Source organism: Triticum urartu, chromosome 1A, assembly GCF_056163025.1.
Source record: "Triticum urartu cultivar PI428250 chromosome 1A, HENAU_Tu73, whole genome shotgun sequence".
NCBI classification, from domain to species: domain Eukaryota; kingdom Viridiplantae; phylum Streptophyta; class Magnoliopsida; order Poales; family Poaceae; genus Triticum; species Triticum urartu.
In genome coordinates, this window is record NC_141873.1 from 70742447 (window position 1) to 70814535 (window position 72089).

General features: G+C 46.8%; 2 protein-coding genes and 1 pseudogene across 2 annotated transcripts in view; 2 read left to right on the forward strand and 1 right to left on the reverse strand.

The window, feature by feature from the left end:
• The window catches only part of LOC125547328 (uncharacterized), a 3920-nt gene extending 2773 nt beyond the window's left edge, over positions 1-1147 (forward strand). The window contains exon 5 of the mRNA XM_087547471.1: positions 619-1147. Coding sequence (XP_087403597.1) covers positions 619-984 — 366 coding nt within the window. The 3' untranslated portion in view covers positions 985-1147. The remainder of the gene's footprint in view (positions 1-618) is intronic.
• Positions 1148-5039: 3892 nt separating this feature from the next.
• On the forward strand, positions 5040-29562 carry LOC125506149 (uncharacterized). The gene is made up of 6 exons (XM_048671046.2): positions 5040-5144; positions 5354-5404; positions 5522-5543; positions 5648-5765; positions 28211-28418; positions 29332-29562. Exons 2-6 carry the CDS (start codon positions 5371-5373, stop codon positions 29409-29411), a joined length of 462 nt encoding a protein of 153 aa, XP_048527003.2. The 5' UTR covers positions 5040-5144; positions 5354-5370; the 3' UTR covers positions 29412-29562.
• Positions 22749-23927, reverse strand: LOC147990081 (uncharacterized; annotated as a pseudogene).
• Positions 29563-72089: the final 42527 nt, after the last annotated feature.

Consider the following 72089-nt stretch of genomic DNA (forward strand, 5'->3'; position numbering starts at 1 on the left):
TGGTGATGAGGTTTGGGATTGTGCATTCTAGCCGCTCTGGTGTAATCCGATGGCCAGATTCTAGTTGCTCAGGTCCTCAGGGGGGCAGGGGGGAATAGAAGAGAGAGACTGGATTGGCTTTAGGGTGTGGTTGGTGTGCACTTTGTAGTACGCCGGGGGGGGGGGGGGGTGATTTATTTGTTTGTATACTATTTTGTTCCTGGTGTTCTTGTTTGTTCTTCAATGTTGTCATGTGGGAGCTGGGGAAGGATGACCGAGAATTGGATGTGAATTAAGTCCTTTCCACATCAGCATAAATATGGCAAGGTAACAGGTGGGCTTTATGTTGTATAGAAGTATGTTCAATGATCAGATATGAAAGACAGGTTGCGGTTACTGTAATGCGCTGGAGGTTGTTTGAGGTGGCCCTTTTGTTCTTGAGTGCCCATTGTTCTTGACGTTATCTTATGCTCGTCTGGTTTAGTTTGTCTAATGCCTGGTCACGGTTGATAGTTCTCGGCGAATACAGTTTCTGTTGGTTGGAGTTTTGTATAAGAATTACATGATCATTTGCCTACTATAGTACTATGTTGGTATTTATGTTATGCATCCAACTATGCTTATAATTGCATTCTGCAGGGCTGTGTCACTGGGACTAGGTACAAGATCAGAAGTTATGAGCAACTAAGCTGGTTCAAATCTACTACACCAGGCGCAGTTCATAAGCTTAGGGAAAGGGGACCATTGCTGGCAGTAATTCAGATCAGCTCAAATTTTGTGTCAGATTTCCTGTCGGGAAGAGTTTATCGGTTTGATAAAGCTAAGTGTTCTAAGGGTCGACAAATTCCTACCCATGCTGTTATCTCTACAGGGTATGCCATTGATAATCTTTTACCAATTTGGGAAATGCAAAATTCACATGGAGAAGTTGGCGTCGAAAAAGGTTTTGGGTATTTCGATTTTGACAGTTTAGTAGGTCTATATTCATTAAATATAGACGTTTGACCTCATTCGCATGTCATTAGTACATTATGAGAAACATGTCCAAATTAAAGTATTTGTTTTAATTGTATTGCTATTTTTATGGACAGTTAAATTAATTTTAGGTCCGCAGGATTTGATACTTGCTGTTTCTTATTTGGACATTATGATTGTTTGTGACTGGTCTTTTTGTATCCAGAAATTTGTGCATCTAGCTTTTTCTGCTAAGTTATCTCACTTGATGAAAAACAAAACATTTTTAATTTATTTTTATTTTGTCCATGCATGTTTTATCAGGAAATTTTCTTCATGCATATATGTGTACACAGTACACCACAAGTTCTGTTCATCTTTCCATAAAAGTGACTACAAGTGGATACTTTGCATTTCCATAAAAGTGACTGACTTGCATATGCATGATCGACATGAAATCCAAACTCACTCTAGCATGGAAGAATAAGCATATCTTAGAGCTTGAGTAATGTTCATAGTTATGAAGGTTTGCTTTCTCAAGAAAAAAAAACTATGAAGGTTTGCTTTATGTGTGAACCCCATAAATTCATTTTGTCTCCTCGGCTGACATTTTTTATTCACGGAAAAGAAAAACGAGTTGTTTCATTCCAGCACTATTCGTGTCACGGCTCTGTTTTTCACTAGTCCGAGAGCACTCAAAAGACGGAGGGAATGCCATTGCGTGGATTTGATTAAATGCTTCTTATGCTCATGCATGAACTGTAAAAAAAACGAATTCATTAAAAAACTGAATTTCTTTTACAACCAACATTGTTTAGTTTTCTGCTAACTTTCCTCACATCCATGGAAGTTTGGGAAAAAATAACGAAATTAGCACCAAAATGTTCTAAAAATAGTCTTGTTTAAGCATTAGGAATGTTCCTTTTTTTAACAAAAAGGATCAGATCTGTTATAAAGATTCACTGAAAGTACAAAACACCTCAAATATAATAGAAATTATATCAAGATCCATGGAACCACCGAACGACCATTGTCGCCGCCAGAACGAGCCGTTGACGTGTTGCTATCGCCGCTCCCATACTGGAGCCTGCCTGACCTTGTCGATCACAGCCGAAAAGTCTTTGTGCACGTGTCCCTAAGGACCAGCACCCTGGAGTCGCAGTGGTCGCCTTTGAATCCTTGAATCAATCGGAAGAACCTGACAACAAATAACCTCGCCGCCCCAAGGAGCTGGCGGGAACCTACGAGCTTCGTCTAATCCGTCCCAATGGACCGGAAGACTGACTTGAAGGAGTGTCACTATTCGTTCAAACGCCGCCCTTGCAATGACTAAAACCCTACCTATATACTAGCGGGAGTCGAGACGCCACGGATTCTCTTTTCAGTCAAATTAGTTTCAATGCTATTAATAAGGTGTCGGTAAAAATGTTCTTCCTCATAATTAAGATTTTTACGTAATACCTGCAAAAAAAAATGTTTACGTAATCTTTGAACGTTGCAACTAGAGTCTATTGCTGAATTAAAAAAAAAGTAAATCCCAGTCCTGATAGATTTGGAGACTTGAAACTGATGAGCACCTATTCTTCATCTGTCCTTTGTCTCGAGCTATTTGGTTTCACTTTTATCAATTCTTTAGAACTGAGACCCGCTCCCAATCTCCCATGATAATTTCACTTGTGCTAATTTTATTCATGCTATCTTTTCAGAAGTCACCGATTCTTCATTCATTGATTACCCCCTCTCCCGTCTCTGCCTCTCTGTAGCTGAGAGCATCTTCAACAGGTGCCGGTCACGCCGCGCGCAAAAAACACATATGTCGCGCGCGCATCGGCTGGTTTGGCGCGGCACGCAGCGCTGGCTCCAGCGGCCGCGCTAAAATGCAGCGTGCGCGCGTCCCTCCAGCAGCGCGCCGAAATGCAGCGCGCGCGACTCGCCAGTGCATTGCATATGGCATATTTCAATACAAAATGATGCACATTTTCAACACAATAAAAATTTCACACAAACAAGTTGATGAAGTTCATGCCCACAAGTTTAAAATCATGCTCACAAGTTCATCCAACCAAGTTCAAAATGCAAATCAAGTTCAATACACAAAGGAAAGACACATCATTCCTCGTCCTTGTCCTCGTCTTCGTCCTCGTCCTCATCTTCGGAAGACGATTCTTCCGCCTCCGAAGATGAATCTTTCTCCCTCTCCTCATCGCGCACCGCATCACGTGAAGCTCCGACGGTGTTGGCAACATCTTCAACGGCATCTTCATGGGAATGTGTGCGAGGAGGCTCATCGAAAGACATTCCGCCCATGGCGGCCGGAGGTGCACCCATGCCTCCCATGAGAGAAGCAAAACTCATGCCTCCCATCGTGGCCATAGCGTCGGGGGTGCTCCAAAACCACCCAAGCCACCCATGCCACCCATGGCGCCGAAGCCACCGCCACCCAAGCCACCCATGCCACCCATGCGGCGGCGGCGGGGGCGGGGGGGGGGGGGGGGGGGGGGTTCGCGGCTATAGGACGGGGTGAGCGGGGTGCCGGCGCGTGCGTCCATGGATGCGGGTCGCCGGCGCCGGCGCGCGCGGGGCTTTGGAAGGGGAGAAGAAGAGCGCAGCGCGAGCGTCGTGTGTGCCGCGCGCGGAAGCGGGCGCCGCAAATACACCGCGCGACGTACCGCTTCCTAGCGCGCGCCCAACTGCTTATACCACGCGCACGGTTATTGCGCGTCCGCTGACGCCATCCGCCGGGTTGCGCGCGTGCTAAAACGAGGAATTTTGCGGCGCGGCGCCTGTTTAGCGCGCCTGTTGGAGATGCTCTGAGGCAGAAGCTCATGCACTATTCCTAGCCACTCACATGCTCAATCAACTCCTCATCAACTGCATCCTCTTCTTTCTCAGATATAGCTGTTACTCAGTCAATCAATGCTGAAGATTCCAATGCCATCGGTCGAATGGCAGCTAAGGCCATCAGTCAATCAATTATCTCCTTGGCCAGACAAGTGATCTTGCTTTTAGTGCCAAGTTCCTGCACATACTGAGGTGTCAAAAACGAGAGGCTAACACATTGGCCAAAAAATTGTAAATAGAATAGGAACCATTGTTTGCATGAACTCCGTAGTTTGTATCACCTTGATGGGACAACTAAGCGCCTGTTCAGCAGTCCTCTATGGAGCGGAGAGTACGAAGCGGCCTTTAATCAACTCCACAAATTATAATTGGATTGCCGTTCCGCTCCGGTGCGGAGCCGCGGAGCGGAGAGAATCCGAACGCAGACTAAATGAAATTCTTTCTATATAAAAAAATTCATTCCTTTAAAGAAAGGAAAGGGGATCCGCAAAAAAAGAAGGAAAGGGGAATGCCGCATTGCATCCCAAAACATAGTAACTTCACTTGTTATATAACCCAATGACACATGTAAAATGTCATGACTACAACCTAAGCCCATCCGCTTTAGATTACCATTTGACCTTCCACAAGAAGAAAAGAATGCCCAGTTGACAGTAACAACAAAAGTAAAAAATAATACCTACCACATAATCAAGTAAACATTTTCTCTAACGTGCAAATATCTTTTTTTTCGAAAAGGAGGATGTACCCCCGACCTCTACATCTAGACGATGCATGCAGCCATATTTAGAACTTACATAACTTCCCTGGTTTGTCTCTAGACAAAGAACACATCTTGAATCCGGGCAAAAAAGATATTTCCTAACTGATGTTCTTCCTAACCATGAATGCTAATGAGATAAGGAGAATGCCGCACACACCTCACCCAAAGCAAATTTAGCACCATCCGTTGCATAACATCCGATACTTGTACCACATACACTGCGTGTCTACTGTCTCCATTCCTAAATATAAGACATTGGGGCAGTTCAATTTAAACTTCCCCAACGTCTTGTATTTAGGAATGGAGGTAGTACTTTATAAAGTACCTTTTGGTACAGATCTCGTATCAAACATATCAACACTTATGTACGTATTGAACTTGTCTCCTCTGGAACTAAGACGCCACTGTTTCGAAGTTATTTCAGTACTTGTACCCAATCAAAATGCCAACTACCATCCCCATATATACATGACCCAATCTCGACTATCCATATATTTGTAAGAAACCAACGCCTAGCGCTCCTGCAATACATGCTTTGGTGTAGCATAGTCCTGCAAAGTGTGACAAGTGCGAGGATTCTTACCTAAAACCAAAGCACGACTCAGGGGTGAGGACATATTGACTTCTTTATTTATATATTAGCACATTTTACATGCTCAAGGGGATAATCTGTTTCCATGTTGTTCAATCAGCTGGTAGTATAACAAAGATTTTGTTCATTTGATGTAGAAAGAGTGTTCGCTGCATTTCCATACGCATAGTTAACATAATCTATTTCTTCATCTAAATGACTAACGTGTTTGCTAACGGTCATAGGGTTGAACATTGCAGCAATGGCATCAGGAGCCCAAGGAGGAGGATCATCAGGTAGGGAATTAATTTCACACGGGTATTATTTCTATGTATCTCTTTTATTGTACACTCATTATATATTCACATTTTCTGTTTTTTTTTTCTTGTTTCCTTTGCAATGTGCACTCAAAGATCCTGCCAGGAATTACCACAGGTCCGTCGCCGTATCATATAATTTAAGTTAATTAAGAAGTAGGGGGGGCGGAGGGGTCTGAAAGAGAAACACAACTAAATCCTCAATCATTACTGTGAAAACAGTGACTTTGCAGATCAATTTGCAAACGCTGATCGGAAAGCGCGGGGACGCTTAAGCAGCGAAACACAAACTCAGAGGTGTGCGAGACTTGCAGCCGAATACTACAGTGATCAGAATGATGTAAGTATAGTTCTAGTCGATATAGCACCATACATATAGCTTATGACTTGTTAATGAGTGTTAGTGTACATGCAGATGTTATAATCTGCCGTTGCTATATCTATCAAAATTTATTTGGTTTTTTCGTGAAATATATCTTTTGGGTTAGAAAAGAAGCTCACGCAACGTAGGCACACCCATTTATCCACATGCTTATATATATTTAGTGGACAGACCTGAAATGAAATCAACCGCAAATATCATAGGACCTCATAGTACTGTAGAGTATACACGGGTTTGTGTAAATGTTGATGGTTGCTATGTGCGAACTAGCGGAACGTCTTGCCTTCTCAGGCCGACGGCTTCGTGTTATATAGATGAGGCGCACCTCCCATAACAGCGCATACATGCGGTTGAGATTACATTCTTGAAGAGGAAGAAAGGAGGTAGAGATAAGAGTTACAAGAGATAAACATTATACTCTAACTACCTAACCAGATGCGCCTCATGAAGATATCCGCCAGCCATGTAGATATTGATGTGTTTAACACCCTCCCTTAATCACAACTCCATTAAGTTGAGATTATACTTGAAGTTTTCAAAGCTCTTGACCGGCAATGCTTTTGTGAATCCATCTGCAATTTGATCACTGGAATGCACAAAACGAATGTCAAATTGTTTGTGAGCCACCTGTCGTGGTTCTAACTCTGACAGTGATGTAGGGGGGTGAGTATGGAGAGGCTAGATCCTAGCTATTGGGAAGTTGTTACACGCGAGGTTTACGAGTTCAGGCCCTTCTCGGAGGAAGTAATAGCCCTACGTCTCGGAGCCCGGAGGCGGTCGACTGGATTATGCGTGTATAAATTACAGGGGTGCCAACCCTTCCTACTGAGGAGGGGGGTGGCTTATATAGAGTTCGCCGACCCCCTCCTGCCCTCAGTAATGCAGGGTTTTAAAGTACATTTAAGATGAGACGTTACTGGTAACGCCTCTAATAAAGTGCTGTAATGACCATGAAGACTACTTAACAGCTGACCGTTTGCCTACGGAGTGACTGTAGATCTCCTGGCAGTCGAGTGAATAGCTTCATGGTCGAGTGGTAGCTTCTTGGTCGAGTGTCTTGAACCCGTCGAGTGAAGTACCTTCAAGTCGATTGATGGGTGGTTTCTTCTAGGGATGTCCTTGGGTAGGACTCTTTGGGACGGGTCCGTGCTCCTACCCCGGGTACATAGCTTCATCATTATCCCCCGAATGGATCGAGGTTAGAGTGGGGAAAGAGTTGGAGATCTTTCCGACTGGTTCTTCGGGCTATGCGAGCGCCTCGTTTCGGGACAATTGTCACGGATGACGTTGCCAACCTTTTTCAGTCGCCTTGATCCATTCCAGGCCTTCCGTCGAGTGAATTTCTTTGCTCGTGCCATACCGAGTGCCGACGCGATCGGGGTCTTCTGTTTTTTTAGCAAGTCGTTCTGCGGCCCGCGGATGTCGCGGGATTTGGATTTTGGGAAGCGCGCGGGACGGGAGCAGCCGCAGTAATCGGAAGCGATAAAGCGGAAGTTCCTCGATCTCCGCGTCGCCTTTTTCGCCACGTACTGCGCGCGCGTCTATTGCGGGATTTGACTGGATGGCCTGGGCCTACCGGTCAGCCACTCGGGAGCGGCCCCTTATAAGTTGCCGGCTCGGGGTTTCCAAGCCGTGCGCTCTCTTCTCCTTCCTTCTTCCTCTCTCCCTTTGCCAGTCTCTCTGCTACCTCCGCTCTCACCCTAGCGCCGCGAGCCCGTGCGAGATCTCTCCGGCGACGATGGTGAAGGGCAAGACCACCGCTTTGGAGCGCGCGAAGAAGGCGGCGGCGGCGGGGAAAGGGAAGAGATCTGCTCGGGGCGGATCCTCCTCCAGGACCGCTCTGCCCAAAGGTTGGATCCAGGGCGACTGGATGCCCTCAGTGCTCCGGCAAGACGATCTTGACGACATGGTCGAGGGGGGGGGGCATTCCCCACGAAGCTGCGCGTCTTCCGGAGGGAGAGATCGAACCTCAACCCCGTGACGGTGAGTGCGTGCTCCTAGCCACCCACATTGACCGAGGGTTTTCTCTGCCGCCCCATCCTTTCTTCCGGAGTTTCTTGAATTTCTTCGGAGCGCAGCTCCATCACTTTACCCCCAACTCCATAGTCTATCTTGCCGCGTTCATTTCCATGTGCGAGGCCTTCCTAGGTTGCCGTCCGCACTGGGGGCTTTTCAAGCATATTTTCACTTGCCGCTCTCAGTCGGTTAAAAAGGCCAAGTCGAGTGATGAAAAGACGCAAGTGATCCAGCTGTGCGGGGGCCTGGCGATCCAGACGAGGGGGAAGAGTTGTTTTCCCTCTATCACCTTCCCGGAGTCGGTCCGCGGCTGGCAGTCGACCTGGTTCTACTGCCAGGACCAGGCGACCCCCGGACAGTCGACTGGTCTTCCTCCTTTTTCCCTCGACCGAGCCGAGAAGCCTGTCTCTCTGAAAGTCACGCCGGAGGAAAGGGCCCAGGTCAAGGTGTTGGCGGGTCGAGTGGTTGAGCTTGTCCGTGAGGGGGTGACTGGGATGGACCTGTTAGAGGTCTTCCTCCAGAGGCGCATTCAACCGCTCCAGGCGCGAGACCACCCGATGTGGCTGTATTCTGGCCTTGACGACACCACTCGGATCCACCCGGAGGAGGTCACCGATGAGATGCTGGCGGGGTGGCTGTCAAGTATCACGGGGAACAAAGACAACCCCCGAGGAGCCAGAAGGGTGATTCCACTCGACAACTCATATGAAGTGGATCAGGTATGTCTTTGTGTCGGATATCTGGCCTTCTGTGTTAGTCTTCTTTGTATAAGTCGACTGACTTTCGTCCTGTCCGTTGTCCTCCAGGCTACCACTGAGATGTACTCGACGCCCAGCGGGGCACAAGGGTCGACCGAGGAAGGTGAGGGGAGCGGAGGCGAGAGCGGGGACGACCAGGTCGAGTGGGAGTCCGACGGCGAGGGAGAGGAGGGCGACGACATCTTCTCCAGTGAGGAGGAGGAGGCTGAGCCCTCCCGCCCGGAGGGACGGTCCAAGCTCGCCCACGATCCAGCGCAGGAACGCGGCAAGGCGGCCGCTCCCGTTGGGCAGTCGTCAAAACGCCCTCGGACTTCTTCTCCTCCGCCGACCGAGAAGGCTCCCAAGCACCCACGAACGGCGCCATCTAAGCCGCCCAAGGCCTTGCCCAAAATGAAGATAGCTGTTCCCACCATTTCGGGGTAACAACAATACTTGCTTTCCTTTGTCGACTGTGGACGGATCCTTGGTCGATTCACTGGGCCAACTGACCAACTTTCGAGATTTGCAGTGGTGCAACTTCTAAGGTCTCCGCCAGGAACGACGACCAAGAGATGGAGGACGCTGTCACCTCCAACCCTGGTACGATCACTGCCGACCTGCTTACGAGTCGACTGAAGAAGGTGTTAGTCGATTGAATGTTTTCCTTGCAGCTCCTCCTCATGTTATCGATCTCCCGGACGACGACGACAACACACCACTGAGGGTGAAGAGGAAGAAGAAGGTGTTGGCTGGCAAGGCTCCGCAATCCACTCCCGCGCCTGAGGCTGCGGTTCGGGATGATGGCGAACCCACTCGGGCTTCCGTGACTTTCGCTGTTCCTTTGACGAGTGTGCAGCCTTCAGCGTCGGCTGCAGATCCGTCTTCGCTTTTTGCTGCGTACCCCGTCCCTGAGGACCAAGCGGCTGCTGCGAAGGAGGCTGTACGCCAGGCTGGAGTCATGATGGAGCAGGTAAAAGTGGCTCGGGAGGCTTGCCAGGCGGCTTACGACGCAAGCTCGGCTCTTCAGAGCAATGTCCAGGTCAGTCGACTTCAACACTTGGTCTGTTTTGGTATGTTCTTTGAAGAATCTCTTTTCCGAAGGTCTTTAAGTTTGTACACCCAGTGGGTGTTTTGCCAATTCTTGGATGAGTGGGGGCACGCTAAGTGCACCCACTGGGTGTAGTCCCCGAGACTACGGTCGACTGCTGGCAGTCGACTGTAGTCTTTTTAAATTGAGTCGTAGTTGAGTTTCTTCGCTCTGTCTCGTCGACTGCGGGCAGTCGACGTCTTTTCTCTTCTTCTTTTGTTTTTTACTGTGGGGGCACGCTGAGTGCACCCACTGGGTGTAGCCCCCGAGGCTACTGTCGAATGTTTTGCTTCGGCTGTAGTCTTAGAAACTCTGTTATTGTCTCTTAACTGTTCGGAAGCAGCTTGTCTTGGACTCGACTTCACGGAACGGTCGAGTGGGATAGGAACCGGTGGGGGCACGCTAAGTGCACCCACTGGGTGTAGTCCCCGAGACTATGGTGGACTGCTGGCAGTCGACCATAGTCTTAGTATTTACTGTCTTTGTTGCTTTTTCCTTTTTACTGAAATTGTAACTCCTCCTCTTTGACTTCAGAAATCTTGTGATCTTGGAACCCGCTTGGCTGACTTGGAGAAGCAGCAAATTCAAATGAACCTTGATCTGGAGCTGGCCAGGACAGAGCTGCAGAATGTCAGAGACGGCGCTGCAGGTAAGACACTTTTGTCGACTGGTTGGTTTTTAGGCTTGAGTATCTTTTCGCTTGCTCCGACTCAATCGTCATTTTTTGCAGAAAAACTGAAAGAAGCTCTGGCGAAGAAGGATCAGGACTTGGCTGCTGCCCGTAAGGAGGCTGATGATAAGACCGCTCTGGCCGCGCAAAAGCTGGCTTCGGTCGACCAATTAGAAGGGGAGAACACCAAGTTGAAGACCGCTCTGAAGGAAGCCAATAGGGAGTGTTCGCGTTGGAAGAAGGAGCACCTCACCCTGAGCGAGAAGCTGGAAGGCCTCGCTCGCGGGAGAAACGACCTGGAGAGCTACTTGGGGAGCCTCGCCAAGAAGTTGTACCTTAAGCTTGAAGGTGCGCATTCAGTTCCGACTGGTTTTTGAGTCGACTCATTCTGTGAAAATTGTCTTATCCTTGAATCTTGTATGCAGAGCTTTGCCAGAATTTTGAAGAGGAGACCAGTCGAGTGGAGCCGAGCTTGGACCTTGTTAACTCTCTTGTGAAGGACGAGGCCGCAATGAACGTGCTCCGTCTGGAGTCTCGTGTTGATGGCGTCGTGGATTACTTAGCTCGACTGAAGGTTGCCATGACGCGGATCGACTCGACACTTTGGCCGGAATCTACGCTCCAGAACGATCTCGAGTCTCTGATGACTCGACTCAATGGAATCTCCGACCGAGTGCAGGAGTGGAAGAAGTCTTCAGCTCGGTGTGGCGCTGACGTGGCTTTGTCCCTGGTCCGCATCCATTGTAAGGAGGTGCGGGAGGAGAAGCTGGCCGCCATCCAAGTCGCCAACACGAGGAAGCACAACTTCCAGGACTTCATGGAGACATTTATTGCTGCTGCTACCCGCATCGCGGATGGGATCGACTTGGATGAGTTCGTGGCCCCTGCCAGTCCTCCTCCTCCTGAGGAATGAAAAAACTTGCCTCGGAATGCCGGGTGTATTTTGTAAACCGTTAAACTCTGCCTTAAATTTGCCTCGGAATGCCGAGTGGAAGTGTAACAGTTTAAACTCTGCCGAGCCGGGAGCTCGAGTACTTTGACCTGAGGTTTCTAGGACCTTTTAGGCTCTATCCGTAATTGATTTGTCGTTGGATCTCTTTGTGGGTGACCTGTCGAGTGGGATTTGATCTTCACTCGAAGTAACTTTGTGTCTGTGGTGTAGCTCCGAAGGAGAAGGTGGCAGTCGACCTGCCCCTCGTCGTCCTTGGGCTGCAGCTAAGTCTCCGAGCGGGAGGTTTGCTTTCGCTCGGTAGGATTTCAAACTTTAGGCGAGTGCTGACTGCAGCTAAGTCTCTTCATAGGAGAGCTTAGGCGAGTGCTGGACTGCAGCTAAGCCCCCCGAGTGGGAGGTTTGCTCTCCACTCGGTAGGATTTTTCAAACTTAGGCGAGTGCTGACTGCAGCTAAGTCTCTTCGTAGGAGAACTTAGGCGAGTGCTGGACTGCAGCTAAGCCCCCGAGTGGGAGGTTTGCTCTCCACTCGGTAGGATTTTTCAAACTTAGGCGAGTGCTGACTGCAGCTAAGTCTCTTCGTAGGAGAACTTAGGCGAGTGCTGGACTGCAGCTAAGCCCCCGAGTGGGAGGTTTGCTCTCCACTCGGTAGGATTTTTCAAACTTAGGCGAGTGCTGACTGCAGCTAAGTCTCTTCGTAGGAGAACTTAGGCGAGTGCTGGACTGCAGCTAAGCCCCCGAGTGGGAGGTTTGCTCTCCACTCGGTAGGATTTTTCAAACTTAGGCGAGTGCTGACTGCAGCTAAGTCTCTTCGTAGGAGAACTTAGGCGAGTGCTGGACTGCAGCTAAGCCCCCGAGTGGGAGGTTTGCTCTCCACTCGGTAGGATTTTTTAAACTTAGGCGAGTGCTGACTGCAGCTAAGTCTCTTCGTAGGAGAACTTAGGCGAGTGCTGGACTGCAGCTAAGCCCCCGAGTGGGAGGATCGCTCTCCACTCGGTAGGATTTTTGAAACTTAGGCGAGACGGATTCGCAGCTAAGTCACCCACTGGGGGGTTTCGTATGTAAACAAAAGTGACAACAATTAATGGAACACTCTTACCTTTGATAAAAACGAACTGCGGGAATTTTTCTTATTACATCTCGTCCAAGATTGAGCTCAAGTGTAAAAGGGGCGGAGTAGTTCTGCATTCCAAGCTCGAGGCTCGTCGATCTGGCGATCAACATTGAAGAGGTGATACGCTCCATTGTGGAGGACTCTGGTGATGATGAAGGGGCCTTCCCAAGTAGGAGCAAGCTTGTGTGGTTTCTGTTGATCCACTCGGAGGACCAAATCCCCTTCTTGGAAGGCTCGACTCTTCACATGCCGGGCATGGAATCGACGCAAGTCTTGCTAATAAATGGTTGATCTGATCATGGCCATCTCTCTTTCTTCTTCCAGGAGGTCTACTGCATCTTGCCGAGCCTGTTCTGCTTCATCTTCGGTGTAAAGCTCGACTCGGGGAGCGTTGTGAAGGAGATCACTTGGCAAAACGGCTTCGGCTCCATAAACAAGAAAGAATGGGGTTCTTCCAGTCGACCGGTTAGGGGTGGTCCTTAATCCCCACAGAACTGACGGAAGTTCGTCGACCCAGGCACCTACTGCGTGTTTGAGATCACGCATTAGCCGAGGCTTTAGTCCTTTGAGGATCAGACCATTTGCTCTTTCAGCTTGTCCATTCGACTGGGGATGGGCGACTGACGCATAGTCGACACGAGTGCCTTGAGAGGCGCAAAAGGCTCTGAACATGTCTGAATCGAAGTTTGACCCATTGTCAGTGATGATGCTGTGAGGGACTCCATATCTGAATGTTAGTCCTCTGACGAAACTAATAGCAGTGCCAGCATCGAGGTTCTTGATGGGTTTAGCTTCAATCCACTTGGTAAACTTGTCGACTGCCACAAGCACATGGGTGAAACCGCTCCTGCCTGTTCTCAGAGGACCGACCATGTCCAGTCCCCAGACAGCGAAGGGCCAGACGAGTGGAATGGTCTTCAGGGCTGATGCGGGCTTGTGGGACATGTTGGATTAGAACTGACACCCCTCACACTTGTCAACTATCTCCTTTGCCATCTCATTTGCTCTTGGCCAGTAAAATCCCGCCCGGTATGCTTTGGCCACAATGGTTCGGGAGGACGCATGGTGACCGCAGGTCCCTGAATGGATCCCATCAAGGATCATCTGACCTTCTTCCGGAGTTATGCACTTCTGACCGATTCCAGTCGCGCTTTCTCTGTACAACTGCCCCTTTATGACTGTGAAGGCCTTGGATCGGCGGACGATCTGTCGAGCCTCTTCCTCGTCCTCTGGGAGCTCTTTCCTTAGGATATACGCGATGTATGGTATCGTCCAATCGGGAGTGATGGCCAAGACTTCCATGATCAGGTCGACCACAGCGGGAACTTCGACTTTAGTCGGATCTGTGGCACTTTTTGGTTGTGGGGCTTCTTCTGTGAAAGGATTCTCCTGGACTGACGGCGAGCGGATGTGCTCCAAAAACACATTGCTGGGAATGGCTTCTCTCTTGGAGCCTATCTTTGCTAGATCATCGGCTGCTTGATTTTTCAGTCGGGGGATGTGATGAAGCTCTAACCCCTCGAATTTCTTTTCTAGCTTTCTCACTGCATTGCAATAACCAGTCATAGCTGGACTTCTGACGTCCCACTCCTTCATCACCTGATTAACCACCAAATCTGAGTCGCCATAGACCATGAGGCGACGGACGCCGAGTGAAATGGCCATGCGCAACCCATACAAAAGTGCTTCATACTCTGCTTCATTGTTGGAGGAATCGAAGTGAATCTGGAGAACATATCTGAGCTTATCTCCTCGGGGGGAGACTAGAACTACCCCAGCACCGGAACCATTCAGCATCTTAGATCCGTCAAAAAACATGGTCCAGTGCTCCGAGTGAACTTGAGTCGGAAGTTGATGTTCAATCCACTCGGCGATGAAATCTGCGATTGCTTGGGACTTGATAGCCTTCTTTGCTTCAAACTTGATATCTAAGGGAAGGAGTTCAATCGCCCACTTGGCCACTCGACCAGTTGCATCTCTGTTATGCAGAATCTCTGACAGTGGGGCGTCGCTGACGACTGTAATGGAATGGTCAGAGAAGTAGTGTGCAACCTTTTTCGTGGTCATGTAAATCCCATATACGAGCTTCTGATAGTGAGGGTATCTTTGTTTTGAAGGGGTCAAAACTTCAGACAGATAATAGACTGGGCGCTGAACTCTGAAGGCCTTTCCTTCTTCTTCCCACTCGACCGTGAGTACTGTACTGACAACTTGTCCCGTGGCCGCAATGTACAGCAGCAGAGGCTCTTTGCTGATTGGGGCGGCAAGCACCGGCTGGGTGGAGAGCAGAGCTTTGAGTTCTGCAAACGCTGCGTCAGCTTCTGGAGTCCACTCGAACTTGTCAGACTTCTTCATCAGTCGGTAGAGAGGCAACGCCTTTTCACCGAGACGAGAAATGAATCGACTTAAAGCGGCCAAGCAGCCTGTAAGCTTTTGGACATCGTGCACGCGTACAGGACGCTTCATCCGGAGTATGGTGCCAATTTTCTCAGGATTGGCGTCGATCCCTCGTTCGGAAACGAGAAAACCGAGTAACTTTCCGCCTGGAACTCCGAATGTGCACTTTGATGGATTGAGCTTGATATCATACCTCCTGAGGTTGGCAAAGGTTTCGGCAAGGTCAGCTCGCAGGTCGGAACCTTTGCGTGACTTGACCACAATATCATCCATGTATGCCTCCACATTCCGACTGATTTGAGTGAGTAACACTTCTGAATCATTCTCATGAACGTGGCTCCGGCGTTCTTGAGGCCGAACGGCATAGTGACATAACAGAAGCATCCGAATGGGGTGATGAAAGTTGTTTTGATTTCTCGGGTCCATACAGACGGATCTGATGGTATCCGGAATAAGCATCTAGAAAAGACAACCTCTCGCACCCCGCAGTTGAGTCGACTATTTGGTCGATGCGAGGGAGAGGAAAATGATCCTTTGGGCAGGCCCGATTGATATGTTTGAAATCAATGCACATGCGAAGAGACTTGTCCTTTTTGGGGACCATGACGACATTGGCGAGCCACTCGGAATGGTAAATTTCTCGGATGAACTCTGCTGCTAAAAGCCGAGCCACCTCCTCGCCAATGGCTTGCTTCTTCTGGACGGCGGACCGTCGAAGATGTTCCTTCACAGGCTTGAATTTTGGGTCGACCCATAGACGGTGCTCAGCCAGCCCCCTGGGAACTCCAGGCATGTCGAAGGGTTTCCATGCGAAGATGTCCCAGTTCTCACGGAGGAGCTGGATGAGCGCTTCCTCCTATTTGGAGTCAAGCGTCGTTGAGATGTGAGTCGGGGCAGCATCGGGGTCGGTCGGGTGAACGTCGACTGTTTTTGTTTCACCGGACGACTGAAAAGCTGATTCTGAAGCAGGCTTCTTGGCTCGTAGCAAATCGCTTGGGTCGGCCATCTTTTGGTACTCTTGCAGCTCGACCACTGCCATCTGAGCATCTGCAATCTTTGAGCCCTTCTGAAAGCACTCTTCCGCCTTCTTCCGATTTCCTGTGACAGTGATCACACCTTTGGGGCCAGGCATCTTCAGTTTGTGGTACACGTAACATGGCCGGGCCATGAAGCGTGCGTAAGCTGGCCTGCCCAAAATGGCGTGATAAGCACTTTGGAAGTCCACGACTTCGAATGTCAACTTTTCCTTGCGGTAATTCTTTGAATCACCGAAAACCACATCAAGAGCGATCTGGCCGAGTGATTGGGCTTTCTTCCCAGGAATGACTCCATGGAAACTCATGCTACTGGTGCTGAGTCTGGACATCGGAATGCCCATTCCTTTCAATGTTTCAGCATACAGTATGTTCAGGCCACTGCCTCCATCCATCAGGACTTTAGTCAGTCGAGTGCCTTCAACAATTGGGTCGACCACCAAAGCTTGCCTCCCAGGGGTGGCAATGTGCGTCGGGTGATCAGACTGGTCGAATGTGATGGCAGTCTGTGACCACTTCAGGTAACTGGGTGTTGCCGGGGCAACCATGTTCACCTCTCGGTTAATGACTTTCAGTCGACTTTTTCTCTCGACATCGGCAAAAATCATCAGGGTGGAATTGACTTGGGGGTATCCATCGTCGCTGTCTTCCTTGTCCTCGACCCTGTCCGACTTTTTTCCCTTATCCTTGGACTGCTTTCCTTGGAACTGCTGGATCAGGAGTCGGCACTGTCGAGTGGTATGCTTTGGGTAAATAAAATTACCCTCTTCATCCTTCTTGGTGTGGATGTGACATGGCAGATCCAAAACATCATTTCCGTCTTGATCCTTGACTTTTTTGGGCTTCCAGGTGCCCTTGGGTTTTCCCTTGAAGTTTCCCTGGGCTACGGCCAGGGCCTCCCCAGGAGCGGCTGGTTCGGCCTTCCGCTTCTGCTTCCGACTGGAATTGCCTCCAGTTTCCTGGGCGACTGCTTTCTGCTTGCCACTCCGGAGTCGATCTTCGTCTTCTCCGTTAGCATACTTGGTGGCAATCTCCATCATCCGATTCACAGACATCTCTCCAGTTCGACCAAACTTCAGATTCAACTCTCTGTATTTAACACCTTCCTTGAAGGCACAAACTGCTTGATGGTCCGGCACGTTCTCAACTGAGTGATGCAGCATGATCCACCTCTGGATGTATTCCCTCAGAGTTTCATTCGGTTTCTGCACACAAGACCGTAACTCTGTAAGCCCTGCAGGTCGTTTGCATGTTCCTTCAAAGGTTGTGATAAACACTCAGGAGAGGTCCTCCCAAGTGTAAATGCTGCTGGGTGCCAACTGATTTAGCCATGCTCTGGCCGAGCCCTCTAACATGAGAGGCAAATGCTTCATGGCCACCTCGTCATTGCCACCGCCAATCTGTACAGCCACTCGGTAATCTTCGAGCCAGGTGTCAGGCTTAGATTCACCGGTGAACTTGCCGATTCCAGTCGCCAACCTGAAATTGGGTGGTATCACTGCGGCTCTGATGGCTCGACTGAAACACTCTAGCCCTGAAGCACGTACTCTGCTGCTAGCAGGCGCATCTCTGTTGTGGCCTTCTCGATGAGCTCTGTTCCTGTCAACCAAACCTTGAACGAGGATGGATCTCGCATCAAAGCCTGGGTCTCTGGGGTCGACTTGAATCCTCTGCCCAACACTATGAGGGCGTCTGTCATCTTGCCGTCGAGGCGCATATGACCCACTCCTCGGGGGAGGGGTTGGCACTCGACGTCGATCATCACGGTCCAATCGGTGATCATACTGCTCATTCCTCTTGTACTGATCATGCTGGCCACCACGTCCGTCATGCCTCGGGGGCGATCTCGGGCTGTGAGTTGACTCGACTGTATCGGTTGCGACAGACCGACTGTGGATCCTATTCCGCGACTGAGAGACAGCGGAATTCTGGTCTCCCGCCGCCCGAAGCAATGCTCTGATCTGTAACAAGCCCCTGCCAGCCTCCGACTGGGAGGGCTGAATCGATTCTGCTATACGGGCCGCGGCGGCCAGATTCTGAACTGGGGTTCGATATACCTGCGTCGGCGGGAAGAGCTGGCGTCGCCTAGACTCGGGAGCCCGCTGACGCGCTTGCTCGTCAAGTGCTCGCTGGAGATTCTCCAGTCGAGTGCGCTCGGCCAAGTTGGCCAAACGCACGTCCTCCAAGGCCCGGGCCTCGGGGGTCTCTCCGACGATAGGAGTGCGGAGCGCGTCATGTTCCAGCGGCGAAGCTCCTCTCGCTGCAACGATGTGAGAGGTTCGGGGAGATACTCGTCGTGAGGATGCGACGGATCGCCCCCACCCGCACCTCCATCAGTGCGAGGGAAACCAGGGGGACTGTGCGTTCCGTCGACCGCCAGAACCTCAGCTGCTGGATCGCTGCTGTCGCACTCGGATGCGGTCTCCACGGAGCCAGTCAACAGATCGAACAGGCCGTAGAGGGATTCGACGGGCTCGATGGCCGCGACTTGCGGGGCTGCCGATTGGCGGGCCACGGCGTGCCTCACCCACCGCTGAAGTCTTGACCGACCGGAGCGCTTGCGCTGGTGGGAGACAGGGCGGGGAGACGATACGGGGGCCGACCCATATTGGGTCGACGGTTGCCGCAAGAGGACGCCACGAACGCATGCGCGGAAATGTGTCGCACCGCGGGCGGGGAGCGCGTCGATGTCGAGCGGTGCCTCCTGAAGCCAGGCGGAGTCGTCGACGATGAAGGTGAGCGTGCCGAGACGGATCTCGCGGTCCTCCACCAAAACTCCGCAAGAAAACATGATCAAAGGGATCGAGAAAAATCACAACTTCTCCAACTAAGCGCTAAGATTCCTGCCCCACGGTGGGCGCCAACTGTCGTGGTTCTAACTCTGACAGTGATGTAGGGGGGTGAGTATGGAGAGGCTAGATCCTAGCTATTGGGAAGTTGTTACACGCGAGGTTTACGAGTTCAGGCCCTTCTCGGAGGAAGTAATAGCCCTACGTCTCGGAGCCCAGAGGCGGTCGACTGGATTATGCGTGTATAAATTACAGGGGTGCCAACCCTTTCTACTAAGGAGGGGGGTGGCTTATATAGAGTTCGCTGACCCCCTCCTGCCCTCAGTAATGCAGGGTTTTAAAGTACATTTAAGATGGGACGTTACTGGTAACGCCTCTAATAAAGTGCTGTAATGACCATGAAGACTACTTAACAGCTGACCGTTTGCCTACGGAGTGACTGTAGATCTCCTGGCAGTCGAGTGAATAGCTTCATGGTCGAGTGGTAGCTTCTTGGTTGAGTGTCTTGAACCCGTCGAGTGAAGTACCTTCAAGTCGATTGATGGGTGGTTTCTTCTAGGGATGTCCTTGGGTAGGACTCTTTGGGACGGGTCCGTGCTCTTACCCCTGGTACATAGCTTCATCACCACCCTCTCTCTAACAAAATGAAAGTCTATCTCAATGTGTTTGGTCCTGGCATGAAACACTGGATTAGCTGAGAGATAGGTAGCACCAAGGTTATCACACCACAAACATGGAGCTTGTTTACTTTTTATACCATGTTCCTTGAGCATGGATTGAACCCATATGATTTCAGCCGTGGCATTTGCCAATGCTTTATATTCTGCCTCTGTACTAGATCTGGAGACTGTAACTTGCTTGCGAGCACACCATGAAATCAAGTTGGGTCCAAAGAAAATAGCAAAACCACCAGTAGAGCGTATATCATCAAGACAGCCTGCCCAATCAGAATCAGAGAATGCACTGACAAGTGTAGAGGATGACTTGCTAAAATTGAGACCCATGCTTAATGTGTTTTTGACATATCTAACTATCCGTTTGGCAGCAGTCAAATGAACAATTGTAGGTGTATCAAGGAACTGACATACTTTGTTGACAGCAAAAAAAATATCAAGCCTAGTAAGAGTAAAATATTGAAGAGCTCCTACCAAGCTTCTGTATTTTGTGCTATCCTCTTAAGTCAAGAGAGTTCCTTGTGTGAGAGATAACTTTTCTGAACTGGACAGTGGAGTAGGTATAGGTTTACAACCCTGTAGACCAGCTTTTCTTACCAAGTCAACTGCATACTTTGAGTAGGTATAGGTTTACAACCCTGTAGACCAGCTTTTCTTACCAAGTCAACTGCATACTTTTCTTGGGAGAGATGAAGTCCATCCTTGTGCCTCTTTACTTCAATCCCAAGAAAGTAATGCAAGTCTCCAAGATCCTTCAAGGCAAAGTCTGCACTCAAATCTTTTTACAACCCTGTGATAGCTTCATCAGATGAGCTTGCCACAATAATATCATCAACATATATCAAGACAAACATGCATGTATTGAACTTGTTGTAGATGAACAGAGAGGTGTCAGACTTTGAAGGGACAAAACCAAGTGTTTGCATTTCGTGACAGAGACGGGAGTACCATGCTCTTGGTGCCTGTTTCAAACCATAAAGTGCTTTTCCAACTTGCAGACATGAGAGGGTGCACTTTTACTTATAAACCCAGGAGGTTGTTTCATATATACCTCCTCTTCCAGAACACCATGAAGAAACGCGTTCTGAACATCAAGTTGCCTGAGATTCCATCCTCTGGAAACGGCAATAGACAAAACAAGATGGATAGTGGCAGCTTTAACAACTGGACTAAATGTGTCCTCGTAATCTATGACATACCGTTGTTTAAAACCCTTTGCAGCGAGCCTAACTTTGTAGCGATCAATAGTTCCAACAGATTTCCTCTTTATTCTAAATACCCACTTGCAATCAATTAAGTTTTTACCTTACTGTGGGGGAACCAAATGCCAAGTTTTATTTTTCTGGAGTGCCATGTATTCTTCATTCATAGCATTTTTCCATCTTTCATCACCAAGCGCTTCCTGGAGCGTCTGGGGTTCACCTGTAGAACAAATCATACCGTATTTGGTTATGTGTTTATAATTAACAAGATGTATTACCCCATGTTGTAGTCGTGTACGTCGTGACGGTGCAACATTAGGATCCTCGGCCACAGAAAATCCCGAAACAAAAGCTCCTGTAGCAGAATCTGCTCCCGCCGGATCTTCTGTGGCAGTGTGATCAGGTGCAACATGTTCTGTAGGTGCAGAAGATCCCGGGGCCTCATCATTGGAAGATGATGGTGGATCAGCCTCGAGGCGAACGCCAGTCTTCGGCGCGCGTGTGGGTGCACAGGAGTCTGCGCCCGGTCCCGCAGCAGATCCGGGCCTCGTGTCAGGTCGGCGAACCTGGTCGCGCCGCTTGTATGTGACCGGCTGGTCACGGAAGCGCGCGCCGTCCTGGCGAACCGCGTGCTGCCTCGTGTCGGACGGGGATTGGCGCGGAGAGGCGCTTGGGCTGCCACCAGTTGGAGCGTGATGCGCGGCGTGCGCTGGGCTGGAGACAGCCGCATGGTCGGCTGGTGCTGTCGCCTGCGCGTCTGGCGCGTCTGCCGGCGCCGATCCCGAGGGAGATCGACTGAGCTGCTGCTGCGGAGCCAATCCTGAGGATGATTTGCCTCCTGGATGCGGACACATGCGATATGGACCTACCGGCGCGTTTTTTTCACTGATTTCTTCATTATTTTCGCTGTTATCTCCTGGAACATCATCAGAAAACTCATGCACACCATTAGTAGCAGGATTAGTCAGCATTTGATCATCAGAATTCGGACCCCCTTGATCAATGGTGGTAAGATGAGTAGGTAAGAGGAGAATTTCTTCTCGGAGGCGAGCACCGGCGTTTGGGTGTAGGGTGGCGAAAGGAAATTTTGTTTCGTCAAAAATGACATCACGAGATATATAGACATGGCCAGTAGAAATATCTAAGCACTTGACACCTTTGTGTTGAGGGCTATACCCTAGAAAAGCACATTGTTTTGAGCGAAGCATGAGTTTTCTTTTGTTGTATGGGCGAAGATTGGGCCAACAAGCACACCCAAACACGGGAAGAGATTTATAGTCTGGTTTTATGTGAAGAAGTCGTTCTACTGGAGTTTGATTATTGATGACTCGACTAGGAAGCATATTAATGATGTGAACAGCAGTAAGGAAGGTCTCATCCCAAAACTTGAGGGGCATGGAGGCTCCTGCCAGGAGAGCTAGCCCGACCTCAACTATGTGTCTGTGCTTCCGTTCAGCGGAGCCGTTCTGTTGATGGGCATGAGGACATGAGACGTGGTGTGATATGACAAGTGTTTGGAAGAAGGAGTTGAGTTTTTCATACTCCCCCCCAGTCCGATTGGACTGCAATAATTTTGCTATCAAATTTTCATTCAACCAAGGCTTGAAAGTTTTGAAAAACTTGAAAGACATCAGATCTCTTTTTGAGAAGATAAATCCACACAAACTTGCTATAGTCATCTATAAAGCTTATATAATACTCATGTCTACCAACAGAGGTGGGAGAAGGACCCCACACATCAAAAAAGATCAATTGAAGTGGTTTGGTAGAGACACTAGTAGATACTGGATACGGCAATTGATGACTTTTAGCACATTGACAAGAATCACAAATAGTTTCGACATTTGCTCACCAACAAAAGGGAGTTTATTTTTCCTAAGCAATCTTTCAACTAAAGAAAAAGCAGCATGCCCTAATCGATCGTGCCACCATGTTGACGAAACTTTGACAACACCATTGGCTTGTTTATTGAGTCTCCTAAGCTCCAGAATCAACGGGTAAAGCCCTCGAACACATCTACCTCGATAGAGAACCTTCTTCGTGGCCTGGTCCTTGATCAGAAAGAAATAAGGATGAAATTCAAGGAAAACATGATTATCAAGGGCAATTCTATGAACAGAGAGGAGACTTTTAGTAGCACTAGGGACATGCAAAATTTTCTTGAGATGAATTGGACGGTGAGGGGTACGAAACGTAGAATGACCAATGTGACAAATCTGCATACCTTCTCCACTTGCCGTGTGGATGTGATCTTTGCCATGATACTTGTCTTTCATCGTGACCTTCTCAAGCTCGTTGGTGATGTGATTGGTGGCGCCGCTATCGACGTACCAATTTGTGTCGATGCCGTAGGATCCATCAGCGGCGGCAGCCATTTTTTCTTCATCTTGGGAGTCCTCGTCGTCTTCATCATAATGATACCAGCAATCCTTCGCGGTGTGCCCTGGCTTACCGCAAATTTGGCAGCGAGGCGTCTCCGGTCTGGCCCGAGGTGGACCGCCGCCACGACGACCGCAAGATGCACCAGAGCGGCTGTTGCTGCCGCCTCTGTGTCCGCTAGATCGCCCCTTGGCGCGAGAAGAGCTGCGGCCACGTGATCCACCACCACGGCCACGCACCGCGGCGTTGGCAGAGGAGCGGAAGCCGCCGCTGCCCGAGTGATTAAACTAGGCCATGCGCTGGTCGAAGTTGCTGAGCATGGCGTAGAGCTCGTCGATGGAGACCGGCGTGACGCGTGCGTCGAGGGCGGAGACGAGGGGCTGGTAGTCGACGTCGAGGCCGTGGATGATGTAGGAGATGAGTTCGTCATCTTGGATGACCTTCCCCGCAGCGGCAAGCTCGTCGGCGAGGCCACGGAGAGAGGCGAAGTAGGCGGCAACCGTCTGGTTGCCCTTCTGCGCATTGATGAGCGCCGTCCTGATGTTATTCACGCGGCTCATGGACTGCGAGGAAAACATACCTGCCACCGCTGTCCAGAGCGCGTGCGCCGTGGTGACCGTGGTCACCGCGATCAGTACCTCCTTGGAGAGGGTGCTGAGCAGGTAGCCCAACACCTGTTGATCCTCCCAGACCCAGATTGGGTGGAGAGGGTTGGGCTCAGCGCTTTCTTTGCCATCCTTGTCCTTGGTGACATGAAGCCTGGCCGGCTCCGGTGTGGTGCCGTCGACGTAGCCGAAGACGCCGGCGCCGCGCAGATGAGGAGTGACCTGCGTGCGCCAGAGCACGTAGTTCGTGCGTGTTAGCTTCTCGGTGACCTGCCCATTGAGGGTGGTCTGGGAAGCGCTGGAGGAGGAGGAGGAAGACGTGGCTAGGCTCGGTAGATGGGATCTCAGTAGATGGGAAGAGATGGGGCTCTGATTACCATGTGCGAACTAGCGGAACGTCTTGCCTTTTCAGGCCGACGGCTTCGTGTTATATAAATGGGGCGCACCTCCCATAACAGCGCATACATGCGGTTGAGATTACATTCTTGGAGAGGAAGAAAGGAGGTAGAGATAAGAGTTACAAGAGATAAACATTATACTCTAACTACCTAACCAGATGCGCCTCATGAAGATATCCGCCAGCCATGTAGATATTGATGCGTTTAACATGCTAGAGTTTTTCTTAGAGTATACACGGAGTTATGCACACGTGCATGACTTGTTTTTAGATAAATATATCCTGTCTAGTTTTGTTTTCCTCGACATTCGGGCATTTACACAGGCTACAACACATATTTCCCACTACTTTATCTAATAATATGCAACTAAAAATTAATTGGAATGACAATATGAGATTACTCTTGATGTTTAAATCTACTAGTAATAACATTTTGACGAGATAACTCATAATAGGTATTTGAGTCTTCAACATTTTTTACGAATCATCAAAGCTTTAGGCACTCCTGTTCTTAAACGACACCTACTTAAAAAAACAAGGAATCAACTCGTGAAGCCAATCCTGTTTTTTCTAAACACGGAAACCGCGTTAGTTAGGGTATTTTCTACCTAAATAATCTACATAGTATTAACAGATTAACACGTGTTCAGAATCACCCGCAAAAAAAGTGTTCGGAATAGAATTTTTTGATGGGTATTTTATTTCTAGACTTCGTCCTATCTGGAGTGTAGAGTTCCAGTAGCCACCAAAATAAATAGCCCAGTCATAGGTTCTGCTGCTCCATTCAACCTTATTTCCCTGCAAAAATAAACTTTGTTAAAAAAACGTCACACTGAAATTCATTATTTGTATGAGTTAAGTCCTACATGTGAACTTGTGTCCCGCCGCCTCCTTCGCACCTCTCCTCCTCCGCTCCCGCCGCCTCCTTCTCACCTCTCCTCCTTAGCTCCCGCCGGAGGACGCGGGCAGGCAAAGCCTGTTTGGCCGACGACGGCGATGAGTGCACCTCCTCGCGTGGCGATCTCTCACACGGGGAGCCCTTTAGAGGCGCGGCGCGGCTGATGAAGTTTGGTCGCCGGGCCGGTGGCTCTGGATTTCCTAGTTGGTCGTCGTGCTGCTGTGCAGCATGGGCAATGGTGGCCGGTGAGAGCAACTGCGCGTGATGCTGGGTCTCCCTCGCCTAGGTCTGATGGCAGCGGCTCGGGGTCTGGTCGATGTAGCGGCGATGCGACAACAATAGTGGCAATGGCTTGCAACGGCCGTGGAATTGTCGATGTAGCTTGGCTCCATTGTCGTTGTCACTCTCTGCCACAAAGTTTCCTAAGTATATGCGTGTGAGACAGTTTTGGATGATGTTCGGTTTCCACGTTTTGTGATAGTCTTGTGCTCGTACCATAGATTTGATTGTGTGATGATATCCATGCCATGGACATGCACGCGAGAAGCTATCTCCATGCACAAATGTCATCGAGCAGCGGTCGATGAATCTGTGACGTGTCGTAACTAAGAGAACACATATCAGCATATATATCAAAGATATAGTCAAATATATAGCAGAAACGTCGTTTATGCGAACTTAGATACCAAACATAGCACATGGCAACACATTGCAACTTTATGACATAACAAACCTAGCCATAGCAAAAAGTAGCCTTGGGTTCATATTTGTTGCACAACAACATTTATGATCCAATATGCTCATTTTGCTGCCATGGCAGAATGTTTTAGCCTTGGAGCTCATATTTGTTGCCATGGCAAACATTTGGCAGCAATCATGAGCCAAAGGGCTTTGCTGCCATGGCAACAATTATGAACCAAGTGGCTCATTTTCCTACCACGGCAGAACTTATTAGCCCTAGGGATCATATATTTGTTGCCATGGCAGCATGCTCTGCCATGGCATCATTTAATTATCACCAAAGAGCTCACTTCGCTCTCATGGCAGAATTTTCATGTTTTGATACCTCAAAAAACTGGTAAGGTTAACGAAGTTGACATAATGGGTCACTTGCAGCATGCATCTTAAAAAGTTTAGTATTAACTACACAAATGGTACGGTAACTCTAGACACTCAAGTTTTAAACAACATTTTAAAAGCGACATTCTTGTTATATACAACACCGCGACTCCACTGGCAGTCGTTCACTTCAGGGGCGTAGGCTTGTGTTGTGTTGGGACGAAGAAGGGAGAACATCATGCAAAGGAGATGAAATAGTCTGGGATGTTGGCTTTATGTCCCTTCTGCTGACCCCATCGGCCCTCCAGGGTTTCGTTGTCATCGTAGAAGATCTCGTTCTCCTCGAGGAAATCCTTGATGTTGATCTTAGCAAGGATGTTGGATTTGTCTAAACTCGACTGTGCATCATCAGGTGTGATTAGCTCTAGGGTTTTACCCCAATTGGTGACACCCTCCTTTTTTTGTAGGTCGTATGCATCCTTGTGTATTCTTCCATGTGGTTCATGACATAGTAGGCAGTCATCGCACTACTTGCATGCGGCTGTTGCTGGCAACAAAAGTTAATTTGTATTGTGGCCGAAGCATGGCAACCTGACGTTGCTTTTCTTTGTGCAATCTCTCCTGATGTATCCTCCTATTGTGGGAAAGTCGTATAGAACTGAATCTAGAAGCCCCTTCGGTTTGGTGTAGACTCTCTTCTCGCTTCTGATCAAATCCAAGAAATAAGAGTGGACAATATTTAGGGATAGGACCATGAGGATCCAACGGTTGTTACACAAATAGCATAACAGAGTAGTATGGTCAACATTAGTACACTGCAAGCTTGGCATGGCCTTCTGCCCTACCACGATTGATATACAAGCAGCCAAATTGAGATCCTAGTCTTGGTCACCTATGATCTCCTCCTCCCCCCCCCCCAATCCCCGCCCCCCCACCAAACGATAACGACAATGGCCATCTCAAAATCATCATCTTATTTCTCCTCAATTGAAGAGTCGTCGAAGTACATCGCCCTCAATCTCTACATCTACCAATTTGCAATATTGGACGATGAATTTGATTGCAAAAACAGTAAAGAAAGCAAAGAAAAAGGTAAAAAATGTACATGGGCAATTCGTTAAACACTTGATGGGCGAAGTAGGTGAGAGCCACGGTGGCTGACATTGTTGTGGATGGATGGCGGGGCTGAGGAGATGGCATGCGTTCATTGAGGAGCTCGATTCCCCCCAAAGTCGTGCTCACCCTTCGCCGAGCAAGCTAGTCGTGGCTCGGTTCGGTGTTCGGAAGGTTGTTGCCATGGCCATGATTCTGACGTCGTTTAGCTCGAGCGCGGGTAATCTACCCATCTAGCTCCTCCAACGGTTAATTTTCCAATGAAATGAGGCTTCGCGGTGGCCTTAGTCGTCCTCGAGCTCGCGGCGGCGAAGAGATGCGTCGATTCTAGCGACGGTAGCGAAGAGGTGTGTCGATTCCGATGTGTTGATGGCAGACGAGTGAATTAAAGGTCGAGCGGGAGGTTGGCAGGGCAGAAGGGTGTCCAGGGTGGTCACTGAAAGCAAGGAACACAACGGAGGTGGCTGAGAGAGAGAGAGAGAGAGAGAGAGAGAGAGAGGCGGCCCGTGGCTGAAAGGGATCTTTTGCTAAGAGTTGATTTCAATGCTCAAATTTGAGTGGAGATGGGCACTTCTTAAATTTTGAGGAGTTAAACCACTTGAGGACCAATGTCCGTCTGGCCTGAGGAAACCTTTGCATGCCTCCGTTATCTTTTGGGAGGCCTACGCGGCTACGCCCCATAGAAACTGTCTACCTAAGACTGTCCCTTGGCCCGTGGGTCTGACACAAGATTAGAAAAGCTCTTCCAGAGTGGTAGGTATCTCACTGATGGTCTTTCTATTTTCTAATAAATTCAGGAAAAACAACTTTACAAGAAATCCGGACACTACCAATTCTTAAACATTTCTGCTCTTAACTCCTCAAAAGAGAGTTAAGGCCTTTTAGGGTTCGGTTAGAGTTGCCCTTAGGCTTCAACTTGAGCTGATGAGTGTCTTTTTTCCACGAGCTGATGAGTGAATGGAATGGGCTGTTTCATCATAAACTTAGGAAGAAAAGGTTTTGAGTTTAAGATTTGGTTCACTTGTTGTAACCTAGTCATTGCTGTTTTGGTGAGTACCCATGCTTCTGCAGCCCACGTCGTAGCTCCAGTATAGGGTAGTATTTCGAGTTGGACTATAGTCTGTTACTTTTACATGTAAAACTAAAGGCACATCAAACATGGGCGAGTGTATTAGTATCTTTTAACGACTTCTGCTCCTATATCCCTACAAATGAAACAGTCAAGCACGCAACATACAGACATATCTGAAAACTGCAGTGCACATATTTTCTTTGTTTGCCAGGTGGCGGTTACTGTGACGGAGGCGAATACGGGAGACAGTTACTTCTTTGAAGGCAAGTACACTAGCCAGGGGGACGACGGCAAGCACTATTACCATGCAATGTTGAAAGCAACGGTTGGGAGTGAGGAGGGAGTCCTGTTCTTCGCGGAGCTAGAGGGTACTAGATATCCACGAAAAGTGCTACAGTGTGTTATCCTTGAAGAAGAAGGTAGAATTGCTGCTACACTCTTGTTTACTTCCCTCAAGCATAGTTAAGACATGATTAAGATGTGGTTTGGGGGGGGGGGGGGGGGGGGGTTGCAGATCTTGCTATTAATTTCTGAAAGATAATTTGCACAAGTTTCATGTTCTATTTATATTCATGTATTCCAATGTACATATCACTGTGCATACCTTTGAGACTATGTTCATGTCTAAATGTCATGTACTTTTGAACTGAGAGAGTATACAATTTGTAGAATATCAACAAATTGTGGGTTAACACCACTATCACAAGTATATCCATAAAAAAAATTGGTATGGGCAAGTAATTTGACTCATGTCCCATTGGCCATTGTATTCAGCCGGAATGTGCTACTAACTTTTGATCTTACTGTGTTCAAACATGATGTAGTAGGACTAACTAAATATGTTGTTGCATAAATAAGCGGTATGACTGATTAACTAAAATTAGGTCTACCAAATCGATGACTAGATGTTTGTTGGAATTTCTAGCATCTATTCTGCCCAAACTTGTTTCTATCTTTGAAGTTGTCTAATGTCTAAATAGGCACATTAACAGAAGTTCATTTATAAAGCATATAAATGAAAAAATGGTATAAAGAACGAATAATCTCACTCTCTTAGAACATATTGTCCGTATACTATACTTGGTACCTTTATGGCCGAATTTAACCTTTGGACAACTGAGGGTTAGGATTGAACATGTCTCTTACGTCTTACTAGAAAAGTGAAAAGGGCTCTATGGTTGAGCATATGGAAATATTTATTTTGGACCATACTGAACGTAGAAATTAACAGTGTTGTTTCATCAGGAGTTTTCTCAACGTGGTGGATATTACAGACCTCGTATGGATTGTAATGTTTTGCTCTGTTTCCTTTGTTTGGTTATAAAAATACAGAAAACGTGGACAAATGCGACTTCTGCTCAAGCATATACCATCCATCAGGCGATTATCTGGGCAAGAAAAGAGTGAGCTAACAGGGAGGAGAGCACTTGTGTCGGTGATGCTTATCCCTAGATAAGCTAAATGCATGTTCCCGTGCATTACAACATTAATAAAAGGAATTTGGGAATAATGTGTGCTGTAATAATAAGTACTGTAGTTCTGAATTATCAGTGTACTCCTGTGACACACACACACACACACACACACACAATCATTTCTCTTGAACTTGATACCCTAAGGATCAGAAACTTTAAATTTATACAAGGATCAGAAACTTCACATTTATTCAGAGTAAGTCGCATCTCATAAGATGGGATGGTCCCATCCATGCAACACGCTGATAGCATCTACTAGTAGCAGGGTTCGGATTACAAGCTCTCGGAGCCAAATGGGGAAGAAAGTGGGAAAGGGAAAGAGAGTTGCCGCCGCCAGTTCCTGATCCATCTCAGATGAACCCTAGCGTAGCCCCTCTCCGCGTCTTAAGTAGTCTTCTGCCGGCTGGTGGTTGGGCCGCTGACCCATTCCGGGCCTGTTACCTTGGAGTTGGGCTTCCGGTTACGAATGGGCCGGCCTTGTACCCCTCCCTGGGCCTTGCTGCTCTGCTCGTGCGGGTCTGTAGCTAGAGTGCCACTGACAATCCCCTCCCCTTGAAAAACAGCTTGCCCCAAGCCGGCACAGCAGGAAAGTGTTGTCGAAGGCGGTCGAGATCTTCCCACTTGGCCTTGTCTTCAGTAGAGTGCGACCAGTGTACGAGGCCTTGCCTAATCGTCCCGCGTCCAGTATGCTTGTCGCGAAGGCGGAGGACGCGCAGTGGCACCCAGGCTGGGGCACGCGGAAAGCACCGGTGCAGGTCCTCCAAATCCTCCCAGGTGGTGTCGTCGGTCTGCGCCCCGGTCTAGCGGATCTCGCCTTGGCGGACCATCTTGTTGGCCTTCTTGCGCCAGCGGTATTGAAGAACCTCTAGAGAAACCTGAAATGCCAACACGTGAGAAGGAAGGGCCGTCGCCCGCTACTCCGGTCGGAGGTGTGCTCGTTTGAGTTGTGACACATGAAACACGAGGTGGACCAAGGAGCCCTCCGGTAACTGGAGACGATATGCCACTGCTCCAATTTTGGCCAGCACCGGAAAGGGGTCAAAGAACTTGAACGCGAGCTTGTGACACGCCCGTTGAGCCACCGAGGTTTGCACATATGGCTGCAACTTCAAGAACACTTTGTCTCCAGGTTGATAGACACTGTCCGACCTCCGTTTGTCCGCTTGGTCCTTCATTCGCTGCTACGCTGTAGGATCGAAAGTATGTCTAGAGGGGGGGGGGGTGATTAGACCACTTGACCAAATAAAAATCTATCATTTTCCCAATTTTAGTCTTTGGCAGATTTTAGCTATCTTAGCACAAGTCAAGCAATCTTAACACAATTCAAGCAAGCATGCAAAGAGTCTATGAGCAGCGGAAAGTAAAGCACACAACTTGCAAGAATGTAAAGGGAAGGGTTTGAAGAATTCAAACGCAATTGGAGACACGTATGTTTTTGTCGTGGTTCCGATAGGTGGTGCTATCGTACATCCACGTTGATTGGAGACTTCAACCCACGGAGGGTAACGGTTGCGCGAGTCCACGGAGGGCTCCACCCACGAAGGGTCCACGAAGAAGCAACCTTGTCTATCCCATCATGGCCATCGCCCACGAAGGACTTGCCTCACTAGCGATAAATCTTCACGAAGTAGGCGATCTCCTTACCCTTACAAACTCCTTGGTTCAACTCCACAATCTTTGTCGGAGGCTCCCAAGTGACACCTAGCCAATCTAGGAGACACCACTCTCCAAGAAGTAACAAATGGTGTGTTGATGATGAACTCCTTGCTCTTGTGCTTCAAATGATAGTCTCCCCAACACTCAACTCTCTCTCACAGGATATGGATTTGGTGGAAAGAAAATTTGAGTGGAAAGCAACTTGGGAAGGCTAGAGATCAAGATTCATATGGTAGGAATGGAATATCTTGGCCTCAACACATGAGTAGGTGGTTCTCTCTCAGAAAATGTGTATTGGAAGTGTAGGTATGTTCTGATGGCTCTCTCCATGAATGAAGAGTGGGTGGAGGGGTATATATTGTTGGGGATAGTAGTAATTTCAAAATTTTCCTACGCACACGCAAGATCATGGTGATGCATAGCAACGAGAGAGGAGAGTGTTGTCTACGTACCCTCGTAGACCGAAAGCGGAAGCGTTAGCACAACACGGTTGATGTAGTTGTACGTCTTCACGATCCGACCGATCCAAGTACCGAACGCACGGCACCTCCGAGTTTAGCAGACGTTCAACTTGATGACGTCCCTCGAACTCCGATCCAGCCGAGTGTTGAGGAGAGTTTGGTCAGCACGACGGCGTGGTGACGATGATGATGTTCTACCGACACAGGGCTTTGCCTAAGCACCGCTACGATATGATCGAGGTGGATTATGGTGGAGGGGGGCACCGCACACGGCTAAGAGATCAAGAGATCAATTGTTGTTTCTTTGGGGTGCCCCTGCCCCCGTATATAAAGGAGTGGAGGAGGGGGAGGGCCGGCCCTCTCTATGGCGCGCCCTAGGGGAGTCCTACTCCCACCGGGAGTAGGATTCCCCCTTTCCTAGTAGAACTAGGAGCCCTTCCAAGTAGTAGGAGTAGGAGGGAAGGAAAGGGAAGGGAAAAGGAGAAGGAAGGAAGGGGGCTCCCCCCTCCCTAGTCCAATTCGGACCAGCCCATGAGGAGGGGTGCGGCCACCCTTTGAGGCCTTTCTCTCATTTCCCGTATGGCCCATTAAGGCCCAATAAGAATTCCCGTAACTCCCCGGTACTTCCGAAAATACCAGAATCACTCGGAATCTTTCTGATGTCCGAATATAGTCGTCCAATATATCGATCTTTACGTCTCGACCATTTCGGGACTCCTCGTCATGTCCCCGATCTCATCCGGGACTCCGAACTCCTTCGGTACATCAAAACATATAAACTCATAATATAACTGTCATCGTAGCGTTAAGCGTGCGGACCCTACGGGTTCGAGAACTATGTAGACATGACCGAGAGACGTCTCCGGTCAATAACCAATAGCGGAACCTGGATGTTCATATTGGCTCCTACATATTCTACGAAGATCTTTATCGGTCAAACCGTATAACAACATACGTTGTTCCCTTTGTCATCGGTATGTTAGTTGCCCGAGATTCGATCGTCGGCATCTCAATACCTAGTTCAATCTCATTACCGGGAAGTCTCTTTACTCATTCCGTAATACATCATCTCGCAACTAACTCATTAGTTGCAATGCTTGCAAGGCTTAGGTGATGTGCATTACCGAGAGGGCCCAGAGATACCTCTCCGACAATCGGAGTGACAAATCCTAATCTCGAAATATGCCAACCCAACAAGTACCTTCGGAGACACCTGTAGAGCACCTTTATAATCACCCAGTTACGTTGTGACGTTTGGTAGCACACAAAGTGTTCCTCCGGTAAACGGGAGTTGCATAATCTCATATTCATAGGAACATGTATAAGTCATGAAGAAAGCAATAGCAACAAACTAAACGATCAAGTGCTAAGCTAACGAAATGGGTCAAGTCAATCACATCATTCTCCTAATGATGTGTTCCCGTTAATCAAATGACAACTCATGTCTATGGTTAGTAAACATAACCATCTTTGATCAATGAGCTAGTCAAGTAGAGGCATACTAGTGACATACTGTTTGTCTATGTATTCACACATGTATTATGTTTCCGGTTAATACAATTCTAGCATGAATAATAGACATTTATCATGATACAAGGAAATAAATAATAACTTTATTATTGCCTCTAGGGCATATTTCCTTCAGTCTCCCACTTGCACTAGAGTCAATAATCTAGTTCACATCGCCATGTGATTTAATACCAATAGTTCACATCATCATGTGATTAACACCCATAGTTCACATCGACATGTGACCAACACCCAAAGGATTTACTAGAGTCAATAATCTAGTTCACATCGCTATGTGATTAACACCCAAAGAGTACTAAGGTGTGATCATGTTTTGCTTGTGAGAGAAGTTTAGTCAACGGGTCTGCCACATTTAGATCCGTAAGTATTTTGCAAATTTCTATGTCAACAATGCTCTGCACGGAGCTACTCTAGCTAATTGCTCCCACTTTCAATATGTATCCAGATTGAGATTTAGTGTCATCTGGATCAGTGTCAAAATTTGCATCGACGTAACCCTTTACGACGAACCTTTTTGTCACCTCCATAATCGAGAAACATATCCTTATTCCACTAAGGATAATTTTGACCGCTGTCCAGTGATCTACTCCTAGATCACTATTGTACCCCTTGCCAAAAACAGTGTAGGGTATACAATAGATCTGGTACACAGCATGGCATATTTTATAGAACCTATGGCTGAGGCATAGGGAATGACTTTCATTCTCTCTCTATCTTCTGCCGTGGTCGGGTTTTGAGTCTTACTCAACTTCACACCTTGTAACACAGGCAAGAACTCCTTTTTGACTGTTCCATTTTGAACTACTTCAAAATCTTGTCAAGGTATGTATTCATTGAAAAACTTATCAAGCGTCTTGATCTATCTCTGTAGATCTTGATGCTCAATATGTAAGCAGCTTCACCGAGGTCTTTCTTTGAAAAAAATTTCCTTTCAAAAATTCCTTTATGCTTTGCAGAATAATTCTACATCATCTCCGATCAACAATATGTCATACATATACTTATCAGAAATGTTGTAGTGCTCCCACTCACTTTCTTGTAAATACGGGCTTCAGCGCAAGTCTGTATAAAACTATATGCTTTGATCAACTTATCAAAGCTTATATTCCAACTCCGAGATGCTTGCACCAGTCCATAGATGGATCACTGGAGCTTGCATATTTTGTTAGTACCTTTAGGATTGACAAAACTTTCTTGTTGCATCATATACAACTCTTCTTTAATAAATCCATTAAGGAATGTAGTTTTGTTTATCCATTTGCCAGGATTCATAAAATGTGGCAATTGCTAACATGATTCGGACAAACTTAAGCATAGATACGAGTGAGAAACTCTCATCGTAGTCAACACCTTGAACTTGTCGAAAACCTTTTGCGACAATTCTAGCTTTATAGATAGTAACACTACTATCAGCGTCTATCTTCCTCTTGAAGATCCATTTAATCTCAATTGCTTGCCGATCAACGAGCAAGTCAATCAAAGTCCATACTTTGTTCTCATATATGGATCTCATCTCAGATTTCATGGCCTCAAGCCATTTCGCGGAATCTGGGCTCGTCATCGCTTCCTCATAGTTCGTAGGCTCGTCATGGTCAAGTAACATGACCTCTAGAACAGGATTACCGTACCACTCTGATGCGGATATCACTCTGGTTTACCTATGAGGTTCGGTAGTAACTTGATCTGAAGTTACATGATCATCATCATTAGCTTCCTCACTAATTGGTGTAGTAGTCACAGGAACAGATTTCTATGATGAACTACTTTCCAATAAGGGAGCAGGTACAGTTACCTCATCAAGTTCTACTTTCCTCCCACTCACTTCTTTCGAGTGAAACTCCTTCTCTAGAAAGGACCTATTCTCAGCAACAAATTTGCCTTTGGATCTGTGATAGAAGGTGTACCCAACAATTTCGTTTGGGTATCCTATGAAGATGCACTTCTCTGATTTGGGTTCAAGCTTATCAGTTTGAAACCTTTTCACATAAGCATTGCCACCCCAAACTTTAAGAAACGACAACTTTGGTTACTTGCCAAACCACATTTCATAAGGCGTCGTCTCAACAGATTTTGATGGTGCCCTATTTAATGTGAATGTGGCTGTCTCTAATGCATAACCCCAAAATGATAGTGGTAAATCGGTAAGAGACATCATAGATTGCACTATATCAAATAAAGTACAGTTATGACGTTCGGACACACCATTACGTTGTGGTGTTCGAGGTGGCATGTGTTTGTGAAACTATTCCACATTGTTTTAATTGAAGACCAAACTCGTAACTCAAATATTTGTCTCTGCGATCAGATCATAGAAACTTTATTTTCTTGTCACGATGATTTTCCACTTCACTCTGAAGTTCTTTGAACTTTTCAAATGTTTCAGACTTATGTTTCATCAAGTAGATATACCCATATCTGCTCAAATCATCTGTGAAGGTAAAAAAATAACGATACCCGCCGCGAGCGTCAACATTCATCGGACTTCATACATCAGTATGTATTATTTCCAATAAGTCAGTTGCTTGCTCCATTGTTCCAGAGAACGGAGTCTTAGTCATCTTGCCCATGAGGCACGGTTCGCAAGCATCAACTGATTCATAATCAAGTGATTCCAAAAGCCCATCAACATGGATTTTCTTCATGCGCTTTACACCAATATGATCTAAACGGCAGTGCCACAAATAAGTTGCACTATCATTATTAACTTTGCATCTTTTGGCTTCAATATTATGAGAATGTGTATCACCACAATCGAGATCCAACAAACCATTTTCATTGGTTGTATGACCATAGAAGGTTTTATTCATGTAAACAGAACAACAATTTATTCTATTACTTAAATGAATAACCGTATTACAATAAACATGATCAAATCATATTCATTCTCAACGCAAACACCAAATAACACTTATTTAGGTTCAACACTAATCCCGAAAGTATAGGGAGTGTGCGATGATGATCATATCAATCTTGGAACCACTTCCAACACACATCGTCACTTCACCCTTAACTAGTCTCTGTTCATTTTGCAACTCCCATTTCAAGTTACTACTCTTAGCAACTGAACCAGTATCAAATACCGAGGGGTTGCTACGAACACTAGTAAAATACACATCAATAATCTGTATATCAAATATACCTTTGTTCACTTTGCATCCTTCTTATCCACCAAATACTTGGGGTAGTTCTGCTTCTAGTGACCAGTCCCTTTGCAGTAGAAGCACTTAGTCTCAGGCTTAGGACCAGACTTGGGCTTCTTCACTTGAGCAGCAACTTGCTTGCCGTTCTTCTTGAAGTTCCCTTTCTTTCCCTTTGCCCTTTTTCTTGAAACTAGTGGTCTTGTTAATCATCAACACTTGATGCCCTTTCTTGATTTCTACCTTCATCGATTTCATCATCATGAAAAGCTCGGGAATCGTTTTCATCATCCCTTGCATACTATAGTTCATCACGAAGTTCTACTAACTTGGTGATGGTGACTAGAGAATTCTGTCAATCACTATTTTATCTGGAAGATTAACTCCCACTTGATTCAAGCGATTGTAGTACCCAGACAATCTGAACACATGCTCACTGCTTGAGCTATTCTCCTCCATCTTTTAGCTATAGAACTTGTTGGAGACTTCATATCTCTCAACTCGGGTATTTGCTTAAAATATTAACTTCAACTCCTGGAACATCCATATGATCCATGACGTTCAAAACGTCTTTGAAGTCCTGATTCTAAGATGTTAAGCATGGTGCACTAAACTGTCAAGTAGTCATCATATTGAGCTAGCCAAACGTTCATGACGTCTGCATCTGCTCCTGCAATAGGTCTGTCACCTAGCGGTGCATTAAGGACATAATTCTTCTGTGCAGCAATGAGGATAAACCTCAGATCACGGATCCAATCCGCATCATTGCTACTAACATCTTTCAACTTGGTTTTCTCTAGGAACATATCAAAATAAAACAGGGGAGCTAAACATGAGCTATTGATCTACAACATAGATATGCTAATACTACCAGGACTAAGTTCATGATAAATTTAAGTTCAACTAATCATATTACTTAAGAACTCCCACTTAGAAAGACATCCCTCTAATCTTCTAAGTGATCACGTGATCCAAATCAACTAAACCATAACCGATCATCACGTGAAATGGAGTAGTTTTCAATGGTGAACATCACTATGTTGATCATATCTACTATATGATTCACGCTCGACCTTTCAGTCTCAGTGTTCCGAGGCCATATCTGCATATGCTAGGCTCGTCAAGTTTAACCTGAGTATTCTGCGTGTGCAAAACTGGCTTGCACCCATTGTAGATGGACATAGAGCTTATCACACCCGATCATCACATGGTGTTTGGGCACGACGAACTTTGGCAACGGTGCATACTCAGGGAGAACACTTTATCTTGAAATTTAGTGAGAGATCATCTTATAATGCTACCGTCAATCAAAGCAAGATAAGATGCATAAAATATAAACATCACATGCAATCAATATAAGTGATATGATATGGCCATCATCATCTTGTGCTTGTGATCTCCATCTCCGAAGCACCGTCATGATCACCATTGTCACCGGCGCGACACCTTGATCACCATCGTAGCATCGTTGTCGTCTAGCCAATCTTATGCTTCGACGACTATCGCTACCGCTTAGTGATAAAGTAAAGCATTACAGCGCGATTGCATTGCATACAATAAAGCGACAACCATATGGCTCCTGCCAGTTGCCGATAACTCGGTTACAAAACATGATCATCTCATACAATAAAATTTAGCATCATGTCTTGACCATATCACATCACAATATGCCTTGCAAAAACAAGTTAGACGTCCTCTACTTTGTTGTTGCAAGTTTTACGTGGCTGCTACGGGCTTAGCAAGAACCGTCTTTACCTACGCATCAAAACCACACCGATAGTTTCTCAAGTTGGTGCTGTTTTAAACTTCGCAAGGACCGGGCGTAGCCACACTCGGTTCAACTAAAGTTGGAGAAACTGACACCCGCCAGCCACCTGTGTGCAAAGCACGTCGGTAGAATCAGTCTCGCGTAAGCGTACGCGTAATGTCGGTCCGGGCCGCTTCATCCAACAATACCGCCGAACCAAAGTATGACATGCTGGTAAGCAGTATGACTTATTTCGCCCACAACTCACATGTGTTCTACTCGTGCATATAACATCAACGCATAAAACCTGGCTCGGATGCCACTGTTGGGGAACGTAGTAATTTCAAAATTTTCCTACGCACACGCAAGATCATGATGATGCATAGCAACAAGAGAGGAGAGTGTTGTCTACGTACCCTCGTAGACCGAAAGCGGAAGCGTTAGCACAACGCGGTTGATGTAGTCGTACGTCTTCACGATCCGACCGATCCAAGTACCGAACGCACGGCACCTCCGAGTTCAACACACGTTCAACTCGATGACGTCCCTCGAACTCCGATCCAGCCGACTGTTGAGGGAGAGTTTTGTCAGTATGACGGCGTGGTGACGATGATGATGTTCTACTGACGCAGGGCTTCGCCTAAGCACCGCTACGATATGATCGAGGTGGATTATGGTGGAGGGGGGCACCGCACACGGCTAAGGGATCAAGAGATCAATTGTTGTTTCTTTGGGGTGCCCCCTGCCCCCGTATATAAAGGAGTGGAGGAGGGGGAGGGCCGACCCTCTCTATGGCGCGCCCTAGGGGAGTCCAACTCCCACCGGGAGTAGGATTCCCCCTTTCCTAGTAGAACTAGGAGCCCTTCCAAGTAGTAGGAGTAGGAGGGAAGGAAAGGGAAGGGAAAAAGAGAAGGAAGGAAGGGGGCGCCCCCCTCCCTAGTCCAATTCGGACCAGCCCATGGGGAGGGGTGCGGCAACCCTTTGAGGCCTTTCTCTCATTTCCCGTATGGCCCATTAAGGGCCAATACGAATTCCCGTAACTCCCCGGTAGTCCCGAAAATACCCGAATCACTCGGAACCTTTCCGATGTCCGAATATAGTCGTCCAATATATCGATCTTTACGTCTCGACCATTTCGAGACTCCTCGTCATGTCCCCGATCTCATCCTGGATTCCGAACTCCTTTGGTACATCAAAACATATAAACTTATAATATAACTGTCATTGTAGCATTAAGCGTGCGAACCCTACGGGTTCGAGAACTATGTAGACATGACCGAGACACGTCTCCGGTCAATAACCAATAGCGGAACTTGGATGCTCATATTGGCTCCTACATATTCTACAAAGATCTTTATCGGTCAAACCGCATAACAGCATACGTTGTTCTCTTTGTCATCGGTATGTTACTTGCCCGAGATTCGATCGTCGGCATCTCAATACCTAGTTCAATCTCGTTACCAGAAAGTCTCTTTACTCGTTCCATAATACATCATCTCGCAACTAACTCATTAGTTGCAATGCTTGCAAGTCTTAGGTGATGTGCATTACCGAGAGGGCCTAGAGATACCTCTCCGACAATCGGAGTGACAAATCCTAATTTCGAAATACGCCAACCCAACAAGTACCTTCGGAGACACCTGTAGAGCACCTTTATAATCACCCAATTACGTTGTGACGTTTGGTAGCACACAAAGTGTTCCTCCGGTAAACGGGAGTTGCATAATCTCATATTCATAGGAACATGTATAAGTCATGAAGAAAGCAATAGCAACAAACTAAACGATCAAGTGCTAAGCTAACGGAATGGGTCAAGTCAATCACATCATTCTCCTAATGATGTGATCCCGTTAATCAAATGACAACTCATGTCTATGGTTAGGAAACATAACCATCTTTGATCAACGAGCTAGTCAAGTAGAGGCATACTAGTGACATACTGTTTGTCTATGTATTCACACATGTATTATGTTTCCGGTTAATACAATTCTAGCATTAATAATAAACATTTATCATGATATAAGGAAATAAATAATAACTTTATTATTGCCTCTAGGGCATATTTCCTTCATATATAGCCTCCACAGAAAAACTAACCGTTACACACAATTTACCAATCTCGGTGAGACCGAATTGAAAAACTCGGTCAAACCGATTTAGAAAACCTAGTGACCGTTAGGGTTTTCGGTGGGACTAAGATGCAACTCGGTAGGACCGATATGGTTAGGGTTAGGGCATAACGTAATCTCGGTGTGACCGATTACACAAACTCGGTGGGACCGATTTTGGTAATAAGCTAACCAGAGAGTTGGTCAGGTAAACTCGGTGGGACCGATCGCTCATTTCGGTGGGACTGAAATGTTACAAAAGGGAAACAGAGAGTTTACATTGCAATCTCGGTGGGACCGATCGCTCATCTTGGTAGGCCGAAATGTTACGAAGTGAAACAGAGAGATTACAACCCCATCTCGGTGAGACCGAGATCCCTATCGGTGAGACCGATTTTCTAGGGTTTGTGGCAGTGGCTATGACATTTGATACTCGGTGGCGCCGGGTAGAAAGAATCGGTGGGGCCGAGTTTGACTTTTGGTTTAGGTCATATGTGGATGTGGGAAGGTAGTTGAGGGTTTTGGAGCATATTACTAAGCACTATGAAGCAAGCAAGCCATTAAGCAACACCTCATCCCTCCTTGATAGTATTAGCTTTTCCTATAGACTCAATGTGATCTTGGATCACTAAAATATAAAATCTAGAGTCTTGAGCTTTGAGCTTGAGCCAATCTTTTTGTCCTTAGTATTTTGAGGGGTCCACTTTCCTCATCCATGCCATTCATTGAGCTTTTCCTGAAATATTAATCTTGGAATAGCATTAGCTCAATGAGCTATATGTTGTTAGGAATTACCAAAACCACCTAGGTATAGTTGCACTTTCAATCTCCCCCTTTTTGGTAATTGATGACAACATATAGATCAAAGCTTCGACAAGTGATAATAAGAGTGAAAAACATTGTTGCTTTGAGAAGTATGTGAAAAGCAAGAGCTCCCCCTAAATTTGTGCATAGTTTATGATTTGCTTTGGACTGCAAATGCACAAAGAGTTAGGCTCGTGGGTTATTCTTCCATGTCACATACATATTGGTGGAGCGCTCAAAAAGATAATAATTAAATACATGCACTCATCACCAAGCAAAGTGAATGATCATATAGGGATAAAAGGATAATGTCATCCAACAAGCATTAAGGTAGCATATGATCAAACACACGATCATCCAAGTATCACATAGACAGAAAGTATCTCAAACAAGAAAAGCAAATAAAGTTCAACCACCAAAGCAAGAGAGAATAAAAAGCAACGCTCTCTCTCGAAGCCTATGATCTATACATTTTTCTCCCCCTTTGGCAACAAGTTACCAAAAAGTTCCTAGAAAATGCATAGCACTAAATCGTCTCTCAGGCTTGGTCTTCAGGTGGCGGTGTCCGGATAACTCCAAGAACGAAGGCTTCAGTCGATGTAGATGGAGCCGACGGAGTAGGTGCTGGAGCTGGTGGCACTGAAGCTGTAGCTGGTGCAGATGAAGTGGCTCTGGTGTCTGGAACAGGCACTGCAGCAGATCTCTGAGCTCTAGGCACTCTGGCAAATGCATCAGTGGTTGTCTTGCCCTTCCTCTCTTGCATATCATCCTGAAGTTGCTCCACAATAGACTGAATCTCAGTTACCTTCACATCCAAGTCATAGAACTTTTGCTCCACGATCCTCTCCAAGCTCTCCTGATTTTGAGTCAGGGTGGCCAGTACCTTCTCAATCCTCAGAGTGGATGCAATCAAGTAGCCAAGCTCATCTTGCTTTCTCTTCAGAAGATACTGAGATGCTTCTTCAGTAGTTGGCATCCTTGCAGCCTTTTCAGCCTTTGCCTTCTCCTTCTTTGCTTGTGCGTGCACCGAAGATGGTTCATTTTCATCCATCACCACTTGGTTGTCCTCAAATTCTGGGTAGATAGGCATGTGCTCCTTGTCCAACAGATATGTACCAGTGCCCATCTTGGAGTTAATCAGCTCCTGAATCTGTGGGGCATACCCACAACTCCTCTTCTGATCTGCAGCTGTCCTCTTGATAGTTTCATCTATTAGGCTCATGACTTTGAACTTCTGTGGGACATCAAAGATGTGAAGCAAGTTAATTGCATGGCCTCTGATCATCTTGTGATCACCTGACTTTGGCAAGAGAGTGTGCCTGAGGATCCAGTTGATAGTTGGCAATCCAAACTTATGTGTCTCAAGAGCAGCATCTGGGATCTCCTTGTACATGTGTGCCATGGAGTTGTGATCTTTATTCTTGTTGGCATAGACATCCAAGTCATCTTCACTCTCTTTTGGAGCATTGATCAACTTTGCCCATTCTGCAACTGTTGACTGGTACCTCGTACCTTCAAACATCCAGACAAATCCTTCCATCTGGGTAGAAGTGAGCTGTGGAGTAGAACTGCATGATGAGCTCGTCATTCCATTTTGTGAGCTTCTGAGCCACAAACTCATCGACTCCACAAGCCTGGAAATTGTCATACACACCTGGATAATGTTCATCATTCTCCCTGATGTACTCCCAGTCGACCCATCTCATGTCACACACTATGGGCTTCTTGTCAAGCAAGATGGTCTCATAGAAGTCCTGCTGTTCCTTTGTATGGAACCTGTAGTCCACAACAGTCCTTCTCCTGGTGGCATATGGATCAGAATCTCTCCATAGCCTCAAACCTGAGTCCTTCCTGATCTTCATGTTCTCAGCTACTGGATGAGCATCATTGTGATCTGGAATTTTTGGCTTCAACTTCCTCAAGACATGTGACTCATCATCTTCTTCCATTTCAGCTTCAGGCACTCGGGCCTTGTTCTTCTCCTCAGCAGGAATGTTCCTGGTGCTCCTCTTTGGTTTTGGCTTTGGAGCTGGAGCAGCAGCTTTAGGAGCAGTCTTAGGCTTAGATGGAACAGCCCCTGCCCTGATGGCATCACCCATAAGCTTCTGAGCTTTGGGTGCTGGTGCAACATCTTCTTCCTCTTCCTCTTCAGAATCTCTCATGATTGAGGATCTTCCAAGCACTCTGGCAGTGGTCTTCTTGACCCTCTCTTTCCTCTTCTTCTCTGCCACAACCTGCTCTTTGGGTGCAGATCCCAAAGTCTCTTGAGTAGATGCTCTGGCCTTAGACATTGGAATCCTCTTGGCAGGAACCTTTTGCTTCATGCCTGGCTGGGTGGCAGCAGCTGTGCCATATTCCTTCTTCAGGGCTTTTCTCTTTGAGGTGGTTTCTTCTTCCTCAGCCACATAGTCCTCATCCTCTGACTCTGAGGTTCTTTTCTTGCTGGCCCTGGTGGCAGCTTTGGGTAAGTTGCTTGGGGTGCTCCTGCTACCATCATCTGAGCTGCTTGAGGGACTAGTGCCCTTACTCAAGTGAACCTGCTCCTCTGACCTGTTCTGACTGTCACTCTGATCAGACATATTGCAAACACTGATAGTAGACCCTGTGAATAGATATAGATGAGATAGAGTGGATGAGGATCACAAAATACAGTGGTTTTTGCAAAAGAATGAATTAAAAACTTAGTTTTAGTTTTCCACAAAAAGCATTTTGGATCAACCGATTTGTAAACTCGATGATACCAAAGCAGCTGTTGGAACCTAAACTAGTGAACTCGGTCAGACCGAGTCACAGTTCGGTGGCACCGAGACTGCTAGGGTTTCACAAAGTCCTGAACTCGGTCACACCGATTTGCAATTCTCGGTCAGACCGAGAATCACATGTGCAATGGCCTGAGCCGAATCGGTGGTACCGAGTTCCACAATTCGATGGGTCCGAGATGGTTTCGGCGGAAACCTAACCCTAAATTTTCAATTCACGACTAAACTACAGAGTGTTTTGACTGGATAGAATGATCTCAATCATGGCAAGATACATGGCGAACACAATGTGCTAGGAATCAGATAGGGATAGCACAGTGATCGTGTTCATACCCTAGTTCAGCGATGAACTCGCTACGGCGGCAACGGCGGGGGTGATTCCCATTGACGGCGGCGGAGACCAGCAGCAGGAGGCGGCTGGCGACGAGGAGGATGATCTGGAGACCGTGGAGGCAGAGCGGGCTAAGGGCGGGTCGAGGAGGTTCGGAAAGTTTTCCAAAAGACCTGTGGATATATATAGCCCGACCCTGTCGGTGTGACCGAGTGGAACAACTCGGTGGCACCGAGATTCATAACTGCAAGCAGTTACTGAAACTCGGTGTGACTGAAAAGTTTGAATCGGTTGCACCGAGGTTGAAAACCTAGATCGACTTAGTGATCTCGGTATGACCAAAATGGGTGAATCGGTCAGACCGAAACGCATAAAGAAGTTTTGGAAGTTTAAGTCTATGACGAATCGGGGACTCCGAGTGCTCCTCACACAGAGTGGTTCGAATCTGACTTGATCAAATTTTGTGATGCATCATGAATAGAGTTTGAGACGAGAAAAGCATAGATAGCTAGAGAAGGTTCTTAGGCATTCTTGTCCATCCACTTGGCCAAAAGAAAAGGAAACCAATCAATCAAAACAACAAGTGGATGTCCTCGAATGAGTAAATTATGCAACCAACATGCTCACACAATAAAATGGCAAATGAAATATGTGGCAAAGCATGCACAAACAATTCTAGCATCTATCAAGCAATTGGCGATGACTAGGTCATCTATATATGAGTATATTGACTTAGGAGTCAAATGAGAACATTTGATCATAGGTCATACTAATCGTTTAAGCACAAGTGGGGTTACCACTTTTACATAAAGCGTTGTTGTGTTCACACCATTAGAGTTGCTTTAACTCAATTGTTAGAGTAAAGCTCCCCCTAGATGTGAGATCCCCCTAAGAGGGATGAACTAACCTTGGGTTTTGTTGATGATGACTTCATGTAGGTGTTGAAGATGTGGATGCTCTAAGTTGATGTCACTACAAAAAATACACTTCCGTGATGATATGTGTTTGTCACAGTAGGTCGCTTTTTTGTCATGCATGTACATCCAAGACAAATTTATGACAGAATCAAGATAGTCATACCTGTGCTGTTGTAGAAGTGTTCCATGACATTTCCAAAATTATCATCACGGAAGTGTCCACTTCCATGACGATAAATCGCGCGTCACAGAAGTGCTTTCGTCAAGGGTGACCGACACGTGGCATCCACCATAACGGAACGCCGTTAAGCTATCGGGTCGGGTTTTGGTTCCGATAACCCGTTAACAGCCCCGACCAATGGGGATTTTCCACGTGTAAAATCATCATTGGCTGGAGGAAACACGTGTCGGCTCATCGTTGGGACAGATGTCAACCACTCATTAGACGGAAGGCGCCTATGATACGTCGACACGTGGCACGGCCCAACAGAGGCCCATTCCTGTGAAAAGGCCGGCCCATTTGACTTGGTCAAAAGCTGGCGGGCCGGCCCATGGAAAGCCTGTTAACGGCCTGTTCGAATATAGCCCATTTACAGCCCGCTAACCCAAGGCCCGTTACACCCTATCCGAATTAGGCCCAGTAGCGTCATCTGGGCCATCCAATATGATTCCAGCCCATTTTCACTTCTGGCCCATGTATGGCCCATGATGTCTTTCGGCCCATATGAGGCCCTATGTAACTCTTGGCCTACTAATGGCCCGTGGTGAAACTGGCCCGTAATGAACAGTGTATCACTTTACACTCATTAACGGTCCGTGGTGAAACTGGCCCGTAATGAGCAGTGTATCACTTTATACCCATTAATGGCCCGTTATTCCGTTGGGCCATTTCCAGCCCATGTTATCTTTCGGCCTTCTCAGAGCCCATTTATTCTTGGTCTCATTTCCAGCATTCGTTTACTTACGGCCCGTTACTGTCATTTTCTGCTTGTGGGCCAAATTCAGCCCGTGGTTACAGTCGGCCTGTTTGTGGTCCGTTAATACCTTGGGCCGATTTCATAGCATCATCAAATACGGCCTATTAACGATGGCCCGTTATGGTCGGCCCATGAACAGACGATTCCAACTCTAGCCCGTTTACGGCCATAATGCGGTCTGTTTGGCCCATGTTTGGCCAATCGATTATACGGCCCGTATAAGGCCCATTGATAATACGGCCCGTAGAAGGCCCATTGTTTCTATGGCCCGTAGAAGGTGTCACGCCCTCTATGCGGCTATATCTCCCACATGTCGAAGCACGACTTAGAGGCATAACCGCATTGAAAGCAATGTCGCAAGTGAGGTAATCTTCACACAACCCATGTAATACATAAGGGAAAGATACGTAGTTGGCTTACAATCGCCACTTCACACAATTACATGAATAAAACATTACATCATCCAGATACAATCAAGGTCCGACTACGGAACCAAAATAAAAGAAGAACCCCAAATGCGACAAAGGTCCCTGATCGACCCCAACTGGGCTCCACTACTGATCATCTAGAACGAAACCACAGAAAGGACAAGATCTTCATCGAGCTCCTCCTGAGCTTGGTTGCGTCATCTGCAAGGACTCATCGGCACCTGCAAACTGGTTTTGGAAGTATCTGTGAGCCACAGGGACTCAGCAATCTCACACCCTCGCGATCAAGACTATTTAAGCTTATGGGTAAGGTAAAAGTATGAGGTGGAGCTGCAGCAAGCGACTAGCATATATGGTGGCTAACATACGCAAATGAGAGCGAGAAGAGAAGGCAAAGCACGGTTGAGAAACTATGATCAAGAAGTGATCCTAGAACAACCTACGTCAAGCATAACTCCAACATCGTGTTCACTTCCTGGACTCCGCCGGAAAGAGACCATCACGGTAACACACGCGGTTGATTCATTTTAATTAAGTTAAGGTTCAAGTTATCTACAACCGGACATTAAAAAATTCCCGTCTGCCCATAACCGCGGGCATGACTTTTGAAAGTTCAAAATCCCTGGAGGGGTGTCCCAACTTAGCCCATCACAAGCTCTCACTGTCAACGAAGGAATAGACCTCCTCCCGAGACATTCCGATCAGACTCGGTATCCCGGTACAACAAGAGATTTCGACGGGGTAAAACTAAACCAGCAACACCGCCCGAATGTGCCGACAAATCCCGATAGGAGCTGCACATATATATTTCTCAGGGCACACTCAGATTGTCTTAGGTACGGGTAGGCCAGCCCAGAGTTGCCCCTGGTGGTCACCGGCAGCTGACAGGTTGGACCAACACTCTGAGGAGCACTGGCCCGGGGGGGGGGGGTAAAATAATGATGACCCTTGAGTCCGCGAAACCCAAGGGAAAAAGAGGCTAGGTGGCGAATAGTAAAACCAATGTTGGGCATTGCTGGAAGAGCTTTACTTAAGGCGAACTGTCAAGGGGTTCCCATTATAGCCCAACCGCATAAGGAACGCAAAATCCGGGAACATAACACTGATATGACGGAAACTAGGGCGGCAAGAGTGGAACAAAACACCAGGCATAAGGCCGAGCCTTCCACCCTTTATCAAGTATATAGATGCATTAATTAAATAAGATATATAGTGATATCCCAACAAGTAAACATGTTCCAACCAGGAACAACATCTCCATGTTCCAACAAGGAACAAAACTTCAATATTCACCTGCAACTAACAACGCTATAAGAGGGGCTGAGCAAAGCGGTAACATAGCCAATCAACGGTTTGCTAGGACATGGTGGGTTAGAGGCTTGGTTCAACAATATGGGAGGCATGATAAGCAAGTGGTAGGTATCGCAGCATAGGCATAGAAAAAGAGCGAGCAACTAAGCAAGCAAAGATAGAAGTGATTTCAAGGGTATGGTCATCTTGCCTGAAATCCCGCAAGGAAGAAGAACGAGTCCATGAAGAAGACAAACGGATGTAGACGAACGGGTCCTCACAAACGCAACGTTATCGGAACCAACCCGAAGAAGCAACACCGGAAAGAAGCACACAACATAGTAAACAACCACCACAAAATCATGGCATGATGCACAACCAAGTATGATGCATGACCGGTTTAAAGAAGCATGGCATGGCAAAGTGCACAAACAATCCTACAAATTAAGTGGAGCACAATATGCAACGGAGTTGCATATTGAAGAAAACACCACATGACTTATTTAGTTCTCTCTCGTTTAGGTAACCAACAAGATTAAATGTTGTTAACATGGCAAGAGGGTGAAGCAAAGTAAAACTACCTATCTAGTCAAGTTTAAATGAGGCCGGAAGCAACGAACAACAATTCCGGTAAATCCCCATATGCATCAACAATTTAATGCAACAACAATTTTAAACATCTTAAAGTTGTTAACATGATGCGGATGACATGTTTAAGTTCATGCAATATTTATGAAAATGTTGACATGATAAGATATGAGGCATTTGTCATCGTGGCGGAAACGAAAGGGGTGCCACGACAACGAATCCGAAAGTGATGCCACGGCAACATATCGGTTTCTGGTAACTCGATTGAGATACCGATGCAAAGGGGAAGTGTGCGGAAGCGTGTCGTGCAAGATGGTGGGGTGATCCCGGTAACCGGGTTTCCCATGGGTCGACGACATGGCAACCGAGGAGGAACGTGCAATGACAACTTGGACACGGTTCGAACGTGAGCATCTCATACAACACATGCTTTCGTCCACGGGTCATTGTCTCGGCGGTTATACCTTCCAGGTGCATTCTCGGAGCGGTTCGGGTTCGTAGAGGAAGTAGTCGTCCACGGCGACGGTAGTGGAAGTAGTGGTTCATGTTTCGTAGATGTTCGGGGTCACGGCGAGGAACTTGACGTCCACGAGGCCTTCGAGGGTCGACGGTAGTGGTACACGGTTTCGTAGATGTTCGGGGTCGCCGGTAGATGTACTTGTCGCATCGCCGGGCGTAATCGTGCATGTGGGTCTTGTCGAGTCCGTTGGGGGTACTTTGCGTTTTGAGGGGCGACGGTAGTGGAACTTGGCGAAAATCCGAGATGGTCTTGACGAACCGTAGTGTTACTGGGCGAGATCGCAGCCACGGTAGTCTTCGGACTTGGTTCTCCTGCACATGCTCCACGGGTCCTGGGGGAACTCGGCGATGGCCATGGCAAGGAGGCGGCTGCAGCAGCAAGGCAAGGAACGGGATGGCAGGCGGCGAGAAGCGGCGGGTCGGCGAGGCAACCGGCGACGGGGAGAGCTCGGCCGGATCCGAACAAGGAGGCAGGCCGGCGGCAGGGCAAACGGCGGCGGCTTGGCGAGGGACTTGGCGCTGGAGCTTCAGACGAAGCAGGGCGCGACAGCAGCAACACAAGTGCTCGAAACAGACGCAACGGCGGCGGCTTGGTGCTGGCGATGCGGGGCGACGGCTGCGGTCAACGCGAGACGCGTGCGAGCGGGCGCCTCGTCCTCTACTCGTCAGGAAGCAGAGCAGCAGCGGCGTCTTGTCGCGGCTCCACGCCGGCGGAGGCCCAGGAGAGGAAACAGGAGCAGAGGGGCGGCTGAGCTCCTGGTGGTGGTGGTCGACGCCGGCGGGCGCGCTTGCATGGAAAGAGGGGAGCTCGGGAGGAGGCAGAGGGCAACGGGACGAGGGCGCGGCGCGGGTTGTGGTCACCGACGGCGACCTGACACGGCGACGGGATGGCGAGGTGGAGGCCGAGGGGATCGGACGCAGAAGGTCTCGGGCTCGGGCGCTCCTCTCCTGTGAGATGTGTGTGTGGCGGCGGGGGGAGGACGAGAGGGAGAGGGAGTGGATCGGGGGAAAGGGACGAAGGGAGAGGCGGCGGTGGATGAGGACGAGAGGGAGAGATGGGATCGAGTGGTAGGCTAGGGTTAGCTGCAAGTGGGCTGGCGCGGGAGGCCTTGGGCCGGCCGGCCTGAGGCTGCAGCTGGGCTGAGCTCCCTCTCCTTTCCAAAATCCTCCCTTTCTTAAATTATTGTTTATATAAATAACAATCAATAAAGGGGAAAATCCAGGGGTTTTTGGTTAGGAATATGAGATATATAAAAATATATCTGGAACCCTGGATTTATGTAGGGTTTGAATAAATTGCTCCGGCATTTTTAGAAGGTAGAAAAATAATTAGAGTTTGAATTATTTTCAAACTTCAATCATTTTTGAACCTGACCAAAACAACTTTGAATGGGATGAAATCTGACAGAGAGGGTGTAGGAAAAAGGCAAGATTTATAGGGAAAAGATGAACATTAATGGAGGAGGAATAAGGTCGCTTGCAAAGACATGAAAAACGAAGGAAGTGGGAGGGATGATGCATGGGTATCGCTTGAGAGAGAGATGACAAGGAAAAATATATGAAGTTAAGTCGGAGAGAAGAAGAGTTGAAGAGTAATGCAATTGTGTGATGGGTGATTCCAAGTTAATGGGATATTTAATGTAGCTCCCTAATATTGGGAGGATATGTTATAAAGAGAAGTCACTCTTCCCTCGATTTAAATGGATCGAAGATCCACACAATTTATTTAGTGAGTTTTAAAACGGGTTGCATGATGACATGATGCAATGCACATGATGCAAAGACGAAAAGCAACGGACCAAAACAAATCACACGACGAAAACCCGGAAACATGGAAAGCATCTGAAACTCCAGTCTTGCGGCGTCACAACACTCCACCACTACGAGAGGATCTCGTCCCGAGATCTAGAATGGCACCGGAGGGAAAAACGGAGGAGAAAGAGCAAAGGTAAACTAAGTTGCTTCTTTGACGAATGAGTGAAACCAAAGAACCTTGCGAGGTTGAACAAATTCGAGAAAGAAAACCACGAAGGTGAACAAAGTCGAAAACACTCCGTTAGAAAAGAGGAAGAATGAACATTGGGAAAACCGTGAGGTTGAAGGGCAAGATATATATTGAAACCACTCCGGTTAAAACAAGATAGAGGAGGATTAAGAATGATATAATTTGGACAGCACTCCGACTGTAAATGGAAGGAATAGAACATGATCTTGACAAACAAGATGATGGGTCAAAAAGAACATCATCACAATGCCTCCGGAACAAAAGAATAGAATGGAATGGGATGAACGAAGGGAAACAAGATCTTGAGGGAGCACGCTTACAACAAGTGCTAGAACGGAATTGTTGGAAAACCAACAACGAAAAGAATAAGCTTAATATGGTCTTATGGAATACATCTCGAATTATGAGGTGACAAACTGCCAGTCACGGTAAAAGAATTGTATTGATATGAACAAGGAGACGAGAAAATATTTCACCGGGAGGTTAAAAGAAGAACTTGGGTCACTTATGAGCACCATAGATAGCAACAATCCTTAGGGACGGTTTTAGGTGAAATATAGCCCAAGATAATTCCAATGAAGGGATTGATGGATTAAAATACCTCATTGTTAACAACCTGTGAATCGTGAATCATGAACTCAAATATCAAGAATGATGTAAAACCACCTCCAATGATATGGTAGAAAGAAATGCACTCCGGATAGCAAGATGAAGAAAGCTTGAGCTCCTTAGAAAATAATGTCGATGAACACTTCGAGAAGGAATTAAATCCTTGATGAATACATCAAGTAGAATCTTCATGAAGAATTCTGGTAAACAAAAGAATGATCAAACGGAAGGAAAGGGTAGTTGAAAACACAAGGTGGAGCCTTGTAAAGATTTAGATAGATCTCCGTGATTACATAGTTGAAAGAGGTTGGAACCCCGGGAAAAAGATAAAATGAAACAAATGAAACCGAGAATTTGAAGGGCCTCCGGAATAAAGAATTAATCATTAGGATGAAACAAGAATAAGAACTATATTATGCTTATCCTTCACCAATATAATAGATGGCAATCAATGGATTTGGCATGCTACTTATTCTCGGAGAAAAGATTAAGAGAGATATTGCGCAAACTTGAGAAAGGTCTCCAATGATCCACCGGTAGGATTGAAAAGAACGAAAGAGTTGATATGATAAACGAATGACGAGAAGTCTTGAACGAACCACCGTAAGAATTGGTTATGAATGAAGTAAGATAAAGAAACACCGGGAATAATTATAAGAAGAACGAAGATACTTGAGAAGATTTAGATGTAAGTGAAATGAATAGATCACGGACCGATTCGAGATCACTTGAACGATGCACCGGTAAGATTGAGGAATGATAACTGAGAATGAATAAACCTGAATTGATGGACTCCGGATAACAAACTGAGAAGACTCTTGAATTTCTCCGGATAGGTGAAAAGAATTTACACAATCAAAACAATTAAGAGAGGATGGCCTCGAACTAGAACCACGAATCTTGAAGAGAATGGAGCAAGATTGAGAGAAAAATCTTCTTCGGTCTTCAAATGATGAGGAAGACGACGAGAAACACCACCGTGAATTGTTGAGAAACTCCGGAATAAAGAAGAATAGGCAAGTTGAAGCAATGATGAAATGAATTTGACAGATCTTGGAGAAAAACATTTGACTGATGATAAATCATTCTTACGTCAAACTTTAGAAAACAATTTGATAAGCTCCGGAAAAATTAGAAGAGTCAGGTAAGATCCTGGGAAGAGACCTGTGGGTTAGGGCCCACTCAAAAGAAAACACCGTTGAAATGATTTGAAGGAGAGATTGCACCGGTTGAGTTAAATAGCTTGAATGGGATAAACATCCTCAAAATAGGATTAACGGATCTTGAATGACAAGACGATCCTTCTGAGATATCTTGAGCACTCCAGAACAAATGAATAACGAGAAATGAATGGTTATGAGGTGCACCGGCACGAGAAAAGCATTTGAAATACAGAAAAAAATGTGATCTACACCGAAAGCTTGAATTGGATCCACCGGAGAAGAAAAGATCGAAGAGTACAACACTTGAAGCTCCATCAGTATCTTCATGAGAATCACCGGATAAGAATATTGATAGAAAAGAATGGAGAGACCTCACATCAATAAAAAGGATACTTGAATAAGAAATCTGAATTGTTGAAGAAAAATGGTGGGTGGGCGGGAAAAACAAAGGCAACTAGGAGACGGATGAAACAAACGCCGTTGATAAGAACTGACAATTGATATTGCGAATGTTGAAGTGATCGGATCCACTTGAAGAGAGACACACCGGTTAAAAGGGATTGGCATGACAAACTTGATGATCAAGAAGGATTGGTATCCACATTGGAGTATGAGAACACCATTTCGGAAAAGGTATGGAATCAACACTTGACATTGAAGCAACTCAAATACCACAACTCAAAACAAAACAAAGGATTGGCTTGCAAAATTAGCCAGAGCAAACATATGATAGAGATTTCGTCCAAAGTTTTCGTGGTGGGCCCTACACGGGCTCGATCATACAGCACCATCATGTACAAGGCAGACATACGAAGCATCCCCGAGTCGGCATATCCAAGGACTCTTTAAGACACAACGAGACCACTGTAAAACCGACCGTGAATAGGCGGACCACTAGACGTCGAACCCCAGTTTCATATCATACATCTGACGGAAAGATATCCGAAGAGCTACTTGAATTCCCACCTATGAAACTCCCGAACCTTTCCGGTTATGCAATCAGGTGTTGGGGATACAGGGGAAGCATAATATTTCACCCAAACTAACAAATCCAACATCTAGCTATATCCATCCTTCAACGCATAACCAAGAAACCTTCGGAAACCATCTACCTCAACCTTCGAAAAGCATCCGTTATACAAGTTATGGCGATACTCCCGAACTCCCGCCCCAGTACTGGGTGGCGTCGAGGTTATCTCACCAACGAACTGCATAAACGAGATTTTCGATGTCGCCGTACTAAACTCAGGTATTCCAGAACTGCAACGATAAAATTATGAGGACAACACCTCAGAGCTCAACTCCCCGGGACACTTCCACAAAACCCCTGACAGGAGGCACCAAGACAATGTTCTCGTCACAAAACCATCGGAACGATTCCAAGATACCCGCGTGATCCCAAAATTTTTTTAGTGAAATTTGAGAAGAGAAGAGTCAAAACTCTACGTCAGGATGCCTTACCAGAGCGATGAGGAGACTGGGAAGTAAAAAAGAATTCCAAAACTCTCCGATATATAATTCCTAAATGACTCAAAACATTTTTCTAGACACAACTCGGCCGCTAAAAACGATCAAGCAATGGGGCTCCTAAGGTCGGGGAAGGCTCTGATTACCAACTTGTCACGCCCTCGATGCGGCTATATCTCCCACGTGTCGAAGCATGACTTAGAGGCATAACCGCATTGAAAGCAATGTCGCAAGTGAGGTAATCTTCACACAACCCATGTAATACATAAGGGAAAGATACGTAGTTGGCTTACAATCGCCTCTTCACACAATTACATGAATAAAACATTACATCATCCAGATACAATCAAGGTCCGACTACGGAACCAAAATAAAAGAAGAACCCCAAATGCGACAAAGGTCCCCGATCGACCCCAACTGGGCTCCACTACTGATCATCTAGAACGAAACCACACAAATGACAAGATCTTCATCGAGCTCCTCCTGAGCTTGGTTGCGTCATCTGCAAGGACTCATCGGCACCTACAAACTGGTTTTGGAAGTATCTGTGAGCCACTGGGACTCAGCAATCTCGCACCCTCGCGATCAAGACTATTTAAGCTTATGGTTAAGGTAAAAGTATGAGGTGGAGCTGCAGCAAGCGACTAGCATATATGGTGGCTAACATACGCAAATGAGAGCGAGAAGAGAAGGCAAAGCACGGTCGAGAAACTATGAGCAAGAAGTGATCCTAGAACAACCTACGTCAAGCATAACTCCAACACCGTGTTCACTTCCCAGACTCCGCGGGAAAGAGACCGTCACGGTAACACACGCGGTTGATTCATTTTAATTAAGTTAAGGTTCAAGTTATCTACAACCCTACATTAACAAATTCCCATCTGCCCGTAACCGCGGGCACGACTTTCAAAAGTTCAAAATCCCTGGAGGGGTGTCCCAACTTAGCCCATCACAAGCTCTCACGGTCAACGAAGGAATAGACCTCCTCCCGAGACATTCCGATCAGACTCGGTATCCCGGTACAACAAGAGATTTCGACGGGGTAAAACTAAACCAGCAACACCGCCCGAATGTGCCGACAAATCCCGATAGGAGCTGCACATATATCTTTCTCAGGGCACACTCAGATTGTCTTAGGTACGGGTAGGCCAGCCCAGAGTTGCCCCTGGTGGTCACCGGCAGCTGACAGGTTGGACCAACACTCAGAGGAGCACTGGCCCCGGGGGGGGGGGGGTAAAATAATGATGACCCTTGAGTCCGCGAAACCCAAGGGAAAAAGAGGCTAGGTGGCGAATAGTAAAACCAATGTTGGGCATTGCTGGAAGAGCTTTACTTAAGGCGAACTGTCAAGGGGTTCCCATTATAGCCCAACCGCGTAAGGAACGCAAAATCCGGGAACATAACACTGATATGACGGAAACTAGGGCGGCAAGAGTGGAACAAAACACCAGGCATAAGGCCGAGCCTTCCACCCTTTACCAAGTATATAGATGCATTAATTAAATAAGATATATAGTGATATCCCAACAAGTAAACATGTTCCAACCAGGAACAACATCTCCATGTTCCAACAAGGAACAAAACTTCAATATTCACCTGCAACTAACAACGCTATAAGAGGGGCTGAGCAAAGCGGTAACATAGCCAATCAACGGTTTGCTAGGACATGGTGGGTTAGAGGCTTGGTTCAACAATATGGGAGGCATGATAAGCAAGTGGTAGGTATCGCAGCATAGGCATAGAAAAAGAGCGAGCAACTAAGCAAGCAAAGATAGAAGTGATTTCAAGGGTATGGTCATCTTGCCTGAAATCCCGCAAGGAAGAAGAACGAGTCCATGAAGAAGACAAACGGATGTAGACGAACGGGTCCTCACAAACGCAACGTTATCGGAACCAACCCGAAGAAGCAACACCGGAAAGAAGCACACAACATAGTAAACAACCACCACAAAATCATGGCATGATGCACAACCAAGTATGATGCATGACCGGTTTAAAGAAGCATGGCATGGCAAAGTGCACAAACAATCCTACAAATTAAGTGGAGCACAATATGCAACGGAGTTGCATATTGAAGAAAACACCACATGACTTATTTAGTTCTCTCTCGTTTAGGTAACCAACAAGATTAAATGTTGTTAACATGGCAAGAGGGTGAAGCAAAGTAAAACTACCTATCTAGTCAAGTTTAAATGAGGCCGGAAGCAACGAACAACAATTCCGGTAAATCCCCATATGCATCAACAATTTAATGCAACAACAATTTTAAACATCTTAAAGTTGTTAACATGTTTAAGTTCATGCAATATTTATGAAAATGTTGACATGATAAGATATGAGGCATTTGCCATCGTGACGGAAACGAAAGGGGTGCCACGACAACGAATCCGAAAGTGATGCCACGGCAACATATCGGTCTCCGGTAACTCGATTGAGATACCGATGCAGAGGGGAAGTGTGCGGGAGCGTGTCGTGCAAGATGGTGGGTGATCCCGGTAACCGGGTTTCCCATGGGTCGACGGCATGGCAACTGAGGAGGAACGTGCAATGACAACTCGGACACGGTTCGAACGTGAGCACCTCATACAACACATGCTTTCGTCCATGGGTCATCGTCTCGGCGGTTATACCTTCCAGGTGCATTCTCGGAGCGGTTCGGGTTCGTAGAGGAAGTAGTCGTCCACGGCGATGGTAGTGGAAGTAGTGGTTCACGTTTCGTAGATGTTCGGGGTCACGGCGAGGAACTTGACGTCCACGAGGCCTTCGAGGGTCGACGGTAGTGGTACACGGTTTCGTAGATGTTCAGGGTCGCAGGTAGATGTACTTGTCGCATCGCCGGGCGTAATCATGCATGTGGGTCTTGTCGAGTCCGTTGGGGGTACTTTGCGTTTTGAGGGGCGACGGTAGTGGAACTTGGCGAAAATCCGAGACGGTCTTGACGAACCGTAGAGTTACTGGGCGAGATCGCAGCCACGGTAGTCTTCGGACTTGGTTCTCCCGCACATGCTCCACGGGTCCTGGGGGAACTCGGCGATGGCCATGGCAAGGAGGCGGCTGCAGCAGCAAGGCAAAGAACGGGATGGCAGGCGGCGAGAAGCGGCAGGTCGGCGAGGCAACCGGTGACTGGGAGAGCTCGTCCGGATCCGAACAAGGAGGTAGGCCGGCGGCACTGCAAACGGCGGCGGCTTGGCGAGGGACTTGGTGCTGGAGCTTCAGACGAAGCAGGGCGCGACAGCAGCAGCACAAGTGCTCGAAATAGAGGCAACGACGGCGGCTTGGTGCTGGCGGTGCGGGGCGACGGCCGCGGTCAACGCGAGACGCGGGCGTCCGGGCGCCTCGTCCTCTGCTCGTCAGGAAACAGAGCAGCGGCGGCGTCTTGGCGCGGCTCCACGCCGGCGGAGGCGCAGGAGAGGAAACAGGAGCAGAGGGGCGGCTGAGCTCCTGGTGGTGGTGGTCGACACCGGCGGGCGCGCTTGCATGGAAAGAGGGGAGCTCGGGAGGAGGCAGAGGGGAACGGGACGAGGGCGCGGCGCGGGTTGTGGTCACCGGCGGCGACCTGACGCGGCGACGGGATGGCGAGGTTGAGGCCGAGGGGATCGGACGCAGAAGGTCTCGGGCTCGGGCGCTCCTCTCCTGTGAGATGTGTGTGTGGCGGCGGGGGGAGGACGAGAGGGAGAGGGAGTGGATCGGGGGAATGGGACGAAGGGAGAGGCGGCGGTGGATGAGGACGAGAGGGAGAGATGGGATCGAGTGGTAGGCTAGGGTTAGCTGCAAGTGGGCTGGCGCGGGAGGCCTTGGGCCGGCCGGCCTGAGGCTGCAGCTGGGCTGAGCTCCCTCTCCTTTCCAAAATCCTCCCTTTCTTAAATTATTGTTTATATAAATAACAATCAATAAAGGGGAAAATCCAGGGGTTTTTGGTTAGGAATATGAGATATATAAAAATATATCTAGAACCCTGGATTTATGTAGGGTTTGAATAAATTGCTCCGGCATTTTTAGAAGGTAGAAAAATAATTAGAGTTTGAATTATTTTCAAACTTCAATCATTTTTGAACCTGACCAAAACAACTTTGAATGGGATGAAATCTGACAGAGAGGGTGTAGGAAAAGGCAAGATTTATAGGTAAAAGATGAACATTAATGGAGGAGGAATAAGGTCGCTTGCAAAGACATGAAAAACGAAGGAAGTGGGAGGGATGATGCATGGGTATGGCTTGAGAGAGAGATGACAAGGAAAAATATATGAAGTTAAGTCGGATAGAAGAAGAGTTGAAGAGTAATGCAATTGTGTGATGGGTGATTCCAGGTTAATGGGATATTTAATGTAGCTCCCTAATATTGGGAGGATATGTTATAAAGAGAAGTCACTCTTCCCTCGATTTAAATGGATTGAAGATCCACACAATTTATTTAGTGAGTTTTAAAACGGGTTGCATGATGACATGATGCAATGCACATGATGCAAAGACGAAAAGCAACGGACCAAAACAAATCACACGACGAAAACCCGGAAACATGGAAAGCATCTGAAACTCCAGTCTTGCGGCGTCACAACACTCCACCACTACGAGAGGATCTCGTCCCGAGATCTAGAATGGCACCGGAGGGAAAAACGGAGGAGAAAGAGCAAAGGTAAACTAAGTTGCTTCTTTGACGAATGAGTGAAACCAAAGAACCTTGCGAGGTTGAACAAATTTGAGAAAGAAAACCACGAAGGTGAACAAAGTCGAAAACACTCCGTTAGAAAAGAGGAAGAATGAACATTGGGAAAACCATGAGGTTGAAGGGCAAGATATATATTGAAACCACTCCGGTTAAAACAAGATAGGGGAGGATTAAGAATGATATAATTTGGACAGCACTCCGACTGTAAATGGAAGGAATAGAACATGATCTTGACAAACAAGATGATGGGTCAAAAAGAACATCATCACAATGCCTCCGGAACAAAAGAATAGAATGGAATGGGATGAACGAAGGGAAACACGATCTTGAGGGAGCACGCTTACAATAAGTGCTATAACGGAATTGCTGGAAAACCAACAGCGAAAAGAATAAGCTTAATATGGTCTTATGGAATACATCTCGAATTATGAGGTGACAAACTGCCAGTCACGGTAAAAGAATTGTATTGATATGAACAAGGAGACGAGAAAATATTTCACCGGGAGGTTAAAAGAAGAACTTGGGTCACTTATGAGCACCATAGATAGCAACAATCCTTAGGGACGGTTTTAGGTGAAATATAGCCCAAGATAATTCCAACGAAGGGATTGATGGATTAAAATACCTCATTGTTAACAACCTGTGAATCGTGAATCATGAACTCAAATATCAAGAATGATGTAAAACCACCTCCAATGATATGGTAGAAAGAAATGCACTCCGAATAGCAAGATGAAGAAAGCTTGAGCTCCTTAGAAAAGAATGTCGATGAACACTTCGAGAAGGAATTAAATCCTTGATGAATACATCAAGTAGAATCTTCATGAAGAACTCTGGTAAACAAAAGAATGATCAAACGGAAAGAAAGGGTAGTTGAAAACACAAGGTGGAGCCTTGTAAAGATTTAGATAGATCTCCGTGATTACATAGTTGAAAGAGGTTGGAACCCCGGGAAAAAGATAAAATGAAACAAATGAAACCGAGAATTTGAAGGGCCTCCGGAATAAAGAATTAATCATTAGGATGAAACAAGAATAAGAACTATATTATGCTTATCGTTCACCAATATAATAGATGGCAATCAATGGATTTGGCATGCTACTTATTCTCGGAGAAAAGATTAAGAGAGATATTGCGCAAACTTGAGAAAGGTCTCCAATGATCCACCGGTAGGATTGAAAAGAACGAAAGAGTTGATATGATAAACGAATGACGAGAAGTCTTGAATGAACCACCGTAAGAATTGGTTATGAATGAAGTAAGATAAAGAAACACCAGGAATAATTATAAGAAGAATGAAGATACTTGAGAAGATTTAGATGTAAGTGAAATGAATAGATCACGGACCGATTCGAGATCACTTGAACGATGCACCGGTAAGATTGAGGAATGATAACTGAGAACAAATAAACCTGAATTGATGGACTCCGGATAACAAACTGAGAAGACTCTTGAATTTCTCCGGATAGGTGAAAAGAATTTACACAATCAAAACAATTAAGAGAGGATGGCGTCGAACTAGAACCACGAATCTTGAAGAGAATGGAGCAAGATTGAGAGAAAAATCTTCTTCGGTCTTCAAATGATGAGGAAGACGACGAGAAACTTTAGAAAACAATTTGATAAGCTCCGGAAAAATTAGAAGAGTCAGGTAAGATCCTGGGAAGAGACCTTTGGGTTAGGGCCCACTCAAAAGAAAACACCGTTGAAATGATTTGAAGGAGAGATTTCACCGGTTGAGTTAAATAGCTTGAATGGGATAAACATCCTCAAAATAGGATTAACGGATCTTGAATGACAAGACGATCCTTCTGAGATATCTTGAGCACTCCGAAACAAATGAATAACGAGAAATGAATGGTTATGAGGTGCACCGGCACGAGAAAAGCATTTGAAATACAGAAAAAAATATGATCTACATCGAAAGCTTGAATTGGATCCCCCGGAGAAGAAAAGATCGAAGAGTACAACACTTGAAGCTCCATTAGTATCTTCATGAGAATCACCGGATAAGAATATTGATAGAAAAGAATGGAGAGACCTCACATCAATAAAAAGGATAATTGAATAAGAAATCTGAATTGTTGAAGATGGGTGGGCGGGAAAAACAAAGGCAACTAGGAGACAGATGAAACAAACGCCGTTGATAAGAACTGACAATTGATCTTGCGAATGTTGAAGTGATCGGATCCACTTGAAGAGAGACACACGGGTTAAAAGGGATTGGCATGACAAACTTGATGATCAAGAAGGATTGGTATCCACATTGGAGTATGAGAACACCATTTCAGAAAAGGTATGGAATCAACACTTGACATTGAAGCAACTCGAATACCACAACTCAAAACAAAACAAAGGATTGGCTTGCAAAATTAGCCAGATCAAACATATGATAGAGATTTCGTCCGAAGTTTTCGTGGTGGGGCCTACACGGGCTCGATGGTACAGCACCATCATGTACAAGGCAGTGCACATGACATACGAAGCGTCCCCGAGTCGGCATAGCCCAGGACTCTTTAAGACACAATGAGACCACTGTAAAACCGACCGTGAATAGGCGGACCACTAGACGTCGAACCCCAGTTTCATATCATACATCTGACGGAAAGATATCCTAAGAGCTACTTGAATTCCCACCTATGAAACTCCCGAACCTTTCCGATTATGCAATCAGGTGTTGGGGATACAGGGGAAGCATAATAATCTCACCCAAACTAACAAATCCTACATCCAGCTGTATCCATCCTTCAACACATAACCAAGAAACCTTCGAAAACCATCTACCTCAACCTTCGAAAAGCATCCGTTATACAAGTTATGGTGATACTCCCGAACTCCCGCCCCAGTACTGGGTGGCGTCGAGGTTATCTCACCAACGAACTGCATAAAAGAGATTTTCGATGTCGGCATACTAAACTCAGGTATTCCAGAACTTCAACGATAAAATTATGACGACAACACCTCAGAGCTCAACTCCCCAGGACACTTCCACAAAACCCCTGACAGGAGGCACCAAGACAATGTTCTCGTCACAAAACCATCGGAACGATTCCAAGATACCCGCGTGATCCAAAATTTTTTTTAGTGAAATTTCAGAAGAGAAGAGTCAAAACTCTACGTCAGGATGGCTTACCAGAGCGATGAGGAGACTGGGAAGTAAAAAAGAATTCCAAAACTCTCCGATATATAATTCCTAAATGACTCAAAACATTTTTCTAGACACAACTCGGCTGCTAAAAACGATCAAGCAATGGGGCTCCTAAGGTCGGGGAAGGCTCTGATTACCAACTTGTCACGCCCTCGATGCGGCTATATCTCCCACGTGTCGAAGCACGACTTAGAGGCATAACCGCATTGAAAGCAATGTCGCAAGTGAGGTAATCTTCACACAACCCATGTAATACATAAGGGAAAGATACGTAGTTGGCTTACAATCGCCACTTCACACAATTACATGAATAAAACATTACTTCATCCAGATACAATCAAGGTCCGACTACGGAACCAAAATAAAAGAAGAACCCCAAATGCGACAAAGGTCCCCGATCGACCCCAACTGGGCTCCACTACTGATCATCTAGAACGAAACCACACAGAGGACAATATCTTCATCGAGCTCCTCCTGAGCTTGGTTGCGTCATCTGCAAGGACTCATCGGCACCTGCAAACTGGTTTTGGAAGTATATGTGAGCCATAGGGACTCAGCAATCTCGCACCCTCGCGATCAAGACTATTTAAGCTTATGGGTAAGGTAAAAGTATGAGGTGGAGCTGCAGCAAGCGACTAGCATAAATGGTGGCTAACATACACAAATGAGGGCGAGAAGAGAAGGCAAAGCACAGTCGAGAAACTATGATCAAGAAGTCATCCTAGAACAACATACGTCAAGCATAACTCCAACACCGTGTTCACTTCCCAGACTCCGCCAGAAAGAGACCATCAAGGTAACACACACGGTTGATTCATTTTAATTAAGTTAAGGTTCAAGTTATCTACAACCGGACATTAACAAATTCTCATCTGCCCATAACCGCGGGCACGGCTTTCGAAAGTTCAAAATCCCTGCAGGGGTGTCCCAACTTAGCCCATCACAAGCTCTCACGGTCAACGAAGGAATAGACCTCCTCCCGAGACATTCCGATCAGACTCGGTATCCCGGTACAACAAGACATTTCGACGGGGTAAAACTAAACCAGCAACACCGCCCGAATGTGCCGACAAATCCCGATAGGAGCTGCACATATCTCTTTCTCAGGGCACACTCAGATTGTCTTAGGTACGGGTAGGCCAGCCCAGAGTTGCCCCTGGTGGTCACCGGCAGCTGACAGGTTGGACCAACACTCAGAGGAGCACTGGCCCGGGGGGGGGGGGGGGTAAAATAATGATGACCCTTGAGTCCATGAAACCCAAGGGAAAAAGAGGCTAGGTGGCGAATGGTAAAACCAATGTTGGGCATTGCTGGAAGAGCTTTACTTAAGGCGAACTGTCAAGGGGTTCCCATTATAGCCCAACCGTGTAAGGAACGCAAAATTTGGGAACATAACACCGATATGACGGAAACTAGGGCGGCAAGAGTGGAACAAAACACCAGGCATAAGGCCGAGCCTTCCACCCTTTACCAAGTATATAGATGCATTAATTAAATAAGATACATAGTGATATCCCAACAAGTAAACATGTTCCAACCAGGAACGACATCTCCATGTTCCAACAAGGAACAAAACTTCAATATTCACCTGCAACTAACAACGCTATAAGAGGGGCTGAGCAAAGTGGTAACATAGCCAATCAACGGTTTGCTAGGACATGGTGGGTTAGAGGCTTGGTTCAACAATATGGGAGGCATGATAAGTAAGTGGTAGGTATCGCAGCATAGGCATAGCAAAAGAGAGAGCAACTAAGCAAGAAAAGATAGAAGTGATTTCGAGGGTATGGTCATCTTGCCTGAAATCCCGCAAGGAAGAAGAACGAGTCCATGAAGAAGACAAACGGATGTAGACGAACGGGTCGTCACAAACGTGACGTTACCGGAACCAACCCGAAGAAGCAACACCGGAAAGAAGCACACAACATAGTAAACAACCACCACAAAATCATGGCATGATGCACAACCAAGTATGATGCATGACCGGTTTAAAGAAGCATGGCATGGCAAAGTGCACAAACAATCCTACAAATTAAGTGGAGCACAATATGCAACGGAGTTGCATATTGAAGAAAACACCACATGACTTATTTAGTTCTCTCTCGTTTAGGTAACCAACAAGATTAAATGTTGTTAACATGGCAAGAGGGTGAAGCAAAGTAAAACTACCTATCTAGTCAAGTTTAAATGAGGCCGGAAGCAACGAACAACAATTCCGGTAAATCCCCATATGCATCAACAATTTAATGCAACAACAATTTTAAACATCTTAAAGTTGTTAACATGATGCGGATGACATGTTTAAGTTCATGCAATATTTATGAAAATGTTGACATGATAAGATATGAGGCATTTGCCATCGTGACGGAAACGAAAGGGGTGCCACGACAACGAATCCGAAAGTGATGCCACGGCAACATATCTGTTTCTGGTAACTCGATTGAGATACTGATGCAAAGGGGAAGTGTGCGGGAGCGTGTCGTGCAAGATGGTGGGGTGATCCCGGTAACCGGGTTTCCCATGGGTCGACGGCATGGCAACCGAGGAGGAACGTGCAATGACAACTCGGACACGGTTCGAACGTGAGCATCTCATACAACACATGCTTTCGTCCATGGGTCATCGTCTCGGCGGTTATACCTTCCAGGTGCATTCTTGGAGCGGTTCGGGTTCGTAGAGGAAGTAGTCGTCCACGGCGACGGTAGTGGAAGTAGTGGTTCACGTTTCGTAGATGTTCGGGGTCACGGCGAGGAGCTTGACGTCCACGAGGCCTTCGAGGGTCGACGGTAGTGGTACACGGTTTCGTAGATGTTCGGGGTCGCTGGTAGATGTACTTGTCGCATTGCCAGGCGTAATCGTGCATGTGGGTCTTGTCGAGTCCGTTGGGGGTACTTTGCGTTTTGAGGGGCGACGGTAGTGGAACTTGGCGAAAATCCGAGACGGTCTTGAGGAACCGTAGTGTTACTGGGCGAGATCGCAGCCACGGTAGTCTTCGGACTTGGTTCTCCCGCACATGCTCCACGGGTCCTGGGGGAACTCGGCGATGGCCATGGCAAGGAGGCGGCTGCAGCAGCAATGCAAGGAACGGGATGGCAGGCGGCGAGAAACGGTGGGTCGGCGAGGCAACCGGCGACGGGGAGAGCTCGGCCGGATCCGAACAAGGAGGCAGGCCGGCGGCAGGGCAAACGGTGGCGGCTTGGCGAGGGACTTGGCGCTGGAGCTTCAGACGAAGCAGGGCGCGACAGCAGCAGCAGAAGTGCTCAAAACAGAGGCAACGACGGTGGCTTGGTGCTGGCGATGCGGGGCGACGACCGCGGTCAACGCGAGACGCGGGCGAGCGGGCGCCTCGTCCTCTGCTCGTCAGGAAACAGAGCAGCGGCGGCGTCTTGGCGCGGCTCCACGCCGGCGGAGGCGCAGGAGAGGAAACAGGAGCAGAGGGGCGACTGAGCTCCTGGTGGTGGTGGTCGACACTGGCGGGCGCGCTTTCATGGAAAGAGGGGCGCTCGGGAGGAGGCAGAGGGGAACGGGACGAGGGCACGACGCGGGTTGTGGTCACCGGCGGTGACCTAACGCGGCGACGGGATGGCGAGGTGGAGGCCCAGGGGATCGGGCGCAGAAGGTCTCGGGCTCGGGCGCTCCTCTCTTGTGAGATGTGTGTGTGGCGGCGGGGGGAGGACGAGAGGGAGAGGGAGTGGATCGGGGGAAAGGGACGAAGGGAGAGGCACCGGTGGATGAGGACGAGAGGGAGAGATGGGATCGAGTGGTAGGCTAGGGTTAGCTGCAAATGGGCTGGCGCGGGAGGCCTTGGGCCGGCCGGCCTGAGGCTGCAGCTGGGCTGAGCTCCCTCTCCTTTCCAAAATCCTCCCTTTCTTAAATTATTGTTTATATAAATAACAACCAATAAAGGGGAAAATCCAGGGGTTTTTGGTTAGGAATATGAGATATATAAAAATATATCTAGAACCCTGGATTTATGTAGGGTTTGAATAAATTGCTCCGTCATTTTTAGAAGGTAGAAAAATAATTAGAGTTTGAATTATTTTCAAACTTCAATCATTTTTGAACCTGACCAAAACAACTTCGAATGGGATGAAATCTGACAGAGAGGGTGTAGGAAAAAGGCAAGATTTATAGGGAAAAGATGAACATTAATGGAGGAGGAATAAGGTCGCTTGCAAAGACATGAAAAACGAAGGAAGTGGGAGGGATGATGCATGGGTATGGCTTGAGAGAGAGATGACAAGGAAAAATATATGAAGTTAAGTCGGATAGAAGAAGAGTTGAAGAGTAATGCAATTGTGTGATGGGTGATTCCAAGTTAATGGGATATTTAATATAGCTCCCTAATATTGGGAGGATATGTTATAAAGAGAAGTCACTCTTCCCTCGATTTAAATGGATCGAAGATCCACACAATTTATTTAGTGAGTTTTAAAACGGGTTGCATGATGACATGATGCAATGCACATGATGCAAAGACGAAAAGCAACGGACCAAAACAAATCACACGACAAAAACCCGGAAACATGGAAAGCATCTGAAACTCCGGTCTTTCGGCGTCACAGAAGGCCCATTGTTTCTACGGCCCGTAGAAGGCCCACTGTTTCTACGGCCAGTAGGAGGCCCAGTGTCACTACAGTAAATATTAGCCCATGGTTATTGTGGCCTAGTTTTACAAAATAGGTTATTGCAGCCACTAGCTAACCGCAGAAAAAGAACTGCAATGACTACAAGCAAACAAATAAACAAGACAACAAGGAAATAAATAAGCAAGCAATTAACGTTAGGCTATCATGGCTATTACACATATTACATCCACTGGGCATCAAAGTTCGCCACCAGTGCAAATATAGGGAACAAAGCAGCATATCATATACACTGGTTGTCAAAGTTGGCCACCAGCGCAAATAAACGCCGCAGCAAAACAAATCCAGAACTGAAACCACTTCAGAAGATCTCAAGAAAGAATATCCTGGGTACCCATAATGCTGGCAAGATGCTTAGAAAGCTTATTAACTTTCTCTTGTTTGGCGCTTAAATCCTCCAGCGCTTGCTGTTGCACCAGAAAATATGCATCTGAATTCTGCAGGGACTTCCTCAGTCCTTCAGCTTCCTGTCGCAGCACATCTGATCGATGTCTTTCAACTTGAAGTTGAGACTCAAGAAGACGAACTGATTCAGGCAGCGAGTTCGAAGAGCTTGTGCCAGCAGTAGTGGCCAGTAACTCGAACACTACATCAAGACAGGACTTTTGGGTTCCCTCACCGTCGTCAAGATAGTTTTTGTCAGCTTTTCTGGAGACCAACAGGGATGTCTCACTATCTTGAACCTTATCTACATTACTTCCTTTACCATTGGATAACGTGGTACTGTTCTCCAATATTTTGTCCGCTTTCTAAAAGAGAAACAAGCAGACACATCACATGTTTACCATGTTGTATATGAAACTCATTTTGGTAAATGCGTTCAGTAGTAAAGTGGACAGGATAACAACATGAAACAAACATATATCTATGTACCATGGTCACTTTATGGTTTATACCATTCTAGTTTTTGTTGCCAAATCAAGATAGAGACACAGTTCAAATAATATTTGTTCAAGACAAAGCAGAATAGACAGAATATAAGTGTGGGTAACTATAGAGCAATAACAACAGTTGTAATGTGCATGACATGAGAACATAACTGTTTATTCAATTGAAACTGAAATCAACATAGAGCAGGTTACAACAGCAAACCAGTTAAAGAAACAGGTTTAAAACATACCTGTTGCGCCATTGGAGTTTCAATTCCATCCTTCAAATTTGAAAATAGTTGGTATGAGTAAATACAGTCATGCAAGAGCAAAGGAGTATGAACCATAGCTATAGAACCTGACCTGAGAACAAATCTTCTTCTCCTTTAAGCGTTGAGTTGGGATTCAGAGTGGTGGTCCTCGTGCTTTGGGCACTGCAGTTCCCTTACTAACTGCTCGTGTTTGGGTGCTCTGTGGTGGAGACGGTGTTGTGTCAACTGGAACTGGGTTACTATCTACCGGGGTTGGGGTTAGAAGGGGTGTAGCTGGTTCTCTGTCCAACTGGGTAGGGGTACAATCTGCGAGAGTCTGGGTTATGTGTGGTGGATCTGGTCCTTGGGCAAGTACAACCGTGGTTCTATCTGCATCAACTAGTAGCACTATCTTTTCTGAAGACCGTGTTGTTACTCCCTTAGATACTTCCATCACGCTCTCCAATTCAAATGGCTGATAAACAAGAAAAGTAATTGGAAGTATAGACATTGTATGATAGACAGGTGCAATGGATAGTGGGTAATAAAAGAGGGCATGAAATAATTCATATTTATGTTGTCTAACCAAACAGGATAGCATGACACAATTTCACATATATGATGGCTAACTAAACAGGATAGCATGACACAATTTCACATTATGATGGCTAACTAAAAAAGATGGAAAGACATAGTTCAAAATATGAGACTATGTAAACAGGATGACATGACATAACTATATAATGTGTTTATTAAATAGGTTGGCATGCCATAATTCACATACATTCACGGATAGAATGCCATAATTCAAAATATGATGATTGTAAACACTAAACAGGATGAGATGATATAACGATATGATGTCTTTATTAAATGGGTTGCCATGCCATAATTCAGATAGATGATGTGTATGTACTATGTAAACATGATGGCATGATATAATTCAAATATATGATTTATATAGTAAGCAAGTAAGCAGATGGCAATCCATATATGATGTAAAAACTAAGCAATGCAAGACAACATGCATGACATGGGTAATATAACCCTGCCAAGTTTGAGCATAGACCTCAGGGGGAAAATAGGACTGGTCATCAGTCTCTGAATCCTCCTCTGAGGAGCTCTCTATAACCAGCAAGATGTCTGCTTCAGCAGGTAGCATTGTCTGCTCTGAATACCTTGTTTTCACTCCAGATACTTCCATCACCGCTTCAAATGGCTGATGCACAGGAAGAGTAGTTGAATATACAAACGTTGTCGCCAAATGGAACACGTAATACAAAAAATGATAGCATGATATAATTCACATACATGATGATTGGCTAAACAACATTGCATTGCATAATTCACATATATAATGCCTTTGCAACAAGATAGCATTGTATAATTCACATATATAATGTCTTGCAACAAGATGGCAATGCATAATTCACATATATGGTAATTAGACACTGAACAGGTGGCATTCACACAAAGCATGTCTAAACTAATCAAATGACATAGCAATGCGAGACACCATACGCACGATATGAGCAACATAACCCTGCCAAGTTAGAGCATACACCTCGGGGGGGGGGGGGGGAATAGGACTGGTCATCTGTCTCTGAATCCTCCTCTGAGGAGCTATCCGTAACCAGCGAGATATGCGCTTCGTCAGATAGCATAGTCTGCTCTGAAGACCTTGTTTTCACTCCAGAATTTTCCATCACCGTGTCAAATGGCTGATGCACACGAAGAGCAGTTGAATGTAATAACATTGTTGACAAATGTAATATGTAACAAAAAAAGGATAGCCTGATATAATTTACATATAAGATGACTGGCTAAGCAGGATGGCATTGCAAAATTCACATATATGATGCCTGGCTAAACAAGATGGCGTTGCATAATTCACATAAACGATGAATAAACTAAACAGATGGCATTCGCACAAAGGATGTCTAAACTAAGCAGATGACATATTTGATGTATAAAGTAAGCAATGCAAGACACCATATGCATGATATAACCAACATCAGCATGCCAAGTTAGAGCGAAGACCTCAGGGGGTAAATAGGAGTTGTCTTCTCCTTCTGAATCCCCCTCAGAACAGATATCTTCCTCTCGATTACAATCCGAAATGCGAGGAGGGGGGCTGCCTTTGCGCCTACCATGGAGCGACGTCTGCATGAAATTTTATTGCCACACAAGGCTCGTCTCTTTTGCTCTACATGTTCAGTTCCATTGTTTACAACAACTGTCATGCATAGGAATAAAACATAGTGAGATTATGTAAGGAGTGCATGAAGAAATCCAGAGTGATGGTAGCAACCTGTGGATAGACCCAAAACCAATAATAGCAGGTAGATAATGGCTTCAGTTAAAAATTGCAGATAATGGCTTCTTTACTGTTTGTTTCCCACCCAACATGAAACTCATAGTAGACACCGGAGATTAACCAGATAGTAGATAGATACTATTGATAGCGGCCCCGATATGTACCCCACAACCATTTAAAAACTCAAGTTTGACCATTAGTTTGGAGCTGACTCAGAGTCTAATCGGTGAACAGGACGATAAAGTAGCATGTAATATTAAGCGATGCATAACGTGAGCAGACACGAAAGAGTGCGACCTCTCTTGCGGACCCGTGTAGTCCTCGAGGTCATCTGCTTGGTTGATGATGGTAGTGCAGTTTTCATGGCTGCCAGCAGCAGGAAAGAAGATCTGAGGCGGCGAAAGACAGTCTAGAGGCCGGATCCCTGCTGTGCTGGACCCTTCTGTCATTGGAGCAGCTGAGCTGGGGTGGACGACGGTGCAGCAGGAGCGGGACAAACCACGCAATGTTTTCTTTGACAACTATCTGTAAGAGAAGTAATTTTGTAAGGGCTCGTTTGAATTGGAGGATTCCAACAATGCAGGGATAGGAAATAGACAGAAATAGGATAGGAATGCACGTGCAAAACAGAGAATTTAAAAACACAGGATTTCTGCCACTCTGGGTGTTTGATTCATAACAATTGGAAGATCACAGGATGCAAAGAAGCATGGTGAGATTAAGTCAAACCACAAGAAAATGTACGGTTGTAATGCTATTATGCTACTATCTCTTAGTCTTGTGCTTCTTGAATAGGAATTTGAAAAGGGGGACAAGTGAAAATTAAAATTCCTACGTTCTTTTCTTCCAAGGAGACACTAAAGGAACAAATCCGTGTGCTCAATGGACAATATATATAACATGTAGAGTAAAAAAGAGATGCAACAAGTGTACAACCTCTTTGGCGAAGCCATGTCGATCTCAGCATGATTGAGTTGGCCGGTGAGGATGCTCCGGCTGACTTGGCTGTCGGAGGAGGGGAAGAAGATCTTAGGCGTCTGGAGATGGAGCCCGAGGTACTGCTCCGCTGTGATGGAGGGTTTCGTCGTTGGAACGGCTCTGGTGAGTTGTACGACGCCGAGGCTGAAGCAGGACAAGAGAGACAACGAACAACGTTAACCTGAGTGGAATTCTAATAGCATCTCCAATACATGACATAAAATACATAACCACAAAGTGCTAGATGTAAAATACATCAGCCGCTCATCTCTGAGCTTAACAGTCGAAACTGAATTTAACTGTCGAAACTGAACTTAACTGTCGAAACTGAACTTAACTGTCGAAACTGAATTTTGCTGTCGAAACTGAACGCACTAGCAAGGTGAGGCTACACGTCGGTTGACTGACTTTTTCATCTTTGGTCAGTCGATTTTGCAGCCGTTGGATACGAAATCAAGGGCCTGCGGTTCATCTTCAACCTCCACCCCCCTGAGCCGGCCAAACAGCAGCCGCCCGCCGCCCGCGGTGTGCCGCCCCGCCCGCCCCGAAAACACTCCCCACCGCCGGTCCGCCACCGCCACGGCCATCCCTCTAGGCCCCCCTGTGCCGAGCTTTTTCTCCGACGATCCCCATGGCACCGCCCCGCCAACGCCCCGCCACCGCCGGCGACCACCGCCCCCATCCTGAACTCTAAGATAGATAGTGGGGTACCTCTCCGGCGAGCCCCCCTCCCCGCTGCGGCTAGTTCTTCCTTCACCCCGGCGGCATCGGAGTGAAGTGTAGCCAAATCGGAGTAGCATCGCAAGCAAGAGCAAGAGCGAGAGCAGCAGCGCGAGCAAGAGCAATAGCAAGAGCAGACCAGGCAGGGGACCGAGAGCAAGCGCAGAGCAGCAGCGCGAGCGAGAGCTAAAGCAGCAGCAGGTCCTACTGATGTGGACGTCGCCGCCGAGGGAGCGACGCCATGGAGGAAGTGGCCGGCGACGCCGCCGTGGATGGAGTCACGCCGTGTCGGCTCGGGACCGAGCGCCGGCAGCACCGTGAGATCGAATTAAGAAGAAAATGTGGCGATTAGTGTACAACCTCTTTGGTGGCGCCGATTAGGCCGCAGCTTCATCCGAGGAAACGGTGATGATGATGGTCTTCCGGTGGTGCAGGTGAAGACAGCGGTGTGGGAATGGAGGTGGCGCGAAAGATGAGGGGAACGTCGGGGCAGCTCCTTGGAGGTGGAGGACGGGGTGGCTAAATCGG

Bases quoted from the DNA above. Each gene is read 5' to 3' on its own strand.
- LOC125506149 (XM_048671046.2), top strand. From the start codon at position 5,371: ATGGCATCAGGAGCCCAAGGAGGAGGATCATCAG. The intron at 5,405-5,521 runs GTAGGGAATTAA...GTGCACTCAAAG, and splicing joins CCAAGGAGGAGGATCATCAG to ATCCTGCCAGGAATTACCAC. The intron at 5,544-5,647 runs GTCCGTCGCCGT...CTGTGAAAACAG, and splicing joins CCTGCCAGGAATTACCACAG to TGACTTTGCAGATCAATTTG.